Raw genomic sequence first — 71,419 nt, forward strand, 5'->3', positions numbered from 1 at the left:
ATAAGAGTGTCTGCTAAATGACAACAATCTAAACAAAGATGGGCTGGGGGCTGAGCTAAATCGAGTGCACCCACATTTTTGAGCTGTTACGTGACAGTTAACTTTTCTGAACTTTTGATTGGGTTCAAACATTAAAATCATGCTCATCGATGTAACAGGTTTAGGGTGAGTAGCTACAGAGATACCATAGATAGAACAATGAGACAGATATTTTACTGGACGTATAAATGTGAAGAATCCGCTTGGCGTTTCAACTCACTACCAAATATGGTAGTGAGAGGAAGCCCACTGGCCAGCAGTGGGAGAAGATGGATTTTGGCAGGCATTCTGCACATTTTCTCATCAATTAAACATTTGGTCTCAATACTGTTTCCTATTCCCAAAACTAAAATATGTTATGAACAGAGTGGATAACGTTTTGTAGGCTTTACCTTTTGCCAAAGTTTTAAGAATTTGCAATGTTTCAAAGGTGTGCAAAAGTGAATTGAGTTACTGCGCAAGCGCATTTGACAGAGTAGGCGTTCCCTAACAAACATATGCAAATATTCTCGGAACATTGCGTCGTCAATGGGCCGCGCGGTGCATTCTGAGCTATTCTGGTTCAAGGCGAGTTCTCCAAGGAGTTGAACGGGAGTCAATTGGGCGCTAGCTCAAAACCCCAACATTAGCATCAATTTCGAGAACAACAAGTATAACATTACAAATATTTTCCGAGATGTGAGATAATTAACGTGTTCTCTGTAATATCGTATAGCTTTGGATTCGTGGCATTACTTACTTTCGAGGAAAATAGGCAGATTTCTCGATTCATACCCTGACTTTGAGAAGGCAATTCGTGACGATAGTTTAGCAACCGCGCGACGCAGCAGGATAACGTGAACCTGATTGGTCGACAGTCTTCTGGGTGGGGTGTAATACCAAAGATTTTTTATAACTAAACCAAGAGACCACAGCCTGTCATTTCTTCTTCTTCTTAGGTATATTGGCGATCGCACAATGTAATGTGCATTCCGCCATCTACTGTGCGGGGTGGAAAAAGGATTCCCCAAAAATTGAACAAAATATTTTTTTAACCAAAATACAAAAAATGTATAAATAAATAAAAAACTAAATCAAACAACTTTTTGGGGGAACCTGGGAAGGCATGTAATTCCAGTGCTAGTACCCCTTGCAAGTCCCAAAAACTTTTCTGCTGCAGCCACAATAATATCCAGTTTTTTTTATTTCTTTGAAACTTGTGTCATACAGTTTACAACTGTGGCAATGAATGCCACAAGATCTACCCTTTTAACACACAGGGTATGTTTTGACTGGTAGCCAACATTTACTACAGGCGGTGGTGTGTCCACTACCATCTCTTCACTAGCATCACTTGTTTTCTCAATTCTTTTAACCCATGTGTGGAGTTCATGTTTTTGTTATTCACCCAATGTTCACAGGTCTGATGGACCCACAACATTATTGGGTTTTTAAAACAATACAGCCATAACAATTTACTTAAAAATACTTAATACTTAGATATTGACATATCATTTACAAGCAATACATGGTTAACATTTGCCATTTACCTCTGCTAGATCACATTTATCAATAAAAGCGCTATTTGTTATTTTTAATCAAATGTGATTTTTTTTTTAAACAAAAGCAATTATAGTCAAGACATGGGTGGAATAAATCATGAACAAATATAAATGAAACAAGGTTTTCATCACTATTGATGTTTAATGCTTTGAACTGAACAAATTGGAAAGACACATTTTACATACAGTATTTTATAGAAATTATACAGTAAATGAGCCCCATGAAACACAAATTAAGGCTGGTCTACACACCACATGAGGGACAAAGTTTTACTGTGTGTGTTGCAAATATATTTCTTGCACTTTGATGTATGTGCTCTGTGTCTACCTGTCCTTCTTGGGTCTCCACACATCGCTGCGGTTCTTCTTGTTGCTACCGGCTGCAATCTAGAATGATGAAAACAGTTAAGTCATTTTTCTAACATCTCACTCACATATATAGTGACAGCAGGCCAAGGTAGGAGAGTCAGACACACACACATGCAACAACATCACTCACACTTACTTCCAGTATTGGAGTTGTTGGATTTGTGGGTCGGACAGATGGTGTACCAGCATCTTCCTCCTGAATCCTCCTCACAATGTTTAGGGTCCATGGGATATGTTGCCTCCTCTGGATTTGAGGTCTTACCAATGCCTTGCCCAGCTCGTTGAGAAAGAGCCGTCTCCTCTGGAGCTGCCCTCTGTTCCAATCTGGGATCAACGCCAACCAGATGTCAAACACGTTGTATGCCGAGATGTCCAAGATGTTGAAAAATATCACAAATGGCCAGCATAGGGTTCTTCTTTTGCAGCTGTAGCCAGTCACCCCTCCTTTTGTGGCATTGAATCCATTATGATTTCTTGTTTTTGATGCTCCTGGCCACAGATTCTCCCATCCCTATGCAGCGTACTCATGAGTACCACATTTTTTCGGCATGTAGGACAATAGTTGGCTGTAAACACAAACTTAGAGGAATTAATAGGCCTGCTCTGTGTATTCAACAGCTGAGGTGGGAGCTCTGGCTTGTTTTTTCATACTGTTCCTACCATCGTCAGCTTCCTCTTGAGGAGCTCCTGCCCCAGCTTGTTCGAAGTAAAAAAGTTATTGCATGTGATGCTGTGGCCACGTCCAGGACAACCCGCATCCCATGGTTCTTTTCAGGGGCGCCTCCATCTGGCTTCCCCATGTACATTTGCAAGTTTCACGCATATGATGAAGCCGCATCACAGGCAACCCAGATCTTGATTCCATATTTTGCGGGTTTAGACTGTATGTACTGCCTGAAGGGGCAGCAGCTCCTAAATGGCATAAGCTGCTCATCAACAGTAACATTGGACCCAGGGTTGTAAAACAGGGGAAAGCGGTTCAACCACTTGTCCCACACTGACCTTTTTATTTTTTAAATGTCACCTTTATTTAACCAAGTAGGCCAGCTGAGAACAAGTTCTCATTTACAACTGCGACCTGGCCAAGATAAAGCAAAGCAGTGCGACAAAAAACAACACAGAGTTACACATAGGATAAACAAAAGTACAGTCAATAACGCAATAGAATAATCTATATGCAGTGTGTGCAAATGGAGTAAGGAGGTAAGGCAATAAATAGGCCATAGTAGCGAAGTAATTACAGTTTAGCAAATTAACACTGAAGTGATAGATGTGCAGATGATGATGTGCAAGTAGAAATACTAATGTGCAAAAGAGCAAAAAAAGTAAATTGAAACAATATGGGGATGAGGTAGGTAGTTGGGTGGGCTATTTACAGATGGGCTATGTACAGCTGCAGAGATCGGTAAGCTGCTCAGATAGCTGATGCTTAAAGTTAGTGAGGGAGATATAAGTCTCCAACTTCAGCGATTTTTGCAATTCGTTCCAGTCATTGGCAGCAGAGAACTGGAAGGAAAGGCGGCCAAAGTGGGTGTTAGCTTTGGGGATGACTAGTGTGATATACCTGCTGGAGCATCTGCTACGGGTGGGTGTTATGGTAACCAGTGAGCTGAGATAAGGCAGAGCTTTACCTAGCAAAGACTTATAGATGACCTGGAGCCAGTGGGTCTGGCGACGAATATGTAGCGAGGGCCAGACAACGAGAGCATAGAGATCGCAGTGGTGGGTGGTATATGGGGCTTTGGTGACAAAACGGATGGCACTGTGATAGCAAACTGGATGCAGTCTGAGTAGAGTGTTTGAGGCTATTTTGTAAATGCCATTGCCGAAGTCGAGGATCGGTAGGATAGTCAGTTTTACAAGGGTATGTTTGGCGGCATGAGTGAAGGAGGCGTTGTTGCGAAATAGGAAGCCGATGCTACATTTATGCAATCGGTTGAAGTGCATGCATTTAGTTTTTCTAGCGTTTAAGAGCAGTTGGAGGCCACGGAAGGAGTGTTGTATGACATTGAAGCTCGTTTGGAGGTTTCCAGAGAAGGGCCAGATGTTTACAGAATGGTGTCGTCTGCGTAGAGGTGGATCAAGGAACCACCCGCAGCAAGAGCAACATCATTGATATATACAGAGAAAAGAGTCAGCCCGAGAATTGAACCCTGTGGCACCCCCATAGAGACTGCCAGAGGTCCGGACAACAGGCCCTCCGATTTGACACACTGAACTCTATCAGAGAAGTAGTTGGTAAACCAGGCGAGGCAGTCATTTGAGAAACCAAGGCTGTTGAGTCTGCCAATAAGAATACAGTGATTGACAAAGTCGAAAGCCTTGGCCAGGTCGATGAAGACAGCTGCACAGTACTGTCTTTTATTGATGGCGGTTATGATATTGTTTAGTGCCTTGAGCGTGGCTGAGGTGCACCCATGACCAGCTCTGAAACCAGACTGCATAGCGGAGAAGGTATGGTGGGATTCGAAATGGTCGGTAATCTGTTTGTTGACTTGGCTTTTGAAGACTTCAGAAAGGCAGGGCAGGATGGATATAGGTCTGTAACAGTTTGGGTCTAGAGTGTCTCCCCCTTTGAAGAGGAGGATGACCGCAGCAGCTTTCCAATCTTTAGGAATCTCAGACAATAAGAAAGAGAGGTTGAACAGATTAGTGATAGGGATTGCAACAATGGCGGCGGATAATTTTAGGAAGAGAGGGTCCAGATTGTCTAGCCCAGCTGATTTGTACGGGTCCAGGTTTTGCAGCTCTTTCAGAACATCTGCTATCTGGATTTGGGTGAATGAGAAGCTGGGGAGGCTTGGGCAGGTAGTTGTGGGGGGTGTGGAGCTGTTGGCCGGGGTTGGGGTAGCCAGGAGGAAAGCATGGCCAGCAGTAGAGAAATGCTTATTGAAATGCTTATGCTTATTCTCGATTACCATAGATTTATCGGTGGTGACAGTGCTTCCTAGCCTCAGGGCAGTGGGCGGCTGGGAGGAGGTGCTCTTATTCTCCATGGACTTTACAGTGTCCCAGAACTTTTTGGAGTTAGAGCTACAGGATGCAAATTTCTGTTTGAAAAAGCTAGCTTTTGCTTTCCTAACTGACTGTGTGTATTGGTTTCTGACTTCCCTGAAAATGCTAGTGCAGTACGCTAGTGCTAGTGCATGCTAGTGCAGTACGCCACAGGATGTTTATTTAAGATGGTGAGGAAATTACTTTTAAAGAACAACCAGGCATCCTCAACCTAGGGGATGAGGTATCCTGGAAGGATATTGACCCGGGCCAGGTCAATTAGAAAGGCCTGCTCGCAGAAGTGTTTTAGGGAGCGTTTGACAGTGATGAGGGGTGGTCGTTTGACTGCGGACCCATAAGAGATGCAGGCAATGAGACAGTGATCGATGAGATCCTGATTGAAAAAGCAGAGGTATATTTGGAGGGCAAGTTGGTCAGGATAATATCTATGAGGGTGCCCATGTTTACGACCTGATTGCAGCTAGCTTGTCTCTCTGCAGCCGAGCTGGTCTGGTGTCTCGGTTAACGAAGCAGATAATGTTGGAAATAATGTGGAAGCACTGAAAAGTTATGTCAGTGTCTGCATCCCATAGGGATTCTTCATTGGATCCGAAAACACCAGCAAGGATAAGAACCCCACAGTATGCATGTAAATGAGTTTGGTCCATCTCCTTCCATCTCTCTCCAAAAACACGCCTTCTCTCCAAATTAGTGCAGTCCAGAATGATTTTCGGGATGGTGTCTAGGATGAATAGTTCAAAAGAAGACTTTATGTCCTGCCCACGAGTAACCACCATCCGTGTCGGCACTCCTTATCACATTGGCAGCCATGCGGGGCTGGCTCATTCCTTAGGCAAGAAGACCATTCAATAAAAAAAAAAAAAATGTACATCCATATTTGTCCTCCTGCAGGCTGCTGATGAGCTGGTTGCTGACGGGCTGGTCCTGGGCTAGCTGATGGTCAATCTCATCCTCTTTTTCTAACTCACTGTCAGACTCCGAATTGACAGAGATATGATCTTCCAAAGTGGAAGATGCTCCTTCCACACTAGCTTCTCTCTCTGAGCAGAGATTATTTTTGCCATACAGATTGATTATGGTAAGGAGCCACACATGCAAAGCTAGTTATTTGTTGTGTCCCCCAATTTGCACCTGGCTGGGGTAGAATGTGGGAAAATACTGCATTTTCTACAATGTATCGAAATAATGTATTATCCAGGTTCCCGCAAAACATTATGTAGTTTCACACACTACAAAGGGTAAAGTGTGCGAGAAAATTTGGAGACAGGCAGACAGACAGGTTCTTTGTGCTATGTTGAAAACAGCAGGCCCAGGGAGGAGGAAGACAGAGTGAAGGCACATAGCAAACCTTTTGGTTTCATTTTTACTTGTTTATACCTACACACACACTTTTCCACACTTTTATGACCCGATCCCCACATATGTAATATAAAAATAAGGGGGGTGCAGTGTGCACTCAATGAAAATGATTTATTTTACATGTTCTCCACAGAAAATGAGCCAAGGCCAATGAGTAGCAGGTTGAAAAAATAATTCATTGTATAATTTTTCTTTTAGTAAACATTGAAAATGGGTCTCACAGACCCGAACACCACTCAAGGGTTAATCGCCTCCGCATAGGAGATTCGATTAACCGCTCTAAGTTTTGCTACCTCAATCTCCTTCACCCTTACAAAGCATTCCAGGAACTCGGGATCATGATCCCACCACAATTGCAACACCGTTGTCCTTCTACACACTCTTCTTCAATATACTCTGTCCGTCTGCAAACACTTGAAACATCAATCAATCAAAGTATTTATAAAGCCCTTCTTACATCAGCCAATGTCACAAAGTGCTGAACAGAAGCCCAGCCTAAAACCCCAAACAGCAAGCAATGCAGATGTAGAAGCACAGTGGCTAGGAAAAACTCCCTAGAAAGGCCGGAACCTAGGAAGAAACCTAGAGAGGAACGAGGCTCTGAGGGGTGGCCAGTCCTCTGTGCCGGGTGGAGATTATAACAGAACATGGCCAAGATGTTCAAACGTTCATAGATGACCAGCAGGGTCAGATAATAATAATCAACGTGGTTGTAGAGGGTGCAACAGGTCAGCACCTGAGGAATAAATGTCAGTTGGCTTTTCATAGCTGATCATTCAGAGTTAGAGACAGCAGGTGCGGTAGAGAGAGAGAGTCCAAAACAGCAGGTCCGGGACAAGGTAGCACGTCCAGTGAACAGGTCAGGGCTCCATAGCCGCAGGCAGAACAGTCCAGAGCGTTGGTAACTGTGCTGCTAGCCACAATTACGTTTTATGCCGACGTTTACTGACTAGCCATAATCAACGGGTGTCATAAATTCCTCAGATATTCTGCGCTCTGGCACACTGTGTTCTGAAATAGGAGTAGACAGCCAGAGGGAATTGACAAGGTCCATTGAGAACGCACCACTATACTAAACGTTGGGTAGTTAGCTAGCTAACATACCGGTACATACTGCTGTAATGATATGCTATGCGGTTCGTAAGGACAGCGTAGCTAACACATTGTCAGCCAACATAACATGTAACTTATTTAAAAAGTAATTACTTTATTAAATTCTTAACATTTGTCATAATTAGTTAAAGCAATTAATTCGTATCTGCTCTCGTGAGACTTCCGCTGCATATTTTCTTCAAAAAAGTTGTGAAGCCACGCCCAGTGGGGATTCCTCTCAAAGCAAGAATGTCTGTCTCCACACTGAGCTGCCAGTTAATGCCAACCAGAAACGCCAGCTGGCAAAGTCCAAATAAAGAGTTGGCCAAATCAGTGTTGGATAGTGTGGATTCACACTCGCTGTCTGCACAAGCATCAGGAAATGCCTCCCCTGTCTCCAGGGGACAGTCAGATCTGCAGCTGCATGAATTCCTACTCTAGTCTAGGCACATCTGTTCAACATTGCAAGAATTGCAATATCTTTCATAGCGTGAGCTGCCTCCTTCTTGATATGTGCAAATAAGAGGGCCATAAAGTAAACTTAGTGATGGTGACAGTCCTACAGGAGCAGAGCGAGAGCAGTGGATTATTACCAAGGCGAGGAAGCCATAGAGATGGAGGTGTTTCCACCTCACAAGGATCCACTTGATGACTTTGAAGCAAGAAGCTCTACCCCCCTGCCCATTCATTTTAATGGCTGTTGCAAAACTGCAAATCCAGACCCTGGGGTTTTCTGCCTCACCTGCAGGGTCTTCCACACTAGTGCCTGCAAAGAGGTGGAGATGTGCCAGGGAAACCATGGGATCCTTCAGTTGGGTGTCTGCACAAGTACGCCAGGGTGAAAAAGGGTCCCTTTAATCCTGTGTAGGTACTGCAGTGCTGAGGTACTGCAAAGACTGTTGGTATAGAACACCACTTAATTATGCTTGTGCCCAACATTTTCACCAGTCATCCTCAGTTTAAATGTAGAAATACATTGAAAGGCACTTAATGTACATTGGGAAAAGCACAGATTTAAAACAATGTCCTAAAAGGCTCCTTAGAATCATTATCCCTCCATAAAAATAATGCAAATCACGTACACTTACAGTGCCTTCAGAAAGTATTCACACCCCTTGACTCTTTCCACATTTTGTTGTTACAAAGTGGGATTCAAATGGATTTAATTGTCTTTTTTTGTCAATGATCTACACCAGGTATTCCCAAACTGGGGGTACACGCGAAATACCAACACAATGGCAAATACAGGTAGCCTAGTCAAATAATTAACATCCAATCACATTAACCATTACTCTCTTGCGGGAATTCCCCTAACGGTCCGTATGTAGCCAAACATAGCTGCTGCTCATGTTGGTATATGTACTGATGGCGTAAAAGCCATGACAGGGAAACATATTGGAGTGGTAACGCCCATGCAAGCAGTTGCTCCCGACGACACTTGGGTACACTGCAGCATCCACCGGGAGGCTCTTGCTGCCAAGGGAATGTCTGACAGCTTGAAAGACATTTTGGACACTACAGTGAAAATGGTTAACTTTGTTAAAGCAAGGCCCCTGAACTCTCGTGTATTTTCTGCACTATGCAATGATATGGGCAGAGACCATGTAACGTTTTTATAACATACTGCACTGGTTATCAAGGAGCAAAGTATTGACGCGTTTTTTAAAATTGAGAGCTGAGCTTAAAGTTTTCTATACTGACCATCATTTTCACTTGTCTGACCGCTTGCATGATGACTAGTTTCTCACACGACTGGCCTATCTGGGTGATGTTTTTTCTCGCCTGAATGATCTGAATCTAGGATTACAGGGACTCTCTGCACTATATTCAATGTGCGGGACAACATTGAGGCTATGATTAAGAAGTTGGAGCTCTTCTCTGTCTGCATTAACAAGGACAACACACAGGTCCCTCCATCATTGTGTGATTTTTTGTGTGCAAATGAAGTCAAGCTTACGGACAATGTCAAATGAGATATAGCGAAGCACCTGAGTTGGGTGCGCAATTACTTTCCCGAAAAGGATGACACAAACTGGATTCATTATCCCTTTCATGCCCTGCCTCCAGTCCACTTACCGATATCTGAACAAGAGACTCATTGAAATTGCAACAACCGGTTCTGTGAAAATTGAATTTAATCAGAAGCCACTGCCAGATTTCTGGATTGGGCTGCGCTCAGAGTATCCTGCCTTTGCAAATCGTGCTGTTAAGACACTGATGCCCTTTGCAACCACGTACCAATGTGAGAGTGGATTCTTGGCCCTCACTAGCATGACAACCAAACACAGGCACAGACTGTGTGTGAAAAATAATTTAAGACTGAGACTCTCTCCAATACAACCCAACATTGCAGAGTGATGTGCATCCTTTCAAGCACACCCTTCTCATTAACCTGTGGTGAGTTATTCACAATTTTCGATGAACAAATAAGGTTTTATATGTAAGATGGTTAAATAAAGAGCAAAATTATTGATTATATTATTGTTTGTGCCCTAGTCCTATTAGAGCTCTTTGTCACTTCCCACGAGCCAGGTTGTGACAAAAACTCACCCTCCTTCTTATGATTAATAAATGTATCGTATAGTGTGTGTGTGGCAGGCTTACAATGATGGTAAAAAAACAACATTTGAGTGTGCACTGACCCTTGTGCTGGAGGGAGTACACAGCTGAAGGTTGAATGTTTGAAGGGGTATGGGACTATAACAAGTTTGGGAACCACTGAACTACACAATAATCATGTCTAAGTGGAAGAAGAATTCAAACATTTGTAAAAAAAAAAAATATATATATATATATATATATATATATATATATATATATATACAGTGGGGCAAAAAAGTATTTAGTCAGCCACCAATTGTGCAAGTTCTCCCACTTAAAAATATGAGAGGCCTGTAATTTTCATCACAGGTACACTTCAACTATGACAGACAAAATGAGAAGAAAACAAATCCAGAAAATCACATTGTAGGATTTTTAATGAATTTATTTGCAAATTATGGTGGAAAATAAGTATTTGGTCACCTACAAACAAGTAAGATTTCTAACTCTCACAGACCTGTAACTTCTTCTTTAAGAGGCTCCTCTGTCCTCCACTCGTTACCTGTATTAATGGCACCTGTTTGAACTTGTTATCAGTATAAAAGACACCTGTCCACAACCTCAAACTGTCACACTCCAAACTCCACTATGGCCAAGACCAAAGAGCTGTCAAAGGACACCAGAAACAAAATTGTAGACCTGCACCAGGCTGGGAAGACTGCATCTGCAATAGGTGAGCAGCTTGGTTTGAAGAAATCAACTGTGGGAGCAATTATTAGGAAATGGAAGACATACAAGACCACTGATAATCTCCCTCGATCTGGGGCTCCACGCAAGATCTCACCCCGTGGGGTCAAAATAATCACAAGAACGGTGAGCAAAAATCCCAGAACCACACAGGGGGATCTAGTGAATGACCTGCAGAGAGCTGGCACCAAAGTGACAAAGCCTACCGTCAGTAACACAATACGCCGCCAGGGACTCAAATCCTGCAGTGCCAGACGTGTCCCCCTGCTTAAGCCAGTACATGTCCAGGCCCGTCTAAAGTTTGCTAGAGAGCATTTGGATGATCCAGAAGAAGATTGGGAGAATGTCATATGGTCAGATGAAACCAAAATATAACTTTTTGGTAAAAACTCAACTCGTCGTGTTTGGAGGACAAAGAATGCTGAGTTGCACCCAAAGAACACCATACCTACTGTGAAGCATGGGGGTGGAAACATCATGCTTTGGGGCTGTTTTTCTGCAAAGGGACCAGGACGACTAATCCGTGTAAAGGAAATAATGAATGGGGCCATATATCGTGAGATTTTGAGTGAAAACCTCCTTCCATCAGCAAGGGCATTGAAGATGAAACGTGGCTGGGTCTTTCAGCATGACAATGATCCCAAACATACCGCCCGGGCAACGAAGGAGTGGCTTCGTAAGAAGCATTTCAAGGTCCTGGAGTGGCATAGCCAGTCTCCAGATCTCAACCCCATAGAAAATCTTTGGAGGGAGTTGAAAGTCTGTGTTGCCCAGCAACAGCCCCAAAACATCACTGCTCTAGTATTGAGATAAACTTTTGTTATTGACCAAATACTTATTTTTCACCATAATTTGCAAATAAATTCATGAAAAATCCTACAATGTGATTTTCTGTTTTTTTTCCCCCTCATTTTGTCTGTCATAGTTGTAGTGTACCTATGATGAAAATTACAGGCCTCTCATCTTTTTAAGTGGGAGAACTTGCACAATTGGTGGCTGACTAAATACTTTTTTGCCCCACTGTACGTGTTGCCTTCAATTCAAAATACCCTTAATTTGTAATAATTTATACATTAGCTTTAGCCCACCCAGGGATTAAAAGTGAAGTGCCAAACTCTTGTATATTTTTCTATTTTGGGCTCTTGGTAGGTCCTTATATTTCCCTGAAAGTGACCTTTGTTTTCCATTATAATTTATCCAGTCTCATTTTCCGTTGGGATCTGGAGCCTTAAACTTATGTTATGAGTCTGAAACCAGTGATTAAATGTTGCAGGTCAAGATTTATGATAATACTGCCAAATGTGGTAGGTGTTTGTTTTCATTATTGGTTATTTTTTCTGCAGATATTTGAATTAAAATGGGATTTAAAATAGGAACAGATGTCTCTCATGCTGTGCTCTTTAGATGTTGTTTAAATGTAGGATACTACAGCATATAAAAGCTATTCAGTTTTTTCTTTACTTCCAACATTCAGCAATATTGTCTCTGTGGTCAGCCATCTGGTGACACCACAGTTTAGTCAATATTTTCTCTGTGGTCAGCCATCTGGTGACACCACAGTTTAGTCAATATTTCAGTTCCTTTAAAAATGTCCACACAAATTAAAACAACTTGCAAGAGAATTGAATATTCATCCAGACTATAAATCTGCCTTCATAAATACATGATTTATTATTCCGAATTTACAGTTTAATCAGTCAAAGGAAAGGTTTCAGAATGATCTTATCTGCTGCCATGTTATGTCCAAGAACTGTCTTTAAGTGCTGTGGGTCAATCAGGGTGACTAGGTTTGTTTGAAACGGCTACTCGTTCTTTGCTGCCCAGTTCACGTTAATGAATGTTTTACTGTCCATGCGGTCAATGTATAGGACTCCATCCAAGTGATCCATCTCATGCTGTAGGATGCGTGCGGGCCAGCCGCTCACTTGCCAGGTCACAGGCTCTGCCTTCTCATTCAAGCCTTTGACACAAAAAATTAAAACATTAATAAAAAAAACAAACGCATGCCTAATTAATTTGATGTTGACCAGCCATGGGCCGAGAGATTTAGGTTAGATGGCTGTTTCGGGTACATTAAATCTGGGGTGTAATCATTACTCCAAACAGTTGCAAAACATAACTTTGATTTTTTTTTTGCTGTTCTCTGGAACACGTTACTTATCTCACCTGAGACTTCCACAGAGAGGTAGCGTGGAACAGTGGCCGAGAACCCCGAGATGCTCTCACAGGCTTCCTGGAACAGAACTGTGCGTCCATCTAGGACTCGCAGCTGTGGGTTGATAAAGATCCGCAGAGGCACAGTGGTCAGACCGCGGGCTTCACGTGCAGCAGGCAAGCTGTCCTCCAACATGCGCTCTGGGAACTCCAGAGCTAAGATACGAAGTGGCACTCCAACTTGAGGTGCACTCAGTCCCACACATTCAAATTTCCGCATCACCTTTACCATGGTGTGGATCACCTCCTGAACCTCCGGACCCTGTACTGCCCCAGGGTCCACCGCTGCAGCCTGGGCTCGCAGCACCGGTTCACCCACTTGGCAGACATGGGGGTATGGAGGACTTGGTGGGGGCTTGATCTTCTGCTTCATGTACTGTAGGTAGGAACGAACCTTGATGTTTGTAGAATAAGATCGGTTGGGGGCCATGCAGACAGGCACTACCCAGCCAATGGATCCAGTGGAATGGGGCCATGGGGCTTTTGAAATACACATTCTGTAAGCACGAGTCAACAGCGCTGAAGAGCACACAGTTATATTCATGGCTGGGTTCAATCCTGGCACTAGTCAGTCTGCTACAGTCCTGCAGGAGACAAGGAAAAAACTGTAATGAAGGAAGTCAACAACTTAAATATGGTCAACAACAAATTGGTGTTGGGCAAAGATTGGTATAGATGCACATAAAAAATGGCCAGTTTACCAAATCAATATGTTGTGACCCGGGTATGACCAAAATAATTTCACATTATCACATGACAAGTTTACATGTTGAGCAGCTAACCTAGCTAGTAAGCTAATAGCTACAGCAGTTAGTTAACTCACTGCACACGATACTGAAACCACGCAAATACAATGAACTCGAGTATCCTATCCCATGCAAGTGTTACACGTTTCCATAACATAAAACGTTACCCTAAATTGTATTATATTGATTGCAGTAGCAACAGCGATGCCATTCTAATACTGTAGTTCATAAATTCATAAAAATACACACGAGCGTGTAATGCCTTGAAGATAATCACTTCCTGGTCAATTATTTCGTCAGGTCTTCAAAATAAAGGTTCTTTATTGTGGAAACGTGAATATATATATTTTTTAATCTAACCTTTATTTAACTAGACAAGTCAGTTAAGGGGGTAAATATTGATTAACATATAATAATTTGTGCTGTATTGTACGCCTACCGATCATATTTTTATCGGTTGTGTTTTGTACATATTTAGCAGGTTCCATTGAATTTTGACAAGGTCTTTACGGTCCTGGCCCGGAAGTATTTGGCCGTGTTGTATTGGCTGTCAGTATGTTGTGTTCAAAACAACTGGAAGGTCTGTCAGATCATAACGACAGTGACCTTCATTTCGGAACGTGCTGACGCGTATGCCGACCGGCTTGTAGGGGCAGACAAGGGATGCATTTATTTTATATAGTAAACATCCATCAATGATTTGGTTATTTATTATCTATAATAAAACCAACCGTTCTAAATGCAAAGTGGTAATCAGATGTCTTATTCAAGCTCAGCTTGCAAGCCTATCATGATGTTTGCCCTTTTCATAGTTACTTGTCTTAACCAGTGGTTATTTAGCGTGTAAATGTTGGTGGGGCAAACTCCCCCAATTTTTTTTAGATGCATGCAAGCAAAGCCACTAAACAACACAACATTAACAATACATTAATTATAATTGCACTATAAAGGTGACAAACGGTGCCCACAAACTGTTAGGGCCTACATAAAACTGTCCCAACAGCAGAGCTTTCTTTTCAACACCATGGAGTGAATCCTTACCACCACTACACCTGGCAGGCTTCCTGCTTTGCAGAGTTGCAAAGAAAAAGCCATATCTCAGACTGGCCAATAAAACTAAAAGACTAAGATGGGCAAAAGAACACAGACCGGTGAGCCCCAGTCTCTTTTCTGCTCCCCACACACTACATCCAGCTCCAAAAGTTTTTAAGACATTTTAAACTGGAAAAAGAGGCAGTCACAGTTTTAACTAAACACCGGTCTCTTCCCTCTCTTGTGCAGGGGCGGGAACCAGTTTGTCCAGTGTGTAGGCATGCTACTGGCGAACCCACAACGGTTTGGCGCAACGTGGCCCACCCTGTTCTGCTGAACCGGCACCGGGAACTGTCCTGGATGGTCGCCCATGAGATCTTCCCAGTCAGGGCCGTTATGCACTCCCGGGGCATGGCGAGGACACCCGCATGCCCCCGACCAGGCTGCGGCCAAGATGAGTCGGTGAAATACTTGCTCTGGGAGTGCAGAGCCGCCAAGGACCTGTGGAAGGAATCAGACCCCCGGATCTCCTTGTGTCTGCCAGCAGGGGACGACCTAACGCCCCAGTGCTGTATGGGGTGGGCCGAAGGCCTATTCCACCAAAGACCTTCACCAAGCTCTGGCCCACCCTCACGTGTCTGAAGGAAGCACTGTGGTCCTCCCGCAACCTGCTGGTAGCAAAACGAGTAGAGACCACCCCCCAGGCAGTGGCCATGATAGCCACGGAAGCCCTGGGATGGTACAGATGAAAGGAGGCCTCGACCCCCAGGCGAAGGGTCCACCACAACACCCAAGGTCCCAGCGGTCACTGCCTGACAGTGCTGCGGTGCCTAGGGTGATGCGCCTAGGGGAGGGATCTCCTCTGGGCCCCGAAGGACAGGACGGTTGATTTGGAAGAGCAGGAGGAGGCAAGTTGATAAGGATTCACCCCGTTCATGTACAAAGGACCAAAGACAGCTTTTTAACAAAGTGATTTTTTTTAACATGTTTTCATGTCTTTAAAAAATATATTTTGTACACATTTTAAATGGCTTTTTATACAAGAAAACGTACTTTTATTCATGGTTGTTTCTATTGTTTAAAAAAAAGCAACATGTACTTTTTAACTAATTTAAATGTAATATTCAAATGCTGTTTTTATGCTTTTATGCTGTTTTTATGTGTATAAATGTTGTACAAATATAAATGAGCTTTGTAACAATACAACTTTTCCAAAAGAAAAAAAAGAACACAGACACTGGACAGAGGAACTCTGCCTAGAAGACCAGCATCCCAGAGTTGCCTCTTCACTGTTGACGTTGAGACTGGTGTTTTGTGGGTACTATTTTATGAAGCTGCCAGTTGAGGACTTGTGAGGGGTCTGTTTGTTAAACTAGACACTCTAATGTACTTGTCCTCTTGCTCAGTTGTGCACCGGGGCCTCCCACTCCTCTTTCTATTCTGGTTAGAGCCAATTTGCACTGTTCTGTGAAAGGAGTAGTACACCGCATTGTACGAGATCTTCAGTTTCTTGGCAATTTCTCGCATGGAATAGCAGTCATTTCTCAGGACAAGAATAGACTTGTCACGATATTCGTATGGAGGGGACCAAAGCGCAGCGTGGTTAGAATACATTCTTCTTTATTGAACGAAGAACACGAAGAACACTTAATTAAACAAAAAACAACAAAACGATAAAAACGACCGTGACCGCTATATAAACACTGTGCTAACATGCAACATAACATAGACAATAACCCACGAAATACCCAAAGAAGATGGCTGCCTAAATATGGTTCCCAATCAGAGACAACGATAAACACCTGCCTCTAATTGAGAACCAATCTAGGCAACCATAGACCAACATAAACACCTAGATGAAAACAACCCCATAAATCTACAAAAAACCCTAGACAGTACAAACACCCTAGAATAAGACAAAAACACACATATCACCCATGTCACACCCTGACCTAACCAAAATAATAAAGAAAACAAAGAATACTAAGGTCAGGGTGTGACAAGACTGACGAGTTTCAGAAGAAATGTTGTTGTTTCTAGCCATTTTGAGCCTGTAATCGAACCCACAAATGCTGATGCTCCAGATACTCAACTAGTCTAAAGATGGACAGTTTTATTGCTTCTTTAATCAGACAACAGTTTTCAGCTGTGCTAACACAATTGCAAAAGGGTTTTCTAATGATCAATTAGCCTTTTTAAAATGATAAACTTGGATTAGCTAACACAACGTGCCATTGAAACACAGTGATGGTGTTTCAAGTGATGGTGATGGTTGCGATGGTTGCTGATAATGGGCCTCTGTATGCCTATGTAAATATTCCATTAAAAACCAGCTGTTTCCAGCTACAATAGTCATTTACAACATTAACAATGTCTACACTGTATTTCTGATCAATTTAATGTTATTTTAATGGACAAAAAAACGTGATTTTCTTTAAAAAACAAGAACATTTCAAGGTGAGCCCAAACTATTGAACGGTAGTGTACATGTAGGTAGAGTTATTAAAGTGACTATGCATAAGTAATAACAGAGAGTAGCAGCATCGTAAAAGGAGGGGAGGGAGGCAATGCAAATAGTATGGGTAGCCATTTGATTCGATGTATCGTATCTGTGACTATCATTAAATGTGAAGACTGTTATTTTATCAAATCAATTCAATTATTATTACGTGATTAAACTAATCATGTAAACTTTAATTAACTATGAAGTCAGGGCACCACGGGAAAAGGTTTATAGAGTCTCTATTTCCCGAATCGACTCTTCAGATACTTTTATATCTTTTCGATTAGTCTTCAATTAATGTATTATTATTACCTCATCAGTTCTCATTACTGAATGTCGCAAAACCTTGGATATCTGCACAAACCCTAGTCTCCATAATGAATCAGCGATCTACAAATTGGCGTAATTATTTATTTACTAACTTGCTAAACAAATCACAGTAATACATAAACACATAATATTGGTTACGGACACAATGCATTGATAAGTACCTAGTGGGCTAAACCGGCTTGGTAGACAATGGAAAGGGTTGGGGACAGGAAAAGAGCAGGAAAGACTAAATGGATTCACTACACACAGTTGATAATTATATTGCACATGAACGGCCGCTCATTCAAAAATAATTGCAATACATATATTTACGCCCATATGTCGTTGTTGTCTCTCTGTTGGAATCGCCAGTCTGTCTGCTGAAGAGTCAGTTCATTAGAGAGTCTCTGGTTAACTTCCCCAGAAGTCACAATGTCTTTCGTGGTTGTATCTTTCTCAGCAGCTCTGGATAGTGTCTGTTGTAATGGATATGCGAGTGTACAGATTGTTGTTGCATAGAATAGATGCTTCCGTGGTTGTCAGTATTCTCTTACTAGATTTATGTAATTTCCAGCTGCAGACTAGTAATTCTACATCTATGATTTTCTCTTATTCTGTAGTGATTGATGGTCTCAGAGTTCAACCATTTCCAGCCGTGTAGCCAATGCAACACGCTGTATGGTCTCCATGGCCTATAGAGTTGTAGTTCTTAACCATTTCGCATGTAGCGTCAGCTGCATGTCTTCTAGTCCAATGGCCTATGGAGTTGTAGGCATTTCAACGTGGGGACTCTGTCAAGGCGTTCTCTGACTTTAATGTACATTTTGTAGGAAAGTGGGTTTTATACTCTCTGGAAGAAGGGGTGGTTCTATGTTGCCTAATGTAATGTCTGGGCTCATTTAGAAGGCTTACATCACATTTAATCTTCTCACAAATAGTTTCATATGTAATCACATATGTTTCACAACATTTAGATGTAAACCTGATAATTGAGAAGTAGCAGAAGACACAAACAGAGATACGGTAATGTGGGTTTCCTGTCCTTCATGAGATCACCAAATGGAACACACCCATCATGACTGTCCCTTATGTGTCCACGGACCACTCCCACATTCTCAATAATATAAATATTGTTTAATTATTCAAACTTTTGATGTCCAAAGGTTTCTCTGTGTTCCACAGTTTACATTTCAAGCTCGAACACTAGAGAGCACGCTGTAGAGCAAACCCACTGTAACCTGATCATTCAGATCGTCACAGGAGAGTTATGACAGATGTTCAGGAGTCTTATGGCTTTGGGGTAGAAGCTGTTTAGAAGCCTCTTGGACCTAAACTTGTCGCTCCGGTACCGCTTGACCTGCGGTAGCAGAGAGAACAGTCTATGACTGGGCTGGTTGGGGTCTTTGACAATTTTTAGGGCCTTCCTCTGACACCACCTGGTGTAGAGGTCCTGGATGGCAGGCAGCTTATCCCCGGTGATGTACTGGGCTGTAAGCACTACCCTCTGAAGTGCCTTGCGGTCAGAGGCAGAGCAGTTGTCATACCAGGCAGTGGTGCAACCAGGATGCTCTCGATTTTGCAGCTGTAGAACCTTTTGAGGATCTCAGGACCCATGCCAAATCTTTTTAGTTCCCTGAGGGGGAATAGGCTTTGTCGTGCCCTCTTCACGACTGTCTTGGTGTTTTTGGACCATTCTAGTTTGTTGTTGATGTGGACACTGAGGAACTTGAAGCTCTCAACCTGCTCCACTACAGCCCTGTCGATGAGAATGGGGGCGTGCTCAGTCCTCCTTTTCCTGTAGTCCACAATCATCTCCTTAGTCTTGGCTAGATTGAGGGATAGGTTGTTATTCTGGCACCACACGGCCAGGTCTCTGACCTCCTCCCTATAGGCTGTCTCGTCGTTGTCTGTGATCAGGCCTACCACTGTTGTGTTGTCTGCAAACTTAATAATGGTTTTGGAGTCATGCCTGGCCATGCAGTCGTGGGTGAACAGGGAGTACAGGAGGGGACTGAGCACGCACCCCTTGGGAGCTCCAGTGTTGAGGATAAGCGTGGAATCCATGCTTCACGATTGTTTTGATCATGAGGACTGGGATATGTTCTGGATAGCCTCTGAGAATAACATTGATGTATACACGGACACGGTGACTGAGTTCATCAGGAAGTGTATAGGGGATGTTGTTCCCACTGTGACTACATCGGTAAGGCAATCAAACAGGCAAAACGTCAGTACAGAGACAGTGGCGTCGCAATTCAATGGCTCAGACATGAGACGTATGTGGCAGGGTCTACAGACAATCACGGATTACAAAGGGAAAACCAGCCACCAACGTCTTGCTCCCGGATAAGCTAAACACCTTCTTCGCCCACTTTGAGGATAACACAGTGCCACTGATGCAGCCCGCTCCCAAGGACTGGCTATCGTTCTCTGTGGCCGACATGAGTAAGACATTTAAGCATTTTAACCCTCGCAGGCTGCCAGCCCAGATGGCATCCCTAGCCGCATCCTCAGAACATGCGCAGACCAGCTGACTGGAGTCTTTACGGACATATTCAATCTCTCCCTGTCCCAGTCTGCTGTCCCCACTTGCTTCAAGATGTCCACCATTGTTCCTGTACCCAAGAAAGCAAAGTTAACTGAACTCAATGACTATCGCTCCATAGCACTCACTTCTGTCATCATGAAGTGCTTTGAGAGGCTAGTTTGGGATCATATTACCTTCACCTTACCGACACCCAAGACCCACTTCAATTTGCTTACCGCCCCAATAGATCCACAGGCGATGCAATCACCATTGTGCACACTGCTCTATCCCATCTGGACAAGAGGAATACCTATGTAAGAATGCTGTTCATTGACTATAGCTCAGCCTTCAACACAATAGTACCCTCCAAGCTCATCATTGAGCTCGGGGCCCTGGGTCTGAACCCCACCCACAGGTGGTGAAGGTAGGAACCAACATCTCAACTTTGCTGATCCTCAACACAGGGGCCCCACAGTGGTGCGTGTTCAGCCCCCTCCTGTACTCCCTGTTCACCCATGACTGCATGGCCACGCAAGCGTCCAACTCAATCACCAAGCTTGCAGGTGACACAACAGTAGTAGGCATCACTGACAATCTGAAATGGTCCACCCACACAAACAGTGTGGTGAAGAAGGCGCCACACGCAACAGCACCTCTTCAACCTCAGGAGGCTGAATAAATTTGGCTTGGCCCATAAGATCATCAACAGCACCTCTTCAACCTCAGGAGGCTGAATAAATTTGGCTTGGCCCATAAGACCATCACAAACCTTTCAGATGCACAATTGAGAGCATCCTGTCAGACTGTACCACTGCCTGGTATGGCAACTCCACCGCCCTCAACCGCAGAGCTCTCCAGAGGGTGGTGCAGCCTGCCCAACGCATCACCACGGGCACACTGCCTACCCTCCAGGATACCTACACCACCCGATGTCACAGGAAGGCCAAAAATATCATCAAGGACATCAACCACCCGAGCCATGGCCTGTTCACCCCGCTATCATCCAGAAGGCGAGGTCAGTACAGGTGCATCAAATCTGTGACCGAGAGACAGAAGTTATTTTTCAATCTCAAGGTCATCAGATTGTTAAATAGCCATCACTAGTCGGCTACCACCCGGTTACTCAACCCTGCACCTTAGAGGCTTCTGCCCCATGTACATAGACATGGAATCACTGGTCACTTTAATAATAGAACACTAGTCACTGTAATTGTCATGCCTGCTCCTGCTCTCCCTCTCTGGCGCTCAGGGGCGCCAGGCTTCCCTTCATTACGCACACCTGTCACCATCATTATGCGCAGCTGCTCAGTATGGGACTCACCTAGACTCCATTACTTTGTTGATTACCCCCTCTATATCTGTCTGCTCCTCACTTTGTTCCCTGTGTCAGTACTTATGTCGTTATTTTTCCCCTGTCCATACTCTGTTCCTGTTCTGTTTCATGTCCGTTTTTCATTAAATGTTCACTCCCTGTACATGCTTCTCGTCTCCAGCGTTGATCCTTACAGTAAAAATGTTTACTCATTTCATATGTATAACCTGTATTCTATTCTACTGTATTTTAGTCAATGCCACTCCGACATTGCTTGTCCTAATATTTATATATTTCTTAACTCCATTCTTTAACTTTAGATTTGTGTGTATTGTTGTGAATTGTTAGATACTACTGCACTGTTGGAGCTAGGAACACAAGCATTTCGCTACACCCGCAATAACATCTGCTAAATATGTGTATGTGACCAGTACAATTTTATTTTATCTGAAACACCATTTCATAAAGCTCCCGACGAACAGTTCTTGTGCTGCTTGCTGAGGCAGTTTGGAACTAATTATTGAGCATCAGAATTCAGATTAAATTTCAGTAACAGTTTTTAATAGGCCCAATTTAACCGGGTGTGGTATAATAACCCTTTACATACCACAATACACACTCCAGATTCTTACTGACCTAGATTCTTACACAATAATGAGTGTCACCTCAGGAATGGTTGTATTTCATGCAGGGTTATGTTGAGTCAAAGAGGTGTCTGTTTGATGGCGTGGGTTAAATATGACCCAGAGCTTCTGAGTGGACTGCTAAATCTTCTGACCAATCATTGTGAACCTCTTTTTCAATGACCAATCAATGACGATCACTTTATTGGAAATTGGGTACATCACTGAGTTGGCACCATGCAACAGGGTGATTCCATGCCAGCGGGAGAGGAACATATTTTTGGTATCTCAGTCAGATTGTTCTGGCAAATTCTCACATAGGAACTTAAGTGGTAGGAAGGATGTTTAACATGTTTTTTGACATTTGTATCACAAACCATTTTTGAGAAAATCATGATGAAATTGACGATTTCAGTCCCATTGTTAGACCTACAGTACCAATCAAAAGTTTGGACACAACTGATCATTCAATGGTTTTTCAATATTTTGGATATTTTCTACATTGTAGAATAATAGTGAAGACATCAAAACTATAAAATAACACATATGGAATCATGTAGTAACAAAAAAAAGTGTTAAACTAATCAAAATATATTTTATATTTGAGATTCCTCAAAGTAGCCACCCTTTGCCTTGATGTCAGCTTTGCACCCTCTTGGCATACTCTCAACCATCTTCATGAGGTAGTCATCTGGAATGCATTTCAATTAACAGATGTGCCTTGTTAAAAGTTAATTTGTGGAATTTCTTTCCTTCTTCATGCATTTGAGCCATTCAGTTGTGTTGTGACAAGGTAGGTGTGGTATATTCGGTAATAGACCAAGCCCATATTATGGCATGAACAGCACAAATAAGCAAAGAGAAACAACAGCCCGTCCTTATTTTAATACATGAAGGTCAGTCCATACAGAACATTTTAAAGAACTTTGAACATTTCTTCAAGTGCAGTCGCAAAACCATCAAGCGCTATGATGAAGCTGGCTCTCATGAGGACCGCCACAGGAAAGGAAGACCCAGAGTTACCTCTGCTGCAGAGGATAAGTTCATTCGAGTTAGCAGCCTCAGAAATTGCATCCCAAATAAATTCTTCACAGAGTTCAAGTAACGGCTCCATCTCATCATCAACTGTTCAGAGGGGACTGCGTGAATCCTGCCTTCATGGTAAAATTGCTGCAAGGAAACTACTACTAAAGGACACCAATAATAAGAAGAGACTTGCTTGGTCCAAGAAACATGAGAAATATCAATCAATCAAATGTATTTATAAAGCCCTTCTTATATCAGCTTATGTCACAAAGTGCTGTACAGAAACCCAGCCTAAAAACCCCAAACAGCAAGCAATGTAGGTGTTGAAGCACAGTGGCTAGGAAAAACTCCCTAGAAAGGCAAGAACCTAGGAAGAAACCTAGAGAGGAACCAGGCTATGAGGAGTGGCCAGTCCTCTTCTGGCTGTGCCAGGTGGAGATTATAACAGAACATGGCAAAGATGTTCAAATGTTCATAGATGACCAGCAGGGTCAAATAATAATAATCACAGTGGTTGTCGAGGGTGCAACAGGTCAGCACCTCAGGAGTAAATGTCAGTTGGCTTTTCATAGCCGATCATTCAGAGTATCTCTACCACTCCTGCTGTCTCTAGAGAGTTGAAAACAGCAGGTCTGGGACAGGTAGCACGTCCGGTGAACAGTTCAGTATTCCATAGCCACAGGCAGAACAGTTGAAACTGGAGCAGCAGCACGGCCAGGTGGACTGGGGAGAGCAAGGAGTCATCATGCCAGGTAGTCCTGAGGCATGGTCCTAGGGCTCAGGTCCTCCGAGAGAGAGAAAGAAAGAGAGTTTGAGAAAGGAAGAGAGAAAAAGAGAGAATTAGAGAGAGCATACTTAAATTCACACAAGACACCAGATAAGATGGGAGAAATACTCCAGATATAACAGACTGACCCTAGCCCCCCGACACATAAACTGCAGCATAAATACTGGAGGCTGAGACAGGAGGGGTCCTTGAAACAGTCTTGATATGTCAAGACAATCAAGATTAATTGTCAGATTCAACAGAAGATCTCTTTATTTACAAATAGACATTAGACTGGTGGAAATCTGTCCTTTGGTCTGATGAGTCCAAATTTGAGATTTTTGGTTCCAAACCCGGTGTCTTTGTGAGACGCAGAGTAGGTGAATGGATGATTTACGCATGTGTGGTTCCCACTGTGAAGCATGGAGGAGAAGGTGTGATGATGTGGGGGTGCTTTGCTGGTGACACTGTCAGTGATTTATTCAGAATTCAAGGCACATTTAACCAACATGGCTACCACAGCATTCTGCAGCAATACGCCATCCCATCTGGTTTGCGCTTAGTAGGACTGTCATTTGTTTTTCAACAGGACAATGACCCAAAACACCTCCAGGCTGTGTAAGGGCTATTTGACCAAGAAGGAGAGTGATGGAGTGCTGCGTCAGATGACCTGGCCTCCACCCGACCTCAACCCAATTGAGATGGTTTGGGATAAGTTGGACCGCAGAGTGAAGGAAAAGCAGCCAACAAGTGCTCAGCATATGTGGGACCTCCTTCAAGACTGTTGGAAAAGCATTCCTCATGAAGCTGGTTGAGAGAATGCCAAGAGTGTGCAAAGCTGTCATCAAGACAATGGGTGGCTACATTGAAGAATCCAAACTTTTGACTGGTACTGTATGCCTTCTGTAAGGCCCTATGATCTGTGAACCATGCATGACAGACAATTTCTTGATGTCATTATACTCCGTATAGTGTTTTCTCAAATATGGAGTATGTCTAGATTCTGAAATACACATAAATTTATTCAACATAAACAAATATCAATATTAATACCTCAAAACGACCCTTTTTATTTATACTGAATAAAAATATAAATGCAACATGCAACATTTTAAAAGGTTTTGCTGAGTTACAGTTCATATATGGAAATCAGTTGATTGAAATAAATTCATTAGGTCCTAATCTATGGATTTCACACGACTGGGCAGGGGTGCCCCCACGGATGGGCCTGGAGGGCATAGGCTCACCCACTTGGGAGCCAGGCCAACCCACTGGGGAGCCAGGCCCAGCCAATCAGAATGAAGTTTTCCCCCACAAAAGGACAGACAGAAAAAATAAAAAAAATTCTTGGCTCTCTTATTTTAGCTCATGAAACATGGGACAAACAGTATACATGGTGTGTTTATATTTTTGTTTAGTGTAGTTTATTTGTAGACATTGTTTGTAACAGTTATACTCTTCAAACATCTACAATTTCTCTCCAGTACTTTTAATGATATGACCCATTTATACATAGAAATTGACGTTATAGGTCATTAACCAATCACAGCCCTCTTTTAGGATTGCACATTCAGCAAGTCACCAGCAGAGGGAGTTTGCTTTGAATCCATTTTCCCATTCACTGTGTTGGTGGTGCTCATAACATTTTTCATACCTTCAGAGTTAGCAGAGTCCACTCTGGAAATGTGATGTACTTGTAGAGTATATTGTTCCAAACAATGTCTTAAAATTAACAACATCAAAAGGGTTATTTTGAAATATGAATATATTTAATGTTGAATAAATGAATGTGAAAAATGTCAGAATCAAGACATACTCCATATTTTAGAGCACATAATAAGGAGTATAATGACACAAATGTTTTCTGTATCACTTAGTGTTCACAGATCATAACGTCTTACAGGAGGCATGTATAGGTCTAAAAAGGGCCTAAAATGGCCACTTTCATTATGATTTTCTCAAAAATGGTTTGTGATAAAACTGTAAAAAGCATTTCAAACACCCTTCCTCCCAATGAAGTTTCTATGTGAGAATTGTCAGAACAATCTGCGATACCAAAAATATTTTCCGCTCCAGCTGGTGTGGAATCATTCCTGGCTGTGATGTGAGTGACATGTTAAGGGTCATCAAACTGTCAGTGCATACCCCCTATGCATTTGTGTTGACACACTTCCTTTAGAGGGGAAAGTACTGTTAGTCCATAATCATTCTGGGGTAGGTCAGGTGAGGACATCGATTTAGGGTATGTGTTTCAAGGTAAATCTTTTATTTATTCAGAATGTTGTGTATGTAGAAGGTGGACAGAAACCTGGTTAACATAGGTATGGAGAATGACAGGGTCCTTCACTGACTCAAACCCACCACACTGGCTGGTGCATAGGGCAAAGGGTCCTTAGCCAGATGATAAGGGGATGGTGGGGTACAAAGTTCCAGGGGAGTTTTGTGTGTTTTGGACTACTGCAAAATGTTCTTACTAGGATTCGTATTTATTTATCTTGAGAGAAAGTACATTCCTCTGTAAATGTTTCAGGACAGCTCTCTCTTTATCAATATTGCACCACAAATCCTTCAGTCCCAGTTCACTGATTTACCCATCATGAGGGTAATCAACCCCAGAGTGAAGCAAAAAACATCAACAGTTATGCTGTAGGCTACCTGTCACATTACTGTTTTAAATAAAAATGGTCAAGTGTGAATTTAAAAAGTGTATAAATTGAAGTTTTATTTTCCACACATGAAGCAATTGCACTGTATTGTATACTACTTATCTGTATATGACTGTATATACCTATTTAGCTTACTTGTACTCCTGTATACATACTGTACATGCTGTGGTCATTTGGGTCATTTGCCAGAAATCATAATTCACTTCAGAAACTGGATTGCAAAATAACCCAATGCATGGAGCATTGAAACACCACTGTCAAAACCAGTTCTGGAGAGACCATCGTGTAAGCAAGGTGTAGCTGTTCCATAGATTCGGGTCTATTAGCTTACTTACCCCCATTTTTACATCGTTTTTTTTTTTTACAATGGAAAAATCATGCTAATCCTAAACTGCACTCAAAATGACTGAGCCTCAACACGTTTTTGAGAGATCAGTTGTTAGAGGCTGAAATCAAATACTTTGATTAATCGAAACTGATTGATGCTTCTTTAGAAAAAAAAGATCTCTCATTCATGAAAATGTGCGGACAGCACATGGGTCTCCTGTCACGAGTCTCGTATATATCCTTTGGAAAGAGTTAAATGATAGTTAAACCAAAACCTTGAGGTGTTTCACATGTTTTGGGAATGGTGTAACAGGCGTGTATGGCACAACACTCAATCAGTCTCCACCAATGAAGTGATGGGCAGGATTCAACACCCATTTTCGGGGGCTTGCTATAAAGCTGGTTTATAACAGACTTATCAGTATAAGTACATATAGAGTATTTTACCTGAATTCCTTCATTTGGAGTGTGAAATTATTTTGAGATTGTAAAGGTATTTAAACATTATTTTGTAATTTAAACGTATGATTACGCATTTAACTACCCTTTGCAAGTAAATATCAAATTTATTAACAGGAAATTTAAAATCCGCTACGGTTCAAATTTCTTATGGCCAATTATTTAAGGTATAGCTCGCATGTTTATTATTACGCATGCAGAAACAAATATTACCTTATTTAAAAGAGATGCCTAAAGGCACTGTTGTTTCAGAATATTTGTTGTTTTTGTCTTATTTCAATTTTCTTATGCTTCTCATATTTTTGGGATAACTCAACGAGTTGATTAAATGATTAGAGTTTATTAGGTTAAATTTACGTTAATTAGGTTGATAATTTATTGTTCTTGCGTGATGTAAATTTGTTTTACTTCTTAGCGTATGGATTTTACAATGCATGTATTTATACTGCGCTTGTGATAAGATAGCCATTGATAGACTTGTCCAAGTCCGATCAGTAGATGGCTCTTCATTAGGCCACCTTAATGTTCAACTGCGCGCATATCTTCATTTCATTTCAGAACAGTAAGCGCAGCGCGTTTGAGTTCAATCTGGAATTTATAGATATGGCACCTGTTGAATTTACATGGGTAATTGAACATCTGGGCTAGCCTACTTCTCTGCACTGATGTTTAATTATCCAACAAGTTTATTTGCAGTTTTCCAATGTATTATTTGTATATTCATTCATAATATTAGTATAGTATAGTATTTTATTTGTATGATATCTTTCAAAAAAATGCAATGCAGGAATTATTCATCGAAATCTATTTGTTTTACCGATCTTTTTCTCCCAATTTGACTTTTCTTCCTATCACTTCCATCTGGAGCTGCAGTTGCAACATGGAGGACAATTCCTATGTGGTCAAAATGAATGGGAATGGTGTCAATGAGAATAATTCTCTCAATGGCGTCAATGGAAAAGGTCTTAATAGGAATGGTATCCAACATAAGACTGTGAAAGGCAGTGTTTCTAAATCCAAGCAGAAGAGCCGCAGGCAGAGATGGAACATCCGGCCCTCAGAGATTTCAATCAACACCTTGAATCCCATCCGTGCCATTGTGGACGGGATGAAGCTCTCACCCAACCCCGGGAAGCCCATGATTGCTCTATCCATTGGTGAGATGCTACACCACTATCTTATTTGCATATACTCCATGTGTTCACTTGTGATGTGCAGTTGTCCAGAATTATGTTTCTTATGTACTCCTTTGTCTTCCTGTCACACCATCAGGGGACCCTACAGTGTTCGGGAACCTGCCTACCGATGAAAAAGTTACCCAGGCCTTGAAGGATGCCATTGACTCACACAAATACAACGGCTATGCTCCGTCTGTTGGTAAGACTCATGCAAACCCTTTATCACAGCACCAACACTTCAAAAAGCTTGTCAAGTGCAAAAAACGAAGGATAGAGTGAGATGTTGTAAAATTAGAATTTTTTTGTAAAGAAAATTACATGGTAATTGAGAAGATATGAGATGAGGCACAGCTAAAAGGGGAGTTGGGTGACTTGCAAGGGGTTGAGAGGTTGGATGTTATTAATGGAATTTCGGTCAGGGAAGTTAAGAGAGCTAGGTGAAATAGGGCCATTTACCTGTCTGCAGATGAACTGAATAGGTTCCCCGCTATGATTGATGATGATTGTAGCTCTAATGACGTATGCATGCGAAATCTCCCTTTGTCCCTGTAGACTACTGAATAAAGTATACAATACAAAATATTAGCTGTTGTCTTCTACTCATCAACAGGTTATCAGAAGAGCAGAGATGTGGTGGCAAACTTCTACACTTGCCCCGAGGCCCCCTTGGAGGCAGAGGTGCATTTACCTGACTCATCCTTTATCTGCTTTTCCTCGTTTAAACTTTATTTTTCTTCACCATATATTCACCTCTGTCTCCCTACTGTAACTTTTCCCCAGAACTAGAGGACATACAGACCTCTAAAAATCTCTTGTTATCCTCCTTGCAGGATGTGGTTCTGACCAGTGGCTGCAGCCAGGCTATAGATCTGGCCATCACGGTGCTGTGTAACCCTGGAGACAACATCCTAATCCCCTGCCCTGGATTCTCCCTCTACAAGACTTTGGCTGTGTCTCTGGGCATCCAGGTCAAACTGTACAACCTGCTGGTGAGTACTGGAGAGAGAGGGGAGGGATTCAAATGGGAGGGAGAGTGACAAAAACATCTTTTGAGGAGAAGGAACAAAATAGAGGGAAAATAAAGCAAACAAAGAAAAAGCGGGTTGATATAGATTTTTTTGTGAAGAGAAAGAGAGAGGAAGAGAGCAAGGGGCGGGTCAAAATATATTGTTGAAAGGGGAAGATCAGGGGAAATGCTGAGTTCTTCCTCATTCGTGCAAATCTGGCACTTATAAATCACATTGGATACTATCTTTACTTTAGGCTTACACACACACACACACACACACACACACACACACACACACACACACACACACACACACACACACACACACACACACACACACACACACACACACACACACACACACACACACACACACACACACAAATACACACACACATATCAAACATACCATAACAAATATGAACAACATTTCAAAACTGAATTCAGGTCACTCTGGGACACAGTTGTATGTCGTGACTCTTGAGGTCATTGTGTTTACATGACAACTGCACACAATGTAAAGAGCTGCTACTGAGCCACCTTACAGAGCTCCCATTAAACCACCCAACTCTCAAACCAAATTAATTTATAGTCAGACTACTCGTCTCAGGGTGCAGTCCTAGCTTCCGTCATTAGCGTTTTATTTCTAGTCATGGGCCTCTGCTAGCTGCCTCTGCCCGAGACAGAGGTATGTGTAATGAGGGAACTAAGAGATCAAAGGTCAATTGAGATAGTTAGGGCAGTGCAGAATCTGCAGATAGGTTTGTGTGTTTTCAAGTGCATGTGCCTGCTCTCTGCCTCATAGTGGCTTTGTCTGTCCTTGCAGCCAGAGAAGTCATGGGAGATCGATCTTCAGCACATGGAAAGCCTGATCGATGACAGGACAACCTGCCTGATCATCAACAATCCTTCCAACCCTTGCGGCTCTGTCTACAGTAAAGAGCACCTACAGAATGTTCTCTCTGGTGAGCTCTGTTCATTCACCCCCTGAGCCACAGTGTTCCCTCTCACTGTAGCAAAATATAAGGATTTATTCTAAAACAAGTGTGACTGTGTCTATTCTCTTGTCTAGTTGCCTCCAAAAATTGCATCCCAATCCTGGCTGATGAGATCTATGGTGACATGGTGAGTTCAAGACACACACAGAAGCCCTCTCAGAAACATACACAACACAGACAAACACTCATACAGACTAATAGAGAACTGCCATTGTGTCTGTTGCATAAAAGGAGAGGATAATGTATTGTCTTCTGGCATTGAGGAGATATTGAGCTTACTAGGGTCTAACACAGGGTGGATTGGGTTATGGTGGTCTATGGAGGTGTGGTGGAGTAGAGTAGGTCATGCATCCAGGAGGAGGCTTCTAGTTCTGGGGTATAGCCTACGTGCTGGCCACTGGCCCTCATGTAATACATATTACCAGCGAGGCACATTCTTTAACATTCTGTAACAGGGAGGTTTTCCCTGGCTCAGCTCTGCTGGGTATCCGAGGAGACCTGCCTGACACGTCCACATCAGCACTGGGGGGATTAGGGGTGTCACAGGCTGAATGCAGGGCTGGCAGTGGCGGGGCAACAGTGCTGAGGTTAGGTCAACCAGGGCAAGTGAAGGATGAGCCACAGAGGTAATACTGTAGTAGTGCTGAGGGATTAGTGCTTTTTGAGGACAGTTCGGTTTCGTTTAAAAAAAATAATAATTTCGGTTTCGATTACTTTTTTAAACATTAAAAGCACTATGTGGGTTGAATGCTGTAACAACACAGAATAAAACAGTGAATCAAAGTTCCATGATGCTTATCACATATAAACCATCATTTATTCACGTTACTTTAATAAAATATTTCAGTTGTTGTGTATATTACATTTGTTTTATTTGATTACTTTATAATTTAATTCCAAGTCATCATCTCATCTCTATAGAGCTGCTGCTGACAAAATCACTATATTGTAGTTCTTCAAAGTAAATAAGACATACTTTTATGCCTGCTGAATACCAACTATCAATCACTTAGATAATTTATTTTCAGGTAGAGATACAGTGCCTTGCGAAAGTATTCGGCCCCCTTGAACTTTGCGACCTTTTGCCACATTTCAGGCTTCAAACATAAAGATATAAAACTGTTTTATAGTTTTATATCTTTATGTTTGAAGCCTGAAATGTGGCAAAAGGTCGCAAAGTTCAAGGGGGCCGAATACTTTCGCAAGGCACTGTACCTCGTGAAGCAGCAGCTGCTCTCTGTTCCACCTCAAAATCGTCAGTAGGCGCTCCTCTGCTCTGCTTTGAGGGTTGGAATTAGTTTAGTAATTTCCGAGAGTTGTTTTAAGATTTTTGGGGGATAGTTTAAGGTATTGGAATTTGTTTTTACCATTGTTGGGTGTTAAACAGCTTATATTTTTAAAATTGACATTCTGTAAGGTGTTTAAAGATGTGTTTAATAGGAGAACAGTATTTTTGCAGTATTGCTTGATGAGATTTACAAGAAATCTGTGTTTTTTATGATTAGTCCCTGTGAGAATGGAGAGAGGTGGTTGGGGTGATTTGTGAATCCTTTAGGGGGGGTGATTGGGGTTGTTGAGTGCAAAAATCACATGAGCTCTGAATCCACCAATGTCTCACTCAGTACAACAGAAGAACTCAGAATGACTGTGCACTTTTTCCACGTGTTTGCGATTAATGCAGATGTGAGGGTAGTATAGTACGAGAGCGGCTGAGAGGGTGGGGGTGTTTAGGGGCTTCGTGGAGGCATGACGTGTCTGGGCAGCATCAGTTCCATCTCACGGTTAGAGGTGAATGTTTGGCAAGCACCAGGCTCTTTCCCTAAGGGCCCCTGTGGGCTCCTCTCTGTGGAAAAAGCCTATCGCTCACGAGAGTTTAGAGTGGTGCCAAAAATGCTCTGTTTGTAAATTAGGTCTGAGGTGAGGTTTAAGATGAGCTTTTTCTGAACTGTCAGTCACTGTGCTCTGACCAATAGGATACGGGACGGATCCCAAACGCGACGTCAAGGCCTCATCTCTAATGAAAGCCAGCTTATAACAATTACTGTATCAGCCCATCTGGAGTTATTTAACTTCTTAAAACATGTGTAATTGGATTACAGTTACATACTCAAAAACAGCTTAATACATTTTGAATTACCCAATTTAAAATCAAGACGAGGGCTGCAAGTGTTTGCCTCAAACACACTGAAATGGCAGATTTTGAACATCTTTGAAAGCTGTGCTGAGCCACAGATTTCCCCTCTATTCTGATCTATTTGAATCTCCAAAACTGCCAAATTTGCTTTCCTTGGTTGCTTTTCGCAGAAAGGTATTTTAATAAAAATGTCAGTCCCACTAAACATCATGGTCTTTGTGTCAAAAGGACATTTTTGACTAGTCAACACAGCTCTACCATTTTCCCTTCCCAAGCTGGCCTTCAATCAGATTTATCTTGGATCCGTCTCATCTGTTGCATTTCCTTTTTTACTGGCCACAATCTGCTTGGTGGCTGGGTGTATTTTTCAAGACATTTGCCCAACCCTGAGTGTACTGCTCTATAGTGTGGATAGACTATACATGTATCACTATGTAAAAACAGTTTCCCTTTAGTGTAAACTAACACTGATGATTTGACATTGTCCTCTACAGTGCTTTGTATTCATATGAGCGTTTACTGTATCTCCATTATCAGGTGTTTCCAGGTTGCAAGTACCAATCTATGGCGTCCCTTAGCAGTGATGTACCCATCCTGGCATGTGGCGGTCTGGCCAAGAGATGGTTGGTTCCTGGCTGGAGGATGGGCTGGATCCTCATTCATGACAGGAATCAAATATTCGGGAAAGAGGTAAGTCCTTCAGCCTCTCACTAATTAAATATGTAAGGTCCAGTTTATCTATACACATACAATACACTACACCAGTGTTCCCTAACTGACAGGGTGATTTTACGTGGTCCCAGAGGTTTTCTGAGCAACATTTTTATTCACATTTTATTGTTGGACGTAAAACACTGTAAAAAACGCCAACAAATCAGGTCCATGTGATTTTAATTTTGGAAATCTGTTCCAAAGTATTCCCACACATAATAGAGAGATATACACTGAGTATACAAACATTAAGAACACCTGCTCTTTCCATTGACATGGACTGACCAGGTGAATCCAAGTGAAATATATGATCCCTTATTGATGTCACTTGTTAAATCCACTTCAATCAGTGTAGATGCAGGGGAGGAGACAGGTTAAAGAAGGATTTTTAAGCCTTGAGAGAATTGAGACATGGATTGTGTATTCTGAGAGTGAATGGGCTGGACAAAATATTTAAGTGCCTTTGAACGGGGTATGATAGTAGGTGCCAGGTGCATCAGTTTATGTCAAGAACTGCAATGCTGCTGGGTTTTTCAAGCTCAACAGTTTCCCGTGTGTATCAAGAATGGTCCACCACCCAAAGGACATCCTGCCTACTTGACACAACTGTGGAAAGCATTGGAGTCGGCATGGGCCAGAATCCCTGTGGAGTGCTTTTGACACCTTGTAGAGTCCATGCCCAGACGAATTGAGGCTGTTCTGAGGGGAAAAGGGGGAGTGCAACTCCATATTAGGAAGGTGTAATGTTTGGTATACTCAGTGTATGTGATTGTACACAAATGTAAGCAAGGTTTGAAATTATTATTTTAGTAAAATATTATATCTGTTTGGGCTTCTTGCGGTCAATTTGCAGTCTACAAATGATTTGTAATTATGTTTCGTTCCCCTGACCATCTGCTCAAGAAAAGATCGGCCCGTGTCTGAATCTGCTTGATGTTCCTTGCACTACACCAATATTCACACAGTTTAATTAGTCTGTGCATGTCCTCTGGGGTTTGAATCGCTTCTTATGTATCTAATGTGTTTCTCTTCTGCGTTTAGATTCGTCAGGGTTTGGTTCATCTTAGCCAGAGGATTATGGGTGCCTGCACCATTGTCCAGGGGGCGATAGAGAGCATCCTGAACGACACGCCCCAGGAGTTTTACTACAGAACCCTCAGTTTCCTCAAGGTGAGTCCCCCTCCCTTGAACCTTCCCCAATTACTTTATTTACAGATGGTAGTAGTCTAACATATTGACGTATCTGTATATCTGTCTGTATGATTGTCATACTGACTTGTCTATTGACTGGTTTCCTGCTTCTTTCTCAGTCAAACTCAGAGATCTGTTTCTCTGAACTGTCCACTGTTCCTGGGCTGACCCTTGTGCTGCCAGCAGGAGCCATGTACCTCATGGTGAGTCTCACGCGTTCAGAACTCTTGGTGTGGAGTTGGTAGGTGGGGAGATAATAGAACAGACCAGGATACTTAGTGTGTGTCTTGGCATTTCTAGGTGGGGATTGAGATGGAACACTTCCCAGAGTTCCAGAATGATGTGCAGTTCACTGAGCGTCTGGTGACTGAGCAGTCTGTCTTCTGCCTGCCTGCTACGGTAAAACATCACACACATATATCCATCCATCCATCCATCTAATGGTCTCATCCATCCTTTTTGTCTACCAAAGGTGGAGAAATGTCCTTGTTCTGTCTTTTACAACTCTTCTCTCCCTGCAGGCATTTGAGTACCCAAATTACTTCCGGATCGTGGTGACCGTACCAGAGGAGATGATGATGGAGGCATGTGCACGGATCCGGGAGTTTTGCCAGCGCCACTACAGACCCTGCAGCCAAGATAGCAACGAGCTGGACCAATGAGAGACAGCCTGAGAGAGAGAGAGAGAGAGGGAGACCAGAGAGTATGGACGCAGTAAGGGACAAAAGTGAATGTGAAAAAAAGAGAACGGGAAGAGAGCGGGTGAAAGAAAGAAGAGGAACTAGGGAAGAGGCGTGAGAAAATTATGTTGCACTGCAGGAGCAAAGGATTTAGTAATGTAATTGGTGGTCGTCCATCTTTAGTAACTTCAATTTATGAGCAGACCTGATATTTATATTTTGTACTGCCATTTTATGTTAAACTTACTTTGACTAATTATTTGGCTTCATGGTTGTACCAATTCTCAAGGCTCCAATGTTACTTTATATGTTGGGTTGACCAAAACACCATTGGGCCTATAGAACCAGGGACCGGGGGTTTACCCACCCCCTTTGTTCAAACCATGATGGGGTTAATGGTTGGGTTGATCCTACCAGGAAAACAAATGGAACTCAAGCACCAGCAGATTACATACAGTGCTTTCCATAGTCTGTGTTACATACTTGTTCTTGCTAGGATTATGATGCACAACCAAAACCTTTGCTATCTACTTGTTAATCTATCTTCATGTAATATTGAATGTTATTTTCTTTATGTGAAAAAGTTATTTTAACCAAAGTAAAGCTATGAAATACCTGTTTGTTTGTTGTGACTCATTAGCTCATGGTAATATAAAAACTAAATCAAAGGATGTATCCACTAATTTATTGATTATAGTTTGTTATTGAGGCCTACACCCAATCCAGACATGGGGATTTGACCTGAGCTGACCTGTCCATCAGTAAAGTCATGTAACAGCTTAAGGGTTGAATCAGTCCAGAATGGAGATGGACATGGTTAGGGTTTCACTCACTGGTCCTTTGTCTTTGACACGCCTGCATGTACCCAGTGTTTATGATCAGGTGTAAATCTTCAAAAGACTTCAAGATAATTAAAACATTAAAACATGAACACGATGTTGAATGACTTCAGTCTTGAGCTGTTGTCATTTCATACATTGTTTATTCAGTACTCTTATAGATTTTCTGCCAGAACTTTCTCTTATACTAATGTTATACCCCCTAGAAAGATCTCGAATCACCTTCAGTTTCAAAGCGCTATGAAGGCTCTCTTGGATTAAAAGAAAACAAACATCCTCACAAATAATACATATTACATTGGAATACTTCCCATCTTACTTCACACAGATACATTTATCAGTTTGACTATTTGTACTGTAGATACACTTGTGGTTCAATGGTATGCTTCTCAAGATGATTGTAAAACATGAAAAATCAGTGTGATGACTGACTAGCATGAAATCATTCATTGCTGATACTAGAGCATAATCTACTGTTTGATATATGAATTGCAGCCTGGGACCATACTGAGCAGATTCAACATGGTCACATTGTTTGTCCTCCAGGACCTGCATACCGGAATGTATTTGCATTACACTACCAAAAACTTTAAATTTAATTGACACTATTGTACAATATCACATATATCGCACAGTGCATCTGCCTATGTAATCTCACACCTTTCCTACCACATATTGTTTGGGCATGAGGATCCTGTAGTCTAGGTCTTACAGTGTTTCCCCTCTGAAGAAAATGTCCTTTAGGACATTCCCCTGAGTCTTTACAACAGCCCTTGTTTCCTGAGTGTACACAAAAATACACAATAGTGGTGAAGTACTTCTTACATTGTTCAATGATTAACTGGAATGATAACGAAGCGAGAGACCAAGAGAAACAAGTCCCTGAGTGACCTGCAGCTGGACAATTTGGACCTGGTGCACTTCTCTGTAGGACTGAAGATGGGATTACAGTACATTTACATTTTAGCAGACACTATTATCCAGAGCAATTTACAGTAGCGAGTACATACATTTTAATACTTTTTTCATAATGGTCCCCCATGGGACTCGAACCCACAACCCTGGCACTTCCCATGCTCTACCAACTGAGCTACACGGAACCACATAGATACTGGCACAAATAATCACATGGATGATACAGGGACTAATGGTCTCTACTGATACCGTTCTTGACATTTCAATAACAAATCTCTGTGTGAGTTCACATCTTTTAAATTGCTTCTAGAAAGTGTGTGATGAGCCCTATGGCAGGTGGAGAAATGCTCACCACTGACACTCTCTGGACTTGTGGAAGGTCAGAACATGATCTTATCCCCTTCTCTATATCAACATCATTATACTGTATCTCATAGCAGCAAAACGGTTTGGTATGTTCAAGTGTGGAGTATTGCCATGCCTGTCCTGTAATGCTGTGCAGGATGGAGGCCTTGCAGGCCTCAGGGAAGGTGAAGAGTATTGGTGTCCAACTTCAACGTCCTCCAACTGGAGAGACTGTTCTCTGTGGCCAAGGTTTCCCCTGCAGTTAACCAGGTACTCAATCAGACTTTAACCTGCTACTAAAGCAACATTCTGATATTATGAATACCTTAATAATGCTTTATACCTCACTTCATTAACCAGCTCATACATCCAGCACAATGTACAGTAAACTGTGTTTATGCATAGATGCTACATGTGTAAACGGGTGTGTGTTTATCTTGCTGAAAGAGTGTGTGGGTGCAACAATACCCTCAACGCCTACAGACCCTTTGGTTCCCCTAGGCCCAGAAGACCCAAAACATGTGAGTCCTCCTGATAATAACATGTATAGGGGAGAGTGTGGTAAATTGAGTCATTTTTTACATTCAGCATCACTCCGGCAAGGCAAATATAGTATTCTTTCTAACAAATACTCAACATGTGTATCCTAAGAAATAACCAGAAATCATGTAACTGTTAGTTTTGAAAACCCAGCTTGTCCCCAAAAAGTGGTCTCTTAGCGCAACTTACTCCAGGTATGAGGTGAGTTGAGCCGCGGACAGGGTAAGTTAAGCCGCCTACACATTTCTGTACTGAGTGAAATATTACCACCATTCTTTTTAAAACCATGTCAATCTTTATTTCCCAAACACAATTCAACACAATCACAGTCACTTTTTTGTATTTGAATCATTTTGAGCATCTTTGAACACAGGGTTAACACCTAACAAACACTTTGTACTTTTTCAAAACACTTTCAACATATGCCAGGCCCTGTTGTTACCTCCTATCCTAGCGATAATGCCTTCCATTACGCCTGGGAAGAAATCACTTCAATTTGCTCAACTTTCAATTGGCTCAACTTACGCCAAGGCAAACATTTTGACTATATTAGCCCACACAGCTACAAGGATGCACTTTCATGCTAGGTTTAGGGCCTCATATTTATGGATAGAACAATCTTAAAACTATCTAATTGATTTAGATACAAGCATCATGAAATCTCTTAACACAATACATTTAAAAAAGATGTAACTTGCTTACAACTTATTCCATGTAGTTTCTTCCTTTACAGACTCCATGAAATGATGACCTCTTTTTAAATATTTGGTCAAATTATACATTTCGTGTACGGTTTCCCAGAAACAAGGGAGTCTTAACTTCACCCCATTCTCCCCTACAGTAGCAAATTTACTATGATCCTGCACTATATGACTCTATCCTGCACTTTTTGACACTCAGTAATCATCCCTCTCTACGTTTCAAAAGTTGATTGTGTCAATACTTCCTGCAGTCACTGTGGAGGCACTGATCCCGAGAAGCTGCTGAAGCACCAACGGAGCCCTGCTCAGGTTAGAATAGAGGTCTGGTAGAAACCCAAATCTGAAGTGTATGCGTCTTCAGGGAATGTGTGTGTGTGTTGTTTCAGGTGGTGCTGAGGGATCATATGCAGCAGTGTATTGCATTGATCCCCAAGAGTGTCAAAACCAACCAAATTCTGGAAAACACTAAGGTGAACTTTCTCTAACCCAATATAGATTATATTTCCTTATTTGACCTACATATGGCTCTTGCTGAATCATACTATGAGTTCATATGAAGTTCAGTTTGAGCAATATGACTGATTAGGAATCAGTCTTTGTGCTATAGTTTGATCAATGTCAGGTCAATGTCTTGGTAGATCAATATTGTTATTAACTAAACTTTCACACACACTACTAACTCCCTACATAAATCTATGGAGATGTATTAATTCTGACAATCATTGAAAAAGGGTGCAGTGAGAAGTCAAATGGGAAGTGTGTTGTCTGCAGATCTTTGACTTCTGAGGAGGACACTGAAAGGACTGGATTGAGGCTAGAAGTCCTGCATCAGACACGTGAGACAGGGTTCACCCTTCCTTATACAAATACTCAATGCTCTTCTACACATCAATAATCCCATGTAGAGAACAACTGCTCCTACCCTGACAAAATGCTATGTTTCGGTTCTTCAGATTGAAGTATCATCCAATGACAGTCCCCGAGGATCAGCCATTTGAGACAAGAGACAGAGAAGTCACTTGGGGATAAGATAACTGCTTCTCATCCTGATGTTAACAAGGCCAGACTACTACCCAGCTCCTCATCAACATCAGCAGCATACACCTGCAAATGGTTGTCTACCAGTGTTAATTGTTTCCCTGTAAGGTGACACTTTGATGATAAATGAAAACGTAGCACCTAAGGTAAAGAACAGATGTTGCTGTTGTTTGTTTGCTGGCTTGATTTGAATAAGTGTGTCAACACTGCCCTTTCTGCCTGATTCTGATGGAACTCCGTAGTTCTTAATTCATAACTCAAACAAAACGTTTAGGTTAGAACACATTGATTACGCTTTAATTGTAATACTAAGCAAATCAAAGACATTTTTCACACAATCCCCAGTGTTAGGCATGTTGGAAGCCTTCACAAACCAGCTGATACAGAACCAGTCCTATTGTGTGCTTTTGCGCTTTTAGAGATGATATTATATGTAATCCACTGACAGTTCCATTGGTAGTTACACAGCTCTTTTCACCCCTTCCATCCCCTGCAGTCCATTGTATCCTCTTTAGTTGGGTTGGGTGGGGTGATGCCTGCCTTTCCCCTTGTGTCCTGCCCTCTTCCTGTCTGGGCTGCAGGGCTGGGGTCTCACTGAGCACACACAGGCTGAAGCCCCTGCGATGCGTTTTGGCAGGTCTGGTCCCCGCACCCACTGGCCCTTGTCAGGGTCAAACACCTGTGTGGCCTGTGAGAACACCATGCTCTCCCAGCTGTAGCCTCCCAGCACATAGATCTTACCCCCCCAGACCCCACAGCCCGCCTCACTGTTAGGCTGGAGGAGGGGGGCTATACGGGTCCACTGTTCACTCTGGGGGTCAAATGCCTCCACTGCCAGGATGTCAAAACGATCAATGCTCTCCTCGTGGTCATCACTGCCCCCGACTGCATAGATGAGGTGGTGAAGTGACGTCATGCAGTGCCACCCCCGTGCCGATGACATGGCCTGGCGCTCCACCCAGATGTCTCCTCCTCGGGGGTCGTAGCTCAACACGTCTCGCCGGTACGGTCCAATCTGGTAGTCATGGCCACCTGAGATATAGACCACTCCTTTATCAGATGTGCCTGCATGGCCATAGGTGAACCTGCAGAGACATGGAGAAGAGAGGAACAGGTGAGAGAAAGGGCTTTGATGTGAGCTGTGCCAGTCTGCCAGCTAAGAAGGCATAATAGTTATTGTAGGTCTATTGGGAACCGTGACATAACATTGAGCTGTCCCTAGAGGTAGAGTGTTGTTCTCATTACTCTGTTGTCTTGCTGCTTAACAGGTGGAATTAATATCAGAGGGACAGGAGTACAGGTAACCCGTTGGGAGATCATTATAGAGGAATAGTGTTAGTTCGCACCTGGGCAGTCCTGCTACGTATGTCCAGCAGTCGTCTGCAGGGCTGTACACCTCCACTGACGACAGAGCCCCATTATCATTACGCCCTCCCACAGCGATCAGACACTCCCCAACGGCTCCCAGGTAGAAATCCACACGCCGCTGATTCATTGGCGCACTCTAGAGTAAAGATGACACATAATTGGAGAAATTTTCAAAATGTTAGGTTGGGTTGCAGCAGAGCTGGGATAACTATAGTTTTAACCATGCTTTGGAGGTGACTACAACTATTATAATACAGATCCCCCAAAATGACTACTTTTTAAAACTATTTGAATACAGATCTGAGAAAGAAACTACTTTTTAAAACCATTTGAATACAGATCTCAGGAAGTGACTATTTTTCAGAAACTATTGGATTGGCTGCCTTCAACTAATAGCAGGGTTGTATCTAGAACTGCATGTGGAAGATAAAAATAGAAAGAATAAAACACAAATCTCCTATACTATTCCAATCTGACAGGCATGTATTGTTTAGATCAAATATGACTATCTGAACATTCTGTAAATGTCATTTATCTTGAATGTCCATTGCCTCAGATGTACATAATCAAACAAAATGCAACTATATATTGTACAGATACAAAATAAATACGTTGTGATGTTCAACTACTGTATGAGTCTTTCAACATGCCACTGATTAGGGGGAAAACTGCAATTCATGTTATAATACAGCAGAGAAATTCAAATCCGTAGGCAAACATTGCAAATGGCAAGTTGGATGCTTAGCAAAAACAACTTCGAAACTCTGTCCATCTGAGGGGAAGTGTTCTTGTCTCAAACACACTACAGTCGTGGTCAAAAGTTTTGAGAATGACACATATATTAATTTCCACAAGGTTTGCTGCTTCAGTGTCTTTAGATATTTTTGTCAGATGTTACTATGGAATACTGAAGTATAATTACAAGCATTTCATAAGTGTCAAAGGCTTTTATTGACAATTAAATGAAGGTGATGCAAAGAGTCAATATTTGCAGTGTTGACCCTTCTTTTTCAAGACCTCTGCAATCTGCCCTGGTATGCTGTCTTCTGGGCCTCATCCTTCTGGGCCTCATCCTGACTGATGGCAGCCCATTCTTGCATAATCAATGCTTGGAGTTGGTCAGAATTTGTGGGTTTTTGTTTGTCCACCCGCCTCTTGAGGATTGACCACAAATTCTGAATGGAATTAAGGTCTGGAGAGTTTCCTGGCCATGGACCCAAAAATATCAATGTTTTGTTCCCCGAGCCACTTAGTTATCACTTTTGCCTTATGGCAAGGTGCTCCATCATGCTGGAAAAGGCATTGTTCATCACCAAACTGTTCCTGGATGGTTAGAGAAGTGGCTTCTTTGCTGTCCCTCTTGACACCAGGCCATCCTCCAAAAGTTTTCGCCTCACTGTGCGTGCAGATTAGCGGGCGACCGATTAATCGGAATGGCCAATTAATTGGGGCCGATTTCAAGTTTTCATAACAATCGGAAATCGGTATTTTGGGCGCCCTTTAAATTTTTATTTATCTTTATTTAACTAAGCAAGTCAGTTAAGAACACATTCTTATTTTCAATGATGGCCTAGGAATAGTGGGTTAACTGCCTCGTTCATGGGCAGAACGACAGATTTGCACCGTGTCAGCTCGGGGGATCCAATCTTGCAACCTTACAGTTAACTAGTCCAACGCAATAACGACAAAGATGTTACGCGAATGCAGTAAGCCAAGGTAAGTTGCTAGCTAGAATTAAACTTATCTTGTAAAAAACAATCAATCATAATCACTAGTTAACTACACATGGTTGATGATATTACTAGATATTATCTAGCGTGTCCTGCGTTACATATAATCTGACTGAGCATACAAGTATCTAAGTATCTGACTGAGCGGTGGTAGGCAGAAGCAGGCGCGTAAACATTCATTCAAACAGCACTTTCGTGCATTTTGCCAGCAGCTATTCATTGTGCGTCAAGCATTGCGCTGTTTATGACTTCAAGCCTATCAACTCCCGAGATGAGGCTGGTGTAACCGAAGTGAAATGGCTCGCTAGTTAGCGCGCATTAATAGCGTTTCAAACGTCACTCGCTCTGAGCCTTCTAGTAGTTGTTCCCCTTGCTCTGCATGGGTAACGCTGCTTCGAGGGTGGCTGTTGTCGTGGTGTTGCTGGTTCGAGCCCAGGGAGGAGTGAGGAGAGGGAAGGAAGCTAAACTGTTACACTGGCAATACTAAAGTTCCTATAAGAACATCCAATAGTCAAAAGGTATATGAAATCCAAATGGTATAGAGAGAAATAGTCCTATAAATACTAAATTAACTACAACCTAAAACCTCTTACCTTGGAATATTGAAGTATTATATTAAGTTAAAATAAGTGTTAATTCAGTATTGTTGTAATTGTCATTATTACAAATAAAGTAAAAAAATTGTCAGATTAATCGGTATCGGCTTTTTTGGTCCTCCAATAATCGGTATCGGCGTCGAAAAATCATAAATCGGTCGACCTATAGTGCAGATGCACTCACACCTGCCTGCTGTCATTCCTGAGCAAGCTCTGTACTGGTGGTGCCCCGATCCCGCAGCTGAATCAACTTTAGGAGACGGTCCTGGCGCTTGCTGGACTTATCAGATGTCTGTACAAACAATCGTACACAAGCATAAACACCATGGGACCCTGCAGCCGTCATACCGCTCAGGAAGGAGACACATTCTGTCTCCTAGAGATGAACGTACTTTGGTGCGAAAAGTGCAAATCAATCCCAGAACAACAGCAGATGACCTTGTGAAGATGCTGGAGGAAACAGGTAAAAAAGTATCTATATCCACAGTAAAACGAGTCCTATAAATTCGACATAACCTGAGGCCGCTCAGCAAGGAAGCCATAAAAAAGCCAGACTACGTTTTTTGGAGAAATTTCCTCTGGTCTGATGACACAAAAATAGAACTGTTTGGCCATAATGACCATTGTTATGTTTGGAGGAAAAAGGGGGAGTCTTGCAAGCCGAAGAACTACATCCCAACCGTGAAGCACGGAGGTGGCAGCATCATGTTGTGGGGTGCTGGGGTGGGGTGCTTTGCTGCAGGAGGGACAGGTGAACTTCACAAAATAGATGGCATCCTGAGGGAGGAAAATGATGTGGATATATTGAAGCAACATCTCAAGACATCCGTCAGGAAGTTAAAACTTGGTCGCAAATGGGTCTTCCAAATGGACAATGACCCCAAGCATACTTCCAAAGTTGTAGCAAAATGGCTTAAGTACAACAAAGTCAATGTATTGGAGTGGACATCACAAAGCCCTGAACTCTATCATATAGAAAAATTGTGGACAGAACTGAAAAAGCGAATGCGAGCAAGGAGGCCTACAAACCTGACTCTTACACAAGCTCTGTCAGGAGGAATCGGCCAAAATTCACCCAACTTATTGTGGGAAGCTTGTGGAAGGCTACCCGATACGTTTGACCCAACTTAAACAATTTTAAGGCAATGCTACCAAATACTAATTGAGTGTATATAAACTTCTGACCCACTGGGAATGTGATGAAAGAAATAAAAGCTGAAATAAATCACTCTCTCTACTATTATTCTGACATTTCACATTCTTAAAATTGAGTGGTGATCCTACCTGACCGAAGACAGGGCATTTCTACTAGAATTAAATGTCCGGAATTGTGAAAAACTGAGTTTAAATGTATTTGGCTAAGGTGTATGTAAACTTCCGACTTCAACTGTACAAACTAACATGATTTTCCACCTTCCTTGGCTGTAGTTGATTAAAGACTGCAGTTTTTTTATATTTTGTTTTCTTTTGACACTTAATAGCCATATTTTGTTACCGTTAGCATTTTTAGTAACCCTTAACATTAAACTGTTCTTGTGCAATAAAACTGTAATTACTTTGAGCAATTTCATTAGCATGTTGTTACATAAAACTTTGGTAATTGCATGGCAATGAGCTGAGTTTTTGTAACTACTGTACACAAGTGGAATAGTCACTGTTCCTTATGCTACATATGTAATAACTCATTATGCAATTATAAAGCAATTTACAATGTCCAATGTAACAATGTTGCTATTGTAATAAAAGTTATTACACATGTATAACTTGATGTAAAGTGTTAATCTATTACCTCATCACTCAATTAAAATAAATAATATTTGCTAGTCATTTGCTAGTAATATTTGCTAGTCATTTTGTAAGCTGCAAAAGGGGTCTACTTTAATGTTGAGGTGACTGATTCCATTGTCTACTTTAATGTTGAGGTGATTCCATGTATTATAGGTTATATTAAGATTCATATCTGAGAGCCCTCCAAACCAAGCGCTAATGATTATATATTTAGACTAATTCAACTAACCGTTGTGGTTTCTGGTTCTTCATAAAGTATTTGGCAGCCATCAAATATATGTATTTTCAGTTTTCAAATAACTTGCATATATTCAAATACCTTTAAAAAGTATTTGTTTTTCTGAGACCTGTATTTAAATAGCAAAGAAAATAGTTGTCTTTTAGTTGAAAAATAAATAATACTATATTCGACACACACACAATTCACACAGTAGGCCTTCCCCAACAGAAATCAGTCAATTGAAATACATTTATTAGGCCTTAATCTATGCATTTCACATGACTGGATATACAGATATGCTTTTGTTGGTCACAGACACCTTAAAAAAAGGTAAGCGTGTGTATCAGAAAACCAGTCAGTTTCTGGTATGACCACCATTTGCCTCACACAGTGTGACACATCTCTGTCACATAGAGTTGATCAGGCTGTTCATTGTGGCCTGTGGAATGTGGTCCCACTTCTCTTCAATGGCTCTGCGAAGTTGCTGGATATTGGTGATGACTAGAACATGCTGTCGTACACGTCGAGTCAGAGCATCCCAAACATGCTCAGCGGGTGACATGTCTGGTGAGTATGCAGGCCATGGTAGAACTGGGACATTTTCAGCTTCCAGGAATTGTGTACAGATCCTTGCGACATGGGGCCATGCATTATAATGCTGAAACATGAGGTCATGGCGGTGGATGAATTAAACAACTATGGGCCTCAGGATATTGTCACGGTATCTCTGTGCATTCAAATTGCCATCGATAAAATGCAATTGTGTTAGTAGCTTATGCTTGCCCATACCATAACCCCACTGTCACAAATGGACACTCTGTTCACAACATTGACATCAGCAAACCGCTCACCCACACGTTGCCTGCTATCTGCCCGGTACAGTTGAAACCGGGATTAAACCGTGAAGATCACATTTCTCCAGCGTGCCAGTGGCCATTGAAGGTGAGCAGTTGCCCACTGAAGTCGGTTATGACGCCAAACTGAAGTCAGGTCAAGATCCTGGTGTGGACAACGAGCACGCAGATGAGCTTCCCTGAGACGGTTTCTGACAGTTTTTGCAGAATTCCTTCGGTTGTGCAAACCCACAGTTTCATCAACTGTCCGGGTGGCTGATCTCAGACGATCCTGCAGGTGAAGAAGCCATATGTGGAGGTCCTGGGCTGGCGTGGTTACACATGGTCTGCGGTTCTCTAAAATGACGGAGGCGGCTTATGGTAGAGAAATTAACATCACATTATTTGGCAACAGCTCTGGTGGACATTCAGCATGCCAATTGCACACTCCTTTAAAAAACTTGAGACATCTGTGGCATTGTGTTGTGCAACAAAACTTGACATTTTTAGTGGCCTTTAATTATCCCCAGCACAAGGTGCACCTGTCTAATGAAACTATTTAATTAGGTTCTTGATAAACCACACCTATCAGGTGGATGGATTATCTTGACAAAGGGGAAATGCTCACTAACAGGGTTGTACTTTTTTTTTTAAATAAGCTTTTTGCGCATATATAACATTTCAGCTCATGAACCATGGGACCAACACTTTACGAGTTGTGTTTATATTTTTGTTCAGTGTACATGCAAGAACGAGCCAATAGGATCTCACCAACTCGTGCCTGGCTCTGCCCACCTCCTTGCTTGTTCTGCCCACTATGGTTAATTTGCTCTGATTGGAAACAATGCAGATAAGATATTTTAGTTAGTTACCAGTATCTTTGGCTTTACCTTGATCCACTGGTTGTCGCGGGGGTTGTAGCGGTACAGCAGGTTGCTGGCAGCATCACCTCCATTATCTCGTGATGAGCTGCCTCCAGCTGTGAAGATGAACCCCCCCAGTACAGCGACACAGTGGTGGCTCCTCTGTGCTGGGATCTGGGTCTCTACCATCCATTCACCAGAGTCTCCATCCAGCCAGCTAACATCTGCAGTCAGCTCCTCCCCGCGCTCCGACACTTCCCCACCCACCAGTAGGAGGCGCTCCTCCCCTCCTCGCAGCATGGTGCGGCCTGTCTGCAGCCCGGGCTGGGCGCTAGCCCTGTTGTGGTAGTTCAGAGCCTCCTCCACCAGCACCTCACAGTCAGCCTCCGGGGGCAGAAGGGCCTGTACGGCCGGGAGGACGCGCCCCACCAGATCACTGGCTGGCATTAGGGGGAAACGTATGTGGGAGAGCAGCTGGCGGGCGTGGGCAGGGCGGTCAGGCATGTGGCTCAGCCACTGGAGAGCAGCCTGGAGCAGAGCCTGCTCATTCTCATGCTGGACCTGCCCGCTGGCCAGGTAGGAGCTGAGCTTGGGCAGCCGGACATCCCTCAGGAAGCCTGGTGTGAAGGAGAGGGTCGCAAAGCGTTCCAGGATGAAGTGGTCAATGTAGGTGTCTAGTCTCTCCAGGCTGTAGAGCAGAGCCAGCTCCTGCAGGTATAGATAGTTCTCCTCACTCACCTCCTTCTCTAGGTACTGGCAGCAGAAGTCCACTGCCCTCCACACCTGCAGCAGGTGGGCTGTCTCCAGAACATAGTCAATGTTCCCTCCATCCAGAGGCAGCTCCCCACTGTAGAGGAAGTCCACCACAGCCTTAAGGCCGATGTAGGAAGCCCCCACCAGCTCCACCTCTGCCTGACGCTCCTCCCTCATGCCCAGGGTGAACATGGCCTGGAAGTAAGGGCTGGAAACAGCCAGCAGGGCGCGGTGGGCTGGGATACGCTGCTCATCAGCCACCAGCACCATGTCACACAGCTGGCCGTGCTGACGCTGCTCATTCAGACCCTGCAGGAGGAAGTCAGCTTGCTCAGCCCAACGGTACACCTGAGACACAGAGCAACAGGTAATATTACATGAAAAGTTAAACTTAAAGGAAGTTGGTCAGGTAAGACAAAACTAACACCAGCTTGATATGTCACATCATGCAACTAACCTTGGACGACTCAAGTATCTGTTGAGGCCGTGAAACACGGCTTTGTCGTCCATTATCCATTGCGTTCTATCAATTCAACACTATCTGAAAGACAGTGAAATTTGATGACGAATCGATATAATTCAGAGAAACCACAAGTGGAGTCACAACTTGGACTACACTCACTTTCGGGTTGTTTGTCAAAAAAAATTAGACTGACATCATGCTACAAGGTATCACCTCACTTTGACGTGTAAGGGGAGGACGCTGGGAGATGTTGACTTCTTGTTACATTGTAGCAGCTATTCAACAACAGCAACTTTGAGATCCAACAGTAGGCTACATGTAGACAAGCACCGATTTACACGAGACGCTTTTATGTTCGACAGCTAAATGTATCGAGAAAAAATAAAACTGTGTTTAAATGTAGCACAGCATCACCCGTTGTTACAGCTTGCTTGACTCAAAAGCAGTTTTAAAATGTATTATTTAGTCGTTCAGTCGCAGCCATGATCTCATCCAGGAAGTAGCCGTAGACTGTCTGTGAATCCAACCAATCACAGGGCTAGTGCATGGGGCCCACTGATGAAAACGTCAAGCTATTGAACACAGATTTAAAAGGTTAGTTTGCGCGCTGCACTGCTAAAAGTGTTTCTCACCGCAAACAAATCCCTCAGTGCAGAAACGTTTAGTTTATATGCACCACTTTGATGCCTTTTCTAATTTGTCCTTATGAGACAAGTGATTTTATTCTATATATGTTGGGCTCATTAATTCATGGAGGGATGTGGTCATGCGGGTCCATTCTGGGGGTATAGGGTGTAACTCAGGTTCCTGAAAATAGCAGATTTATGAGACAGCCATTGTAAAATGACCGTTTAGCGAGCCTATCACGCACGCGCGCGCGCGCGCTCTCTCTGTCCTACGTATAGCTTGAAATAAATTACCTCTATCACTGTGTGTTCTAGGGCTATTATTGTTTATTATTTTATTATATAATTGTATTTAATTAAATGAAATGTTATTTGTTATTGGAACGTTTAATTTTGGTTGATTGTGTTGCTGCAGGCTATTGTTCTCATGCATCGATTACATTAACAGACCACAAGATGGCAGGATAGCGCAGTAAAACGGCAACAATAAAAAAGGGTGGATTTATTTGGCTGAATCCCTCAGTTGACCATTGGGAGGATGTGATAGCTGCGTATGGGGACATCGCCGCTCTAGTACGGCAACCTGATTGACAAACATCACCAACGCCCATAAACTGGATATAGGAAATGAATCGAGTCGTGAAAATAGTCTATTTCTCTGATAATTGAGAAAAGATACACCCTTTTCCGCGCACTGCTCGTGTAATAGCGCATGTTCAATAGGGGCGCGTGATTTCAGACTATTGAGTCGTCTATTGTAGAACTCACGTTCTGCTCATTTTGGATTGTTCTTTTCGCCGTGTGCTTTCTTTCATCTCTAGGCTACTGTCCATTTGTGTCCACCCAAAATGGCAACAAGAATCGATAAAGAGGCTTGCAGGGAAGCGTATAACCTCGTCAGAGACGATAACACGGAGATAAACTGGTGAGTGTGTTTAACTTAGTTGTGCATAGGAAATTATAAATCTGAGATTTTACACACAGCATCCTAAGAATTGAGTTGAGTCTACATTTATAAAATCCATAACAATGGGTGGATGATCAAAGTGTGCACTTTTCATTCATTCACCCAGTGTTCAATTGTAATCATTGTTTCTATCCTCCCTAAAAAAAATACCTATCTTAGTCTAATAATTCAGGGTACCGGGGCATGACTAACTTCCTTTGTCTATCGAAGAGGTACAGTGATAGTGACACGTATATGTTGACACAACACCGGACATGTCTGCCCCACATTTGACACGTCGGTTTTTGAATGATTAGCCTACTTTAGACTGGTCGTTACATTGTAATCCCATCCGATAGATGTTTTATGATGGACGTGGACACGCATTAGTGGAGTAGACTGGCATAGAGGATCCCTGATCATTTTGACAGACCGGGCCCAAATATTCAATTTGACATGTCTGTAAGGTCAGTGCATTTTAATTCATGTAGTGTGCATGTTATGTTCTTTTAGGGCAGCGTTTAAATATGAGGGCCATATGATTGTGCCGGCGGGCCAGGGGACTGATTATGAAGAATTCAAGAGTCAGTGCACAGGTAAGGCCAGGATTTCATTCATTTTTGCGCCTATGCGGTTATTTCAAATTGACCACAATGTTCCTGCATAACGGCAATAAGCGCTGTAATAGATCACGCACAATATTTTCACGACTTGTTGAAAAAACATGTTGACACACCCTACTTGTAGAGCAATGCCATCCTCATCTCTTTCATGTTGCTGACATGGTCTATGACTCTGTCATACAGTAGCATACATTTTTAGTGTTTGTTGTCCTAGGCTACCCAGCTAAAATGCTTGCTCGCTGGACTAACTTCCCTTCATGGTTAATGATGAGCCAGTTAGTTAACATTAACCTACTACTGTACATCTAGCTACATATTGAACTTCCATCCTCTACAGGCCAGGGGCACAATGTATGGTTGGATCAGAATTGCAGTTATAATCATTGGCCAGTATAGAGAAGTAAAACCACAAGTCTAAATCCCTATCTCCATCCATGGTTAATTTAGTAAAGGGACAATGTTAGCTAGCTAGCTATCTAGCCAGCCGCCGGAGGACAACACAATGAGATGCAACAATGTGATGTGATTGGTGTGAAGACAAATCCAAACTGGCTTCCCTTGATGCTTTATTTCTGGTGCACCAGGACCATTTACAGTTGAGCTCACCGCTGATTTGCTATTATTTTTTTAACCAAGGGAGGCCAAATACTCTCTGGCTTCCCTTGCATTCAACGCTACGGGCGGCAACAATATAATACTATTTTTGACTAGACGGCATCAGATAGATGGGCTACACATACAGAGACAGAGGGGCCCTGTTTCTCGTTTCCACTGCTCTAGAGTCCAATGGTGGTGAGCTTTACACCACTCCAGCCGATTTGTATTTATCTTCATTTAACTAGACAAGTCAGTTAAGGACAAATTCTTATTTACAATGACGGCCTACCAAAAGGCCTCCTACGGGGGCTGGGATTAAAAATAAAATATAGGACGAGATGCACATCACGACAAGAGAGACCTAAGACAACAACCTAGTGTGGCAGCAAACCATGACAACACAGCATGGTAGCAACACCACATGACAACAACATGGTACAAACATTGTTAGGCGCAGACAACAGCACAAAGGCAAGAAGGTAGAGACAACAACTGATGCTTGGCATTGCCCATGGTGATCTTAGGTATGTGTGCGGCTGCTCTGCCATGGAATGTCATTTCAGGAAGCTCCCGACAAACAGTTCTTGTGCTGAAGTTGATTCCACAGGCAGTTTGGAACTTGGTAGTGAGTGTTGCAACCGAGGACAGATGATCTTTAGGCGCTTCAGCCCCCATGCGGTCCTGTTCTTTGAGCTTGTGTGGCTTACCACTTCGCGGGTTGCTCCTTGACGTTTCCACTGCACAATAACACTTGCAGCTCTAGCAGGGGAGAAATTTGACAAACTGACTTGTTGGAAAGGTGGTATCTCATGATGGTGGTGCCACGTTGAAAGTCACTGAGCTCTCCAGTAAGGCCATTCTACTGCCAATGTTTGTCTATGAAGATTGCATGGCTGTGTGCTCGATTTTATACACCTGTCAGCAACGGGTGTAGATGAAATGGCCAAATCCACTCATTTGAAGGGATGTCCACATACTTTTGTGTGTGTATATATAGTGTACATTCAGCCTCTTGCAAATTGAAGAATAATTATGGAACACAGGGAGACGAAATATTAATTATTTTATATTTATTTTTTTATTGGTCATTCTTTTGGGGGAAGTCTGGCTTCCCTTGGCATCCATGAGTACACGCCACTGCAGTAATCTACTTCATCCAGAAGTAGGCTACTTGGTCGTCACTAGTTAACACAGCCACAAAGTCTTATTTATGGCTAAGCCCAGCCTATTTCTACAATTTCTGTTCTTAAAATCAGATTTTAAACCTAACCTTAACCGCACTGATCACCTTTTGCCTAACCCTAACCTTAAATTAGGCTATGACCAGAAAGCTGACCTTTGTTTTCATGAATTTCTACAATAGGCCTATAGCTAATTTTGACTGTGGTAACTAGTGACAACAGAAGTACTGCGATCCCAAAGCCTACAATATGAAGATGGGCAGAAACAGCTTCTCCAATCAAATCCCCGATCACACTTGTAGGCGATGTCATGGCGACGTTGGCTACTAAGCTCATGCGCAGAAACATCATCAGGTCTAACAGTGGTCTCGCACGCACCGAACTGCGCATGTGCAGGCGGTCAAATCAAAGACGCTCCTTCTATAAAGTGTTTTATTTTTTACGAAAATGAAAACGTGTCAGTTTATCACTTTCACGACGTTGGAGTAATAACATCTTCAACTACTTAAGATATTGGCTCGAATCTAGGTTGTGCCTTTAGATTTCGAGAAAATTAACAACTAAGTAGATTGTTTTCATTTTTCTCATTGACTTCTTAAACCCCAAACCCTGGCCTAGTGTGCTTGGTCTGTTCCCGGAATCTGTCCCGTGACTTCATCATATGGAAGTATCCCTTTCTTAGTTCTTAAAGTGTGTAGGCCTATAAGCTTATAATATCAGTAATATTGAAGTTGTTCCAACTGTTTCTTGTGTGCAGCGCAGGGTCTTATTCTACTCAGGACATAGTACGCTTATCAATTTACATTTCAACTTCAATGGGGTATGGACACCCCTAGTGAGCAAATCATGCTGTCGTCACCCTCCCCTCCCACACTCTCATCCCTCTAAGATACGATCCTTGCTATCTGGGATCCTTGGGACGGCTGTACCCCATTGAAGTTTAAATGTAAATTGACATGGGTAATGGTAGGGTTTAGGGTAGGGATGTCCTAAAGATTCCGGATGGCACTAACCAATTAGATGCTGGAGTGTTGGGCGTGGCATTTAAAAACTCCTGTGCTGTTGCACGCCTGTATTTCCCCAGGCTGTAGTTTTGTTTCAGGGCTGACATTCCAGTGATGAAATACAAATGTATTACAATCTAGGCCTATTACTGATTTATATTATTTTGAAGAGAACTGATGTTTTCCTATACTACAGTGCCTTGCGAAAGTATTCGGCCCCCTTGAACTTTGCGACCTTTTGCCACATTTCAGGCTTCAAATATAAAGATATAAAACTGTATTTTTTTGTGAAGAATCAACAACAAGTGGGACACAATCATGAAGTGGAACGACATTTATTGGATATTTCAAACTTTTTAACAAATCAAAAACTGAAAAATTGGGCGTGCAAAATTATTCAGCCCCTTTACTTTCAGTGCAGCAAACTCTCTCCAGAAGTAGTTGGCCTACACCTGGCTGTCCAACCTGGTCTCAGAGCATTTTGTCTTATCCTGTTTTCGTAAATACGAATCCTCCATTTAGTATGATATGTTACGTTTTGTATGGTTTGTATACATTTTTGGATGTTCATTATCCATTTCATATGATATGTTATGAATTACAGTTTGTATGATATGTTACAAATTTGCTAAATGTACAATATGTTATGCATTTGCAAAAGGTATATGTTACGAATTTCAATTTGTTGTGGCTAACGTTGGCTGGGTGGCTAACGCTAACATTAGGTAGCTGGCTAACGTTAGCTAGGCTAGGGGTTAAGGTTTGGAGTTAGGTTAGAGGAAGGGTTAGCTAACATGCTAAAAAGTAGTAAGTCGTTGAAAAGTTGCTAAAATTCGAAAGTTTTTGTGTTGAGATTATCTATGCATAAGTCACTTAAATAACTCTACCTACATGTATATATTACCTTGACTAACCGATGCCCCCGCACATTGACTCTGTACCGGTACCCCCTGTATATAGCCCCGCTATTGTTATTTTACTGCTGCTCTTAATTATTTGTTACTTTTATTTCCTTATTATTTTTTGTTGTTGGTATTTTTCTTAACTGCATTGTTGGTTAAGGGCTTGTAAAGTAAGCATTTCACTAAGGTCTACACCTGTTGTATTCGGCGGCATGTGACAAATAAAATTAGATTTGATAGACATTTTGCGTTATACGCTCACCCATTCAAACCAACCACCCACCTTTTGTGTTTTCCTTAAAGATGCACTATGCAGAAATTGCTCCACCATTTCCTGGTTTCTAAAATTCGGATAAATGGAAATTGGGCAAACTATGTGACAAAACAAGCAACTATAGTGGAGAGAATAATTTTACCATCTAAACTGCTGTGAAATATATTTTCCATAACCAGAAATATTGTATTTTCAGCTGTTTGAAGCTGGTGTACAAAACCGAAAGTAAAAGCCGCAGAAACAAAACTTAAGAACGGGGAAGCATAGAAATAATATAAATAATGCTTTAAGTAACCTTCTGTCTTATGTAACCATACCAAACGTAACTTATCATTCTAATGTCAGTGTCCCGGATTTACATTTGCTATGTTACGTTTAGTCTTGGAGACCAGGCTGGGCTGTCCCATACTACTATAGTCTCTCCTCACTCTGGTCCTTGTCTTTGCCCAGATAATATTTTTTCTCTAATCTTACTGTATAAAACATGACATACATTCTGATGAATCTGCTTTAACAGAAACTGTGAAAGTCTCATCCTGTCTGATGCTTGGCCACAGACTGCTGCACTAAGAAGTTGACAGGCTGAGTGTTCTAAAAGAAGCATCTGTCTTATCAACTAAAAGGTCTAAACTCAAGCGTTCTATTTGTCTTTTTGCGGCATCATCATAGTCACAGTAGTGCAGCTGTTTTCTGGACTGTTGTCTTAACAGTGTTGTCAGCATAACTAAAAGGGAAGGCTTTAGAGGGAAGAGATGTTGACACACCAGGAAGTTCACGACAGGGGAAGTCAGGCTTTAGCAAAATTAATTATATTTTTTTCAACACATATATACTCATTCATTACTTGTCAGCCTTACCCACTTCCACAATATGACAAATATAGAAACAAGCACAACAAAAGTATTTGTAAATGTTTTTATTTAAGTGCTAGAAACATTGGTTGTTATACTGAGAAACAGTATAGGCCTTTGTGTGGTCTGGTGGATATCACAGTTCAGTCAGGTGACATGTAGGGGACTCTTGTATGGGGAGGTGTTGAAACTAGCGATGGCCTTTGACACCATGCTGATAATTTTAACACTGATTCTTGTTAATGCACAACAGAGCTTTTCGAGGTCTGATAGACGTATGCTGCTTCTGAATCAGTAAGGCACAGATAAACATAGAAATCATGCCTAGATTGTGCCATCAGTGCACTATTAAGGGTAATGAATGGACAGGGCCTAGTCCAGAGCAGATTCATGTCATAAATGTGTTGTTACATTTACTATAATCTACTTAGAGATGTGAATTTACACCTATTTGGTGTGCTGAACTGTAGAGAATAAAACTGCTCTATTCCAAGACAATGTAGGTAGTGATGTAGGGCTAACATGTGATATGAATGTGTGAGGAAGAGACAGAGTGAACCAAGAATCACTGCCTCCCCAATCCCCTCGGTATTGCTCACAACTCCAGACCCCTTGGATTGAACCTGTTGTTCTGAATACCTTCCCTTTTCTCTTGTACTCACAGATTTACCCCACTTTTGGATTTGGCAGTGTCGCCATAATAAGCCAATATTCCCCGCCTGTGTTCATACTTCATACAGATCAAATCAAATGTATTTATATAGCCCTTCGTACATCAGCTGATATCTCAAAGTGCTGTACAGAAACCCAGCCTAATACCCCAAACAGCAAGCAATGCAGGTGTAGAAGCACGGTGGCTAGGAAAAACTCCCTAGAAAGGCCAAAACCTAGAGAGGAACCAGGCTATGTAGGGTGGCCAGTCGTCTTCTGGCTGTGCCGGGTGGAGATTATAACAGAACATGGCCAAGATGTTCAAATGTTCAAAAATGACCAGCATGGTCAAATAATAATAATTACAGGCAGAACAGTTGAAACTGGAGCAGCAGCACGGCCAGGTGGACTGGGGACAGCAAGGAGTCATCATGTCAGGTAGTCCCGAGGCATGGTCCTAGGGCTCAGGTCCTCCGAGAGAGAGAGAGAAAGAAAGAGAGAATTAAAGAGAGCACACTTAAATTCACACAGGACACCGAATAGGACAGGAGAGGTACTCCAGATATAACAAACTGACCCTAGCCCCCCGACACATAAACTACTGAAGCATAAATACTGGAGGCTGAGACCGCAGCATAGAAACACTCTCACAAAGCTCAATCAACTCGCAGTACACAGGAATCAGGCCTTGCCAATTGCTGGCTCAAACATTGTGACAAATCAATTTATTTAAGAACTATACCATAATTATCTGTCATATGACAGCTGGGAATGGAAATGGTCTGCGGGGTCATCAGCCTCTGCAGGTTTCTGCCTGTCTGATGGTCAGTCTCATCTCTGACTGACTGCTGCGGTCTCATCTCTCTCTCACTCTCAGATGATGTGCGTCTCTTTGGCTTTGTGCGGATCACAACGGGTGACGCCATGAGCAAGCGGGCCAAGTTCACCCTCATCACCTGGATAGGGGAAAACGTAAGTGGCCTGCAGCGTGCCAAGATCAGCACTGACAAGACACTGGTGAAAGATATTGTCCAGGTTAGTGACTCTCTGTTCTCACCCATACTCACATGCTTTTTTTAAAAACAAATACTATTTTTAATTAATGTGCTGTTAAAATACAATATAGTAAATTGATTGCCAAATAAAGTACAACACAATTTTGTCTGTGCCATCTCTCTAGCTTCCTTTGTCTTCCTTGTCTAACACTCTCTCACACATTCCTTTTCTGTCACCTTCTCCCCTCTCCTCTTTGTCTCCTGCAGAACTTTGCTAAGGAGTTCATGATCAGTGATGCTCGTGAGCTGGAGGAGGACTACATTCGCACCGAGCTGAAGAAGGCAGGCGGGGCCAACTATGACGCCCAGGGAGAGTAGAGCAAAGTCCACAAGGGCAGGGGAGGGGCTGCTACCTTTTGGGGGAGGGAGGGGTCTTCATGCCTGGATGAGAGAGAGGGGGGATATACACACATACACACATGCACAAGCACACACAGATAAACACAACAACAAAAATCACAAAAAAACACATTGAGACACACTTAGACATATGCCTACAGTCCTATCCTCAGCCCTCTTACCAGTCATGGTTGATTATCTACTGTACTGTGCATCATCTCACTCATCTCAGCTGCGCCACAACGTTTAGAACTATCTCAATCTGTGGTGCTGTGTTTGTGTTACAACTGGAAAAGACACGTTACTGTACTGTATGTCAGAAGGGCAGAATTATTCTCTTTCTCTCTCTGATTGGACTTATCATCATTGTGCTTTTACTGTATCTTCCTCTGTGGTTGTAGTCCAAACATGCATCATTGGTCAATAGAGGTCTTTCCTGCCCAGCAGTCTCGTCTCCCAATCCACCCCCAAGGTATACCCCACTGTGTTTACTGCCTTAATCTCCCATGGAGAGAAGGGCATCATGGGAGTTGTGTTTGTGGACACTACACTGTTATTGGCTATCCTCCACTCGGGGGTGGGACTAAGATTCGCCTATGGAACACAAACCAATAGGGCAGGGCTGTAAGCACTGTCAGTCGGCCCAACCCAGGAGCAGCCATCTCTCTGTTGTAGCCTCTTTTTATTTGGATTAAACCCCAAAAATGAATGTTTTTCTTTTCTCTAAGAGTTTAACCTTTGATTTATTCTTGAGAGCAATGTTATGTAGGAGATTTACGGAAACATTTAAAAACTGAACTGGGCACACGATCAATCATTTCTGAATAAAACCGTTTTTTTTTTCAAGCTCGCTGGTCTCTTTGTTTGTGTCTAAAGTGCTCATTGACATGGAAAGGAGGGCTGGGTGATTGTACCGCCCTAGTCTAGAGTACACATAGTAACTGTCTCTGGGGGGCTTTATGGGAGTAGCATATGTTGTCATGGTCACTACTGTCAGGCTCAGCCAATCACATTCTCAGGACAAGCTTTTCTGTTCTAAAGCTTGTCAATAAGAACCCCTCCCTGCTACTCAATCCCTCTGTTGGCTAACCCCTTTTCTCTCCTCTCCAACAATTTTATATTTGCCTCTATTCTCTCACCTCCCCCATCCCATACCCCCTTTCCCCCGCCACCGGTAGTTTTGTTCAACAGATGTGAACTCGACTGCCTAATTACTTAATCTAGTAATCTATAAGCCTCTAGCAGTCTGCTTTTATGACTTGTAGTTTAGTTCAGTTTGTAGTGGGTAAGAGACTGATAGAGGGGCAAAGACCGATTTCAAACAGAGCCTTAACCCTATGTGTAATTTGAATGTTTGTTTGAATGAGTGTTGAATGTTGTTTATATTAGGTCAATCAATAGCCTCCAGCAGTGCTGGTTCAGGTCCAGACAAGCGGACTGAGTGTTGGAGTGAGAGCAGGGGACTGAGAGACTGGTTACAGTGTTCTGGGTGAGGCCGTACTAGTCAGGTGAAGATAAAGATTCATGGCTCAGTATTAAGTCACAGTAAGGGCTACAGACTCTAGTAATTGAGGATGCAGTGTGAGATCAAATCTTTAAACTGTGCTTATTGTGATGTTTGTGTGTGCTCGTGTGTGTGTGATCTGTTAGGGTAATCTTGTGTGGGATGTACTGTGTGAGTATGTGACTTAGCCCAGTTGGAGCTGAGTGGAGGATGGGTGAGACAGGTGTTGTGTGGTGTCTATGGGGACCATATTAATTAGATTAGCGACTTTAGGGAGTTAATTTGCATCCTTGTCACACCGGTGGACAGACTGCTTTCTGACTCTAACATAATTTAACCTGAGATGATCATGCTCACAGGAAAATGGACACATACTTATCTGCTAGCCTGTTTACAGTATTAAGGTGTGCATGTTCTGACAGCTCCACAGCAAGGCCAAAGGTGAAGCCAGGTTTTCTACCTTGTGCTGTGGGAGTGTAACTATACAGTACTTGAGTATAAGCTTGAGGGAGAAAGAGAGGGAGGGTGTAAGTACATGTGTATTACAGTGAGGGAGAGTTGCTTAAGAAGTGAGTTCTGGGAGTGTTGTTCACTCTGGGATTCACAAGTGAGTTCCTGCCAGCAATACTCAGCTCCTTCCTGGATTCCAGAGGCCTCCCATATCCAGCATATTTCACATCCCACACATCGCTGCAGAGTCGTGTGTGTCTACGTCAGTGAGTGTTTGAATGCCTGTGCGATCCATCTTATCCCAGCAATGTTCTTCCACACTGACAGGGAGGCTTTTTCTGTTCTTTTGTTTGGCAACATGTGTAATTCAAACCAGATATCACATTTGACCAAAAGACCAAGAGATATAAAGAGTATGGAGCCTGTTGTAACATCTTGCCAATATCACTGAAATATCATTTAACTGTATTATTCACTGCACCAGTTGACATTATCAAGATCCCTCCCTGGATTCAAAGAAACATGACAGCCCCCAGTCACTTCCCCAAATATCACAACATGGGCTAACAAAGTGACTAGCACGGCTGGATTGTGTACTTAAGGGATATTTAACCAACCCCCCGCTGTGCAGAGGAGCTCATCACTTTCTTCTATCATGTCCCCTGAAGAGCGAGAAGGGGGGAGTAGTGAGGGGGCCCTTTCTGCCAGTGTGAATGGGTCACATCTCAATACTTCTGTGTGCCACTCCATCATCGTCACAGAGCAGCCATTGTCAGGGCTTAACGAGCTGAGCTGAGCTGCACTCCATCCAAATTTATGCATCTGTCTCCTCAGTACAGTGGCAGTCAGTCCACTCAGGTCACTGTCCACCAGATCAAACCCTCCCCTATCTCTGTCATCCCTGACATATCAACACTCAAATGATTCAATTTGGGAAATTAGGAAAGCAGTTATTTTCCACAACAACAAAAAAAAAAGTCAAAAAGATTATTTGTCATCATAGCCAAAGAAATGAGGAATATGATCGAGTAGTTTAATTTTCTTAGAAACATTTGGTACAGTTTCTCATCTATTGCCTTGTCACGACTTCCGCCGAAGTTGGTTCCTCTCCTTGTTTGGGCGGCGTTCATTGGTCGACGTCACCAGTCTTCTAGCACTCGCCGATCCACTTTTCATTTTCCATTTGTTTTGTCTTGTCTTCCTGCACACCTGGTTTACATCTCCTACTAATTTACATGTGTATTTAGCCCTCTGTTCCCTCCATGTCTGTGTGGGGTATTATTTATTGTCAAGTTGGTAAGCTTCCGGCTGTTTTGCGCCAGGTTTTGTTTTATACCCGTGTTTGTGGCAGCCGGTACTTTGTACTTGGGTTTTGTACCTTGTGCTGCCTCACTTGTTCTTTGGGCATTTGTTTTGTGACGCGGTTGAGTTCTGTATTATGATTGCCTAAGTAAAGTGCTTTGTCCATTCATCTCTGCTCTCCTGCGCCTGACTTCCATGCACCAGCTACACCCACCATTGACATCAAATCAAATTTTATTTGTCACATACACATGGTTAGCAGATGTTAATGCGAGTGTAGCGAAATGCTTGTGCTTCTAGTTCTGATAATGCAGTAATAACCAACAAGTGAAGGGATAAAGAATATGTACATAAAGATATATGAATGAGTAATGGTCCAGAACGGCATAGGCAAGATGCAGTAGATGGTATCGAGTACAGTATATACATATGAGATGAGTAATGTAGGGTATGTAAACAAATCGGCATAGTTTAAAGTGGCTAGCGATACATGTATTACATAAAGATTTTTATTTTATTTAACTAGGCAAGTGAGTTAAGAACAAATTCTTATTTTCAATGACGGCCTAGGAACAGTGGGTTAACTGCCTGTTCAGAACGACAAATTTGTACCGTGTCAGCTCGGGGGTTTGAACTTGCAACCTTCCGGTTACTAGTCCAACACTAACCACTAGGCTACCCTACCGCCCCATGCAGTAGATGATATAGAGTACAGTATATACATATGAGATGAGTAATGTAGGGTATGTAAACATTATATTAAGTGGCATTGTTTAAAGTGGCTTGTGATACATTCTTTACATCAATTTCCATTATTAAAGTGGCTGGAGTTGAGTCAGTATGTTGGCAGCAGCCACTCAATGTTAGTGGTGGCTGTTTAACAGTCTGATGGCCTTGAGATAGAAGCTGTTTTTCAGTCTCTCGGTCCCTGCTTTGATGCACCTGTACTGACCTCGCCTTCTGGATGATAGCGGGGTGATCTTTATGGCCATCCTGCGACATCGGGGGGTGTAGGTGTCCTGGAGGGCAGGTAGTTTGCCCCCGGTGATGCGTTGTGCAGACCTCACTACCCTCTGGAGAGCCTTACGGTTGTGGGCGGAGCAGTTGCCATACCAGGCGGTGATACAACCCGACAGGATGCTCTCGATTGTGCATCTGTCGAAGTTTGTGAGTGCTTTTGGTGAATTTCAACCTCAGCCTCCTGCGCTGCTGCGCCTTCTTCACAACGCTGTCTGTGCGGGTGGACCAATTCAGTTCGTCCGTGATGTGTACGCCGAGGAACTTAAAACTTACTACCCTCTCCACTACTGTCCCGTCGGTGGATAGGCGGGTGCTCCCTCTGCTGTTTCCTGAAGTCCACAATCATCTCCTTTGTTTTGTTGACGTTGAGTGTGAGGTTATTTTCCTGACACCACACTCCGAGGGCCCTCACCTCCTCCCTGTAGGCCGTCTCGTTGTTGTTGGTAATCAAGCCTACCACTGTAGTGTCGTCCGCAAACTTGATGATTGAGTTGGAGGTGTGCATGGCCACGCAGTCGTGGGTGAACAGGGAGTACAGGAGAGGGCACAGAATGCACCCTTGTGGGGCCCCAGTGTTGAGGATCAGCGGGGTGGAGATGTTGTTACCTACCCTCACCACCTGGGGGCGGCCCGTCAGGAAGTCCAGTACCCAGTTGCACAGGGCGGAGTTGAGACCCGGGGTCTCGAGCTTGATGATGAGTTTGGAGGGTACTATGGTGCTAAATGCTGAGCTGTAGTCGATGAACAGCATTCTCACAAAGGTATTCCTCTTGTCCAGATGGGTGCAGTGTGGTTGCGAATGCGTTGTCTGTGGACCTATTGGGGCGGTAAGCAAATTGGAGTGGGTCTAGGGTGTCAGGTAGGGTGGAGGTGATATGGTCCTTGACTAGTCTCTCAAAGCACTTCATGATGACGGAAGTGAGTGCTACGGGGCGGGGCGGTAGTTGTTTAGCTCAGCTACCTTAGCTTTCTTGGGAACAGGAACAATGGTGGCCCTCTTGAAGCATGTGGGAACAGCAGAATGGGATAAGGATTGATTGCATATGTCCGTAAACACACCAGCCAGCTGGTCTGCGCATGCTCTGAGGACGTGGCTGGGGATGCCGTCTGTGCCTGCAGCCTTGCAAGGGTTAACACGTTTAAACGTTTTACTCACTTCGGCTGCAGTGAAGGAGAGTCCGCAGGTTTTGGTAACGGGCGGTGTCAGTGGCACTGTATTGTCCTCAAAGCGAGATTTAAAAAAAATTTAGTCTGGGAGCAAGACATCCTGGTCCGCGACGGGACTGGTTTTCTTTTTGTAATCCGTGATTGACTGTAGACCCTGAGACATACCTCTTGTGTCTGAGCCGTTGAATTGCGACTCTACTTTGTCTCTATACTGACGCTTAGCTTGTTTGATTGCCTTGCGGAGGGAATAGCTACACTGTTTGTATTCGGTTATGTTTCTGGTCACCTGGCCCTGGTTAAAAGCAGTGGTTCCCGCTTTCAGTTTTGCGCGAATGCTGCCATAAATCCACAGTTTCTGGTTTGGTAATGTTTTAATAATTCCTGTGGGTATAACATCGTCAATGCACTTTCTAATGAACTCGCTCACCGAATCAGTGTATTCGTCAATGTTGTTGTTGGACGCAATGCGGAACATGTCCCAATCCACGTGATCGAAGCAGTCTTGAAGCATGGAATCAGATTGGTCGGACCAGCGTTGAACAGACCTGAGCACGGGAGCTTCTTGTTTTAGTCTCTGTCTGTAGGCTGGAAGCAACTAAATGGAGTTGTGGTCAGCTAGAGTGTTTAGAGTGTTTTCTATCCAATACCAGGTGTCTTTTATACTGATAAGTTCAAACAGGTGCCATTAATACAGGTAACGAGTGGAGGACAGAGGAGCCTCTTAAAGAAGTTCTGTGAGAGCCAGAAATCTTGCTTGTTTGTAGGTGACCAAATACTTATTTTCCACCATAATTTGCAAATAAATTCATTAAAAATCCTAAAATGTGATTTTCTGGATTTTTTTTCTCATTTTGTCTGTCATAGTTGAAGTGTACCTATGATGAAAATTACAGGCCTCTCTCATCTTTTTAAGTGGGAGAACTTGCACAATTGGTGGCTGAATAAATACTTTTTTGCCCCACTGTAGATCATACACCTGAGGCAATAAATATTCTCTCTTTGTTTTGTCTCCCTCTCATACTCACTCGCCAATATGTCCAGCTTATCTTTCTTCCTGGAGTCACTATTTAATTAAATTAATATTCAACTCCATGGATGAATAACCCTGGTAAAATAGTTATTCATTTATTGATCCTGTTCAAGTTGCAAACAGACTAATAAGATATGAAACATGGTCGGTAGACAGAGGTTATAAAGAAAGGTCATCTCCTTATATAGCATGACTGGGGTCTGTGAGTGCCTTTTAATTGGCTTTTAAATAACCCATTCGGCAAATACGATTTGATGTGTAATAACCCCAATACCAGCCTATGTAATAACACTGTCAATCACCAATGGGTCAACATGTTAACTATTTAGAACATTATCTATCGTCTGGCTTTTTCAGAGGCAACACTTCAATATTATTGACCATTGGAAAAATATAATTATACCTGGCTATAGCTTGATATACAGCTAATTGCATAGACTGATGTTGCATTAGAAATTACATTTAAAATGTTCTGTGAGTTTTCTTTTAATACTTTTTTCCTGCATTGGGGAGTTTGGCATTTACAAGTTGGATTAATTTGTCAGTAACATTCAAGGTCAACCCAGGACATTTTAAAACACACGAGCCAAATAAACTACACAAACATAAAACAGAATGAGGAAGTGGTCTGTGCCAGCACAGCAGCTTAAAGGGATACTTCGGGATTTTGGCAACGAAGCCCTTTATCTACTTCCCTAGAGTCAGATGAATCCATGGAGACCATTGTTATGTCTGCATCCAGTATGAAGGAAGTTAGAGGTAGTTTTGTGACCCAATGCTAATTAGCATTAGCATAATGCCCAGAAGCCTATGGCATCTACTAGCATGCTAGCAGTTACCATAGACTTCCAGTCATTGCACTAATGTTAGTTAGCAATTATGTTAACGTTAGTTAAGAATGTCCTTTTTTTTCAACAATAGAGTGACAAACTATGCACTTTATTCTCAGATGACTGATATGTATTACAAAGGTATACAAACCAAAATAATTTTTGGGTCAGTTACTGACAACAACCTGAAGAACAATCTGAGTGTCTAAGCAGGTTATACACTTGATACGATAAATATCCAATGCTTTAAAATAAGTTACCTGTGATTCAAAGTCTTATGAATTGCATATGTACACCAATGTCCCCAGGCTTTGGCGATTCAAGGTGGTTGTGTGCACATATGTTCTTCAACTTGATTGTGTGTTTGATAGTGATATTATACAGTATGTTCAATAATTAACAGTGCCCTAGGGTGATTAGTCTGTAACCCATGCTATGAACTCCAAACAAGAGCACAGAGGTTTCAGAAATGTTTTACCCCAACAAAAATAGTGAGTGATACTATTATTATAATGTACAGGTAACTGCCAAAATAAAGGAAATACCATCATAAAGTTTCTTAATAGGGAATTGGGCTACCACGAGGCAGAACAGCTTCAATACACCTTGGCATAGATTCGACAACTGTCTGGAACTCTATTGGAGGGATGCGACAGCATTCTTCTAAGAGAAATTCCATCATTGTTTTGTTGATGGTGGTGAAAAATGCTGTCTCAAGCACCGCTCCAGAATCTCCCATAAGTTTTCAATTGGGTTGAGATCTAGTGACTGAAACGGCCATGGCATATCGTTTCCATCGTTTCCATGCTCATCAAATCATTCAGTGCCCACTCATATGCACTGTAGATGGGGGCATAGCCACGGTAGCCAGAATAATGGCCAAAATAATGGCCTGCCCAATATTTTATACATGACCCTAAGCATGATGGGATGTTAATTGCTTAATTAACTCAGGAATCATACTTGTGTGGAAGCACCTGCTTTCAATATACTTTGTATCCCTCATTTATTCAAGTGTTTCCATTACTTTGGCAGATACCTGTATGTTCTTGTGTTTGCAGATGTTTAAGTGATACATTTCCTGTGCTGTCAGTCAACAGTAAATATTTTACCATATAAGGCTGTGAGTAGAAGGGGGCAGGCAAGGGAAGAGGAAAGAAGAACTGTCGAGAGGGGAGAGAAAAACCTCAAGTCTCAACTTGCAGATAGACGAAGCAGCAGTGAGGAACAAATGAGTGACTGCAGAGATACCTATCATGTCAATAAACTTTACTGGAACATCTACACGTGCACTCAGTTTCAGAGAAAACTTGTTTTTCATTCGGCCTTTGTCTCTACCTGCATGAATTTCCCAGGAGCCAGATGGAGAGAGAGGATGGTAATTTCACTGTGAAACCTTGGCCTTGTTTATCATGACAATCTGAACGTAATGGCATCCAAGCACATCAAGAACTTGCTTTAACATGGATGGAATGACACATTCACTGCCTAATCATGCCCTTGGTATGACCTACACTGCACAACTGAAAGATAATCATCAATCTTATTCTGGAGTAATGCTCGGTTTCAGATGCCCCAACAGAGACACGGTGTATAAAAATAAAATATTGATATCAGAGAACAAGAAGTTCCCTTCAGACTTACAGTATTAGGTGATGACTGAACTGTATCTTCACTTTCATCCTAGCTGACTTCTTCACATGCTTCTGTGCACTTTCAATTTCAATGGGCATCTGTCATTATCTATGTCAGTTGCTGTTTCCATTGTATTCCAATATAGTAGCAATAGTCAGACTTGCTGCAATAACACAGAATATCTAGGAGTAGGAGAACAGCCTACACACACCATCAACCCCTGGAAAAGAATCACTACTACTTCTATGTCCTTTAGTGTCTCAGTCCTACTGTATGTGATGGCCCACCAAAACGGAAGCTCTTTGTGTTTCTCATTCTATAATAATAGTGCAAGGTTATGAGTCTGTGTGAGATAGCATTTTGCATCCTCCAGTTTAGGCCTACAGCTTTGGCACCAACCATGACCTTTTCAACACACCCATCAAATGTACACACATTAAAATGAGCAGAATAAACAGAGAGCATTTATATACGGTAATTGAGAAATCAAGTTATATCATCATCTTTAACATTTATATTAAGATATAAATGGTCCCTGAACTTGATATAACTTGTCCCTAATATAGATGAATATCAAATACAATGCTGTAATGTCATTTTTATCTGGGGAATAAGCTTTAGTCTACAGATTTGTGCAAGAGACACCTGGCGACGTAACCTATACAAATGGAGCGAGACCGGAGCAGTCGTCTGTGGATACGTTTAACACACCCAACTCCCTCAACACGGTAAATCTTATGCCCTTAAAAGGCGTTTTTCATTGCCGACTGTTTCAATATGAGCTGCTGCAAAGCACAGTGGTTCGGTTTTTACTTCATCCTTTGCGCACTCTTCTGGCGAACAAGGGAATAGTAGTGGACGTTCAACGGAAACAAATCTGCTCTTCAGAGAATGTTCTGTTAGTTTGTCCAATTATATAGAATACATGTATCTAACATGTTTGTTGATGGCTGAATAGTGATACATGTTGATAGTAAAGTAATATATCTAAACTGTGTAATTACTATAATTAAACAAAATGCAAAAATATTCCCCACTTCGATCATGCATCATAGACTATAATAATATTTAGCAAACATCCCACAGGGCACATACGTCAACTCAACGTCTATTCAGCGTTGTTTCAACGTAATTTCTTTGAAATTAAGTGGAAACAACTTCGATTCAAGCAGTTTGTGCCCAGTGGGATATTTGACAAAAAAAATAGTACTATATGTGTTTATGAAATACAGATCTTATTTAGTACCTGCCCTAGGCCTATCTCAAGGATGGTGATGTTCAAAACACATTTCTAAGTTTCCAACCCAAAGCCTGGAAGGTTACAGCCAGAGGATCTTGTGGTGGGAGTTTAGCCTACAATAAAGCTTTTTAATTTCTCTGAAGCCCTTTGTACAGTAATGACCACCATACACTCTGCACTTTATTACGCCATAAGAAAATAGCCAATGATAATTATAATACAACTCTAAACATTATTTAAGCATTTTATATGATCAGTTTCACTAATAATTTTTCAGTGCTTAGCAGATACACCATCAATTTAACTTCATAGAATTTTACTAAATTGTGCAAACAGTTCTTGATTTGTACTAGTTTTCGAGATGATTGGTCCCTGGCGAGGGAGGAGCTGTTTTTTTAACATATTGTGAACATTTATTTATTCAGAACACATTTCTGTTTGTTGGCATTGTCAAATCTTGCAAATATTTTACACTAAATACTTCTATGTTCGCTAGCTAGACAGGCAAACGCTGCCAAGTACTAAATAGCAAACAAATCCAAACTTGTGTACTATCCAGGTTCCATTTCTATATCGTGGATCTCCGTCCCATAGGGGAGCTCTGCTTCTAGTGGTTTACCCCGCTGCCTAGGCAGAGAACAGCCTAAGAGAAAATTATGCACACACTTGTAGCCAATAGGGGTACAAGTGTCCCTATATAAGGGGACGCTTCCCTCAACCAGCCTCCCAATATCTTCAGTGACAGGACTGGACTGATGGACCCTAGAAGAGAAGAGAGAAGACTCAGGCCTCAACGTCAACGTCTCGATGTCATCATGAGCACGCCCTTTCCACCCTGAAATGCTCTTTTAAGAACTCAGTGTCGCTGCTTCACTATGGCGGCTACGGACCCACATTACTTATGTTTCGTGTGTTTGGGTTTGCAGCACGCTAGGGGCGGCCTCACAGATCCCCCAGAATGCCCTAGCTGCACCCTCCTTTCTTTAAAGGAGAGGAAACAACGGTGGGTGTTTTTCAGGGTAGATCTGCTTCTGGAGGACGCCATAGCCTCAGGTTCTGAGGCATCATATGACGACGGCGCCTCCGGAGATGACGAGGATGTTGGGAAGTGTCTGGGTTTTTCTCCGGAAAAACCCAGTCTACTGACCGAAGCTGAAATGACCCCCTCCCTAGGGAGAGCGAGGGGGATTTCACATCCTTGGGTGAGGAAGAGACGGGCTCTGAGTTCTCAGCAGCCCCCTCCTATGCAATGGCCTCTCTGCGCTCTGACTTTACAGGGGTCATTGAGCGGGCCATGAGCTGTCTAGAGATTGCACTGCCTCCATTCCCCCCAGCCCAGAGGTGGATATGATGATGGGTGACTCTTACTCTAGACCGAGACGGGCGGCTGTGCCTTTGGCACCTGCCATACCCTCACTTGCAAAATATGTGGAGGGTGCATGGGATTCACCTTTAACAGCCAGGGCGCCGGCGAAGGCGTACATCCCAATGGCTATGAAAAGCCAACTTTACTTCTGAAGTGCTGACCTGTTGCACCCTCAACAACCAATGTGATTATTATTATTTGACCCTGCTGGTCATCTATGAACATTTGAACATCTTGGCCATGTTCTGTTATAATCTCTACCCGGCACAGCCAGAAGAGGACTGCCCACCCCTCATAGCCTGGTTCCTCTCTAGGTTTCTTCCTAGGTTCTGGCCACTCTAGGGAGTTTTTCCTAGCCACCGTGCTTCTACACCTGCATTGCTTGCTGTTTGGGGTTTTAGGCTGGGTTTCTGTACAGCACTTTGAGATATCAGCTGATGTAAGAAGGGCTTTGATTTTATTTTATTTGATGATTCACCAGAGTGGACGGACAACGGCTTCAGGAGATCCCTAGGCTCGAGGATGCCCTAGCCGTGTACCTTGTCCCAGGTTTGAGCTCCTGGCCGTCGTCCAGGAAACCCACATTACCTACAACTAAGGACAGACTCACAGCCCAGCTGGTAGGGAAGTTCTTCGCTCTAGGTGTACAAGCTGTAGCAGCAGCTAATAATATTGCCCTCCTGGCGGCCTCTCTGTCCCGTCTCACCACGGGTAAGACTGAGCTGTCGGTAGAGGAGATAGAGATAGCGTTGAGGATTTCCGGCGCCAACCTCCATCTTACACAGGTGTCGGCTGTGTGCGCGGGGAGGTCCATGGCCACTTCGGTGGTCGCGGACGACACCTCTGGTTGTCTGTGATGGCTATGAAAGGAACCGACAAAGCTGCCCTATTGAACGCCCCCATCTCTGACAGCGGCCTCTTTGGAGCCGTTTTGGGAAGCTAGAGGAGGAGAAGAAGCAGCTAGCTAGACACCTGCCATTGGTAGGAGGGTCTAGAGTGGCTTTAAAAGAGCCTCCTCGCTCCACCGTCTCTAGTAGACCTGGGTCTACGATCAGACGGAGAGCCTGTCGAGCGGCAGCACCCGGGGGACAAAGAGCGGGCCCCGCCCCTCCGGCAGGACCAGAGAAGGCAGCTGCTCCACCGGTGACAGAGGTCTTAATTTCGTCGCCCTGCCGGCCTAGGGGCTGCCAGAAGAGACGACGACCATGACGGGATGAGGGAGAGGATGGGAGAGAGCGCAGCACTTCATGTGACAGCGCCCACTGTTCTTCACCCACCCCTGCAAAAGGGATGGAGGAGCCAATGTGTCAATTGTTAATAAAGAATGTGTTTCATCTGACTTCGTCACAAGAGAACCTCTTTCCATAACACACTTAAGACTGTTCAGGTTCATTTTCTCTCTCTCTCTTCCTCACACCACTCTGTGTGTAGCACAGCCCACCATGGGTGTGTAGCTGAGCACATACATGAGGACGTTGTGAGTGGAAATTACATTGAGGGCAGCAAAGCGGACGCTCTTGATGAGCCGCCATGCTATACCTCATAAAAACCCTGTACTACACACTCTCAGGAGTAATGTGGTTAAGGGTTTAAAGAACAGCATGCGTACACAGCCCCATGTTGGGCCGATGACGCAATCGCAGTTGGGGGACAGCGCACCGACTCAGGCAGGTGCCTCAGTCAGTGCAGCTCAGACCCTTACTGCGTTCACGGAAGGCTGGAACCACAAGGTTACATGTATAACCAAAGTCTTGGCACCCCCGTTTCTCACAGAACATGCCAATATTTCCTCCCCCTTTCGAGGGTGGCCCACCCTGGGCTGTCCCACCACTTCAGTGTCGAGGGACAAAACGTCTGCTGGAATGTATTCACAACAAATACTTTTTTATAATCATACACCTAAAGGACGCATACTTTCATGTGCCGGTATGTCCGTGTCACCTGAAGTTTCTGCGTTTCGCCTTCCAAGGGGTAGCATATGAGTCTGCGAGGATACCATTTGGGTACGCCCTGGCACCTCGCACCTTTTCCAAAGGCGGGATTGGAACCGTTGCGTAGTCAGGGGATAAGGCTACTAGCCTACCTAGACAACCTACTGGTCTTCGCCCCTTCAGCAGAGCGGGCGATCGCACACACAACACAGACAGTGATTAATCTCACACGTCTGAGGTTCGCTGTGAATTGGGAAAAGACCACACTGGCCCAGTCATCGGATTGTCTTCCTGGGATTACAGCTAGACACTGTGACTATGAAGGCTTGAATTTCGGATCCTCGGCAGTCTGCCTTGTTGCTAGCCCTACGAAGGTTTTATCTGAATCACACGGTGACGGCGCATTCCGTCATGACACTCTTGGGTCACATGTCGTCTGCCCACTCCGTGGTTCCGCTGGGACTTCTGCACATGCGCAGAACACAGCGATGGTTTGTCCAACTATGACTGGACCATGTGAGGCACCATCGTTGGTTGTTGGTAGTTCCCTTCTCGCTCGGCAGAGTGTCCTCCTAAATTCCAGTGTTTACAGACGCTTGTCTGACTGGATGGGGAGGGACAGGGAAAATTCCCGTGTGTATCAAGAATCGTCCACCACCCAAAGGACATCCATCCAACTTGACACAACTGTGGGAAGCATTGGAGTCAACATAAGCCAGCATACCTGTGGAATGCTTTCAACACATTAGAGTCCATGACCCCCCAACAAATTGAGGCTGTTCTGAGAGC

General features: G+C 42.9%; 4 protein-coding genes across 11 annotated transcripts; 2 read left to right on the forward strand and 2 right to left on the reverse strand.

Moving 5' to 3' along the window:
- Positions 1-12,349: 12,349 nt before the first annotated feature.
- LOC112219103 (peptide deformylase, mitochondrial) lies at positions 12,350-13,966 on the reverse strand. Of its 4 annotated transcripts, none has more exons than XM_024380316.2 (3): positions 13,913-13,966; positions 12,870-13,501; positions 12,350-12,663 (listed from the first exon to the last, which is right to left on the reverse strand). In XM_024380316.2, the coding sequence occupies exons 2-3, from the start codon at positions 13,459-13,461 to the stop codon at positions 12,506-12,508; spliced, it is 750 nt and encodes a 249-aa protein (XP_024236084.1). In that variant the 5' UTR covers positions 13,462-13,501; positions 13,913-13,966; the 3' UTR covers positions 12,350-12,505. The 4 variants fall into 4 exon arrangements, with proteins under 4 accessions (XP_024236084.1, XP_024236082.1, XP_042157412.1 ...); XM_024380314.2 differs by having other exon boundaries at positions 13,831-13,955; XM_042301478.1 differs by lacking the exon at positions 13,913-13,966 and adding an exon at positions 13,741-13,810.
- Positions 13,967-27,141: 13,175 nt separating this feature from the next.
- LOC112218477 (tyrosine aminotransferase) lies at positions 27,142-35,730 on the forward strand. Of its 2 annotated transcripts, none has more exons than XM_024379305.2 (12): positions 27,142-27,247; positions 28,087-28,370; positions 28,486-28,590; positions 29,002-29,069; positions 29,222-29,380; positions 30,227-30,365; positions 30,473-30,525; positions 33,070-33,222; positions 34,285-34,413; positions 34,554-34,637; positions 34,735-34,833; positions 34,956-35,730. In XM_024379305.2, exons 2-12 carry the CDS (start codon positions 28,094-28,096, stop codon positions 35,094-35,096), a joined length of 1,407 nt encoding a protein of 468 aa, XP_024235073.1. In that variant the 5' UTR covers positions 27,142-27,247; positions 28,087-28,093; the 3' UTR covers positions 35,097-35,730. The 2 variants fall into 2 exon arrangements, with proteins under 2 accessions (XP_024235073.1, XP_024235074.1); XM_024379306.2 differs by having other exon boundaries at positions 27,200-27,247; positions 28,081-28,370.
- A 2,295-nt stretch (positions 35,731-38,025) lies between these two features.
- On the reverse strand, positions 38,026-48,924 carry LOC112218478 (kelch-like family member 36). 4 transcript variants are annotated; one of them, XM_024379309.2, is made up of 5 exons: positions 48,325-48,924; positions 48,101-48,184; positions 46,900-47,991; positions 40,839-40,996; positions 38,026-40,577 (listed from the first exon to the last, which is right to left on the reverse strand). In XM_024379309.2, exons 2-5 carry the CDS (start codon positions 48,158-48,160, stop codon positions 40,004-40,006), a joined length of 1,884 nt encoding a protein of 627 aa, XP_024235077.1. In that variant the 5' UTR covers positions 48,161-48,184; positions 48,325-48,924; the 3' UTR covers positions 38,026-40,003. The 4 variants fall into 4 exon arrangements, with proteins under 4 accessions (XP_024235077.1, XP_024235078.1, XP_024235076.1 ...); XM_024379310.2 differs by having other exon boundaries at positions 48,101-48,180; positions 48,320-48,924; XM_024379308.2 differs by having other exon boundaries at positions 48,320-48,924.
- A 336-nt stretch (positions 48,925-49,260) lies between these two features.
- Positions 49,261-58,005, forward strand: LOC112218479 (coactosin-like protein). The gene is made up of 4 exons (XM_024379312.2): positions 49,261-49,657; positions 50,192-50,274; positions 56,639-56,796; positions 57,024-58,005. Exons 1-4 carry the CDS (start codon positions 49,581-49,583, stop codon positions 57,132-57,134), a joined length of 429 nt encoding a protein of 142 aa, XP_024235080.1. The 5' UTR covers positions 49,261-49,580; the 3' UTR covers positions 57,135-58,005.
- Positions 58,006-71,419: the final 13,414 nt, after the last annotated feature.

The sequence above is a fragment of the Oncorhynchus tshawytscha genome, linkage group LG19, assembly GCF_018296145.1.
Source record: "Oncorhynchus tshawytscha isolate Ot180627B linkage group LG19, Otsh_v2.0, whole genome shotgun sequence".
NCBI lineage: Eukaryota > Metazoa > Chordata > Actinopteri > Salmoniformes > Salmonidae > Oncorhynchus > Oncorhynchus tshawytscha.

Excerpts from the sequence above, each read along its gene's own strand:
- LOC112219103 (XM_024380316.2), bottom strand. The coding sequence starts at position 13,461 with ATGAATATAACTGTGTGCTCTTCAGCGCTGTTGACTCGTGCTTACAGA. Across the intron at positions 12,664-12,869 it reads CCTCTCTGTGGAAGTCTCAG|GCTTGAATGAGAAGGCAGAG; the intron begins GTGAGATAAGTA and ends TTTGTGTCAAAG.
- LOC112218477 (XM_024379305.2), top strand. The coding sequence starts at position 28,094 with ATGGAGGACAATTCCTATGTGGTCAAAATGAATGGGAATGGTGTCAAT. Across the intron at positions 30,526-33,069 it reads ATGAGATCTATGGTGACATG|GTGTTTCCAGGTTGCAAGTA; the intron begins GTGAGTTCAAGA and ends CTCCATTATCAG. Across the intron at positions 34,834-34,955 it reads TCTTCTGCCTGCCTGCTACG|GCATTTGAGTACCCAAATTA; the intron begins GTAAAACATCAC and ends CTCTCCCTGCAG.
- LOC112218478 (XM_024379309.2), bottom strand. The coding sequence starts at position 48,160 with ATGGATAATGGACGACAAAGCCGTGTTTCACGGCCTCAACAGATACTT. Across the intron at positions 47,992-48,100 it reads AGATACTTGAGTCGTCCAAG|GTGTACCGTTGGGCTGAGCA; the intron begins GTTAGTTGCATG and ends TCTGTGTCTCAG. Across the intron at positions 40,578-40,838 it reads TACGTAGCAGGACTGCCCAG|GTTCACCTATGGCCATGCAG; the intron begins GTGCGAACTAAC and ends ATGTCTCTGCAG.
- LOC112218479 (XM_024379312.2), top strand. The coding sequence starts at position 49,581 with ATGGCAACAAGAATCGATAAAGAGGCTTGCAGGGAAGCGTATAACCTC. Across the intron at positions 50,275-56,638 it reads ATTCAAGAGTCAGTGCACAG|ATGATGTGCGTCTCTTTGGC; the intron begins GTAAGGCCAGGA and ends TCTCACTCTCAG. Across the intron at positions 56,797-57,023 it reads TGGTGAAAGATATTGTCCAG|AACTTTGCTAAGGAGTTCAT; the intron begins GTTAGTGACTCT and ends TGTCTCCTGCAG.